The following is a 51,045-nucleotide window of genomic DNA, read 5'->3' as shown; positions in this document are numbered from 1 at the left end:
GTGGATCCTGGGCGCTGCACTGCGCTGCACTGGAAAAACAGGCAATGGAGCAGCCGGTGCAAGAGAAGGAGAAGGCTGCTTTCCCTCGTTCTTCTCTATGCTCCTCCTTCCCTCGTGCCATCCACTCCATTGTCCATTTCTCCATTGCAACGCAGCGCCCTGGATTCACTTTGATAGCAGGGAGGGGGGAATAATTTAACAACCAATTCACCCAGGAGTCAGGTTGACCATCAAAGGAGGTTCATTCCACATGTGCGGTGGAGCTGGAGAATGGGGATGGGCTACGCCTCCAACAGCCAACCTGACTCTGGGTGAACTGCTTGTTAAATTATTCGAATCCCACTACTGGTTCACCTAAAAGCCAAATTGTTCTGGATCCATATAGCCACCTAATACAGACGCCACCAGAAGTTTTGATGTATAGCTCCCACAGTTTCTTGCCATTGGATATACTAGCTGGAGCCATTGGGATCTTCATGTCCCTATCCCTGAGAATAACATAATTTTAAAAACAATATTGTATTACAAGACTGAGAATAATTATACTTTTATCTCAGATTATCTTCTGAAGTAAAAGTCTGAATTATAGATTCTTGAGTTCAGTTGCTAAATCACTTGACTGCTTGAGTGACAATTGCACTTCATATTTTGAATTATTTTTACTATTTCCATTCTCCAACTTAAAGTAGTGATGCTGGAAAATATTGGAAATCATTTTCTTGCCTCAGGGAATGGTTTATGTTCATTGAAAGGGCTCCACAGATTTGGATTTGACTGATTTCACCCAAAATATCCTGTGGATCACCTTCGATTCCCAGGAATAAACACTGGATGTAATAATTTTCATTTTTAAAAACATTCATCCTCACGTAACATCGATCACAACCTAACTTCAAAAATGCTGACCAAAACTAAATAGGTTTTCTGCCATTCTAATTCTTTTTAGGTTAAATAAGTGACGCCAAAGGCAAGACAGAGCCACTAAAGCACAAAAGAAAGATAAAGTGAAAGTTAATTTGTTACTGGTTGTAAAAGTGAAGAAATAGCTTGAAGATTAGGAAAGACTATAAACAACTCCTCCTACTCCACGATTACTGCCTCTGATCACGAGACCTTTGTTTGTTAACCAGCATCTATCACAGTCAAGGAAGAGGGACAAAGGAAGATACAGGTCTAGAAGGAAGAGAATGAAGGGCCTTTCCCCATAATGCTTTGGTATTAATATTAGTGATGCTGCACCTGTAGGTTCTCATGCTACTGTCCTTGCTGATCAGCCAAATTGATGTCCTTCTGGTTAAGTAGCTTAAGATTGTAGCTTGGCTCACATGAAGTCTCAGAGTTGTGGGCAGCCAATGCTTCTATGCTTTGATTTGCTGTGTGAAAACAGTGTTGCAATGCCAAGATGAAAGTAGCATCTTTGCAGGAAGCTAATTTCAGCTTTCCCCGATTGGCTGCCTGGTATTGGTGAGCTCTGATGAATGCTTCAAAGAGTAGCAGTAGGGACAACTATGGGTCATTGCAAGACAAAACCTAAGGGGCTGGGTAGCAGTGCCTGGATGTGCTATGGCAAATTTTCAGTCATGGTTCTACTATCATTTGGTTGCCAAGTAATAATGGGCAATAAAGACTGAGGAGTAAAGTTATTGTAGTTTTTCAGGAAGGAATGGAAAAAGAAACATTTCTAGAGGTGAAAATTTTTCCCAACATCAAGATGTACCAAAGGATCAAATTACTTTGTTTTCAGCATGGGGTCAAAATGTACCACAGGTATGAACCATTTAATTGTCAATCTAACCTAAGACAAGGCTGATGTGTGGCTGCAGCCTATTGGGTAGGAAAAGTAAGGGGCAGAGAGGCAGATGTGAGTGGTTGGCAAGAAATAAAAAGAATTTCCTTGCTGCTTTGTCTCCAGCCATTAGTAGCCTGCCCATTCAAATTATCCTGAAGAAAATGTGGCCTTTGTCAGAAAAAAAAATACCACATCCATGGTAGAAAGGTGTAAGTTAAATTCAACACATGGACAGTGAAACAGGGATGAAAAGTAAAAAGGGAAGGGAATGGGTTAGCTTTGGTTTCAAACATGAAGTAGGATGGAGAAATCAGGTTGTGATTCTTTTAGTTAAGTCCCAATCACCACAACTTAAAAACAATCTGTGTGGCTTTAGGGATAGAACCTAACCATATCATCCAGCCCAACCTGGGATATTTTGATATAGCAAGTGGTAATACACAATCTGTTGAGGGAGGGGCAAGGAGTGCTGTCATGACTTTTTCCAATTGGGTACATATACTGTAAGGAGAGAGCCTTGGCATTCAGGTGAAGGGGCTGCCATAAAATGGGGCTTGGCTGGTTATAAAACTGGGCTGTGGACTCTCTGAGGGAGTCCTAAGAGAGGGGAAGAGACACTTGATGTGTTTTTTTAAAAGATGGCAGGACTTCTATGAGGTAAGAGATGAAAGAGAGACAAGCCTACTTTTCTTTCTCTTTTTTTATCTTTCCTGTAGAGCAGGGGTCTCTAACCTTGGTAACTTTTAAGACCTGTGGACTTCAACTTCTAGTTTTGCTGGCTGAGGAATTCTGGGAGTTGAAGTCCACAGGTCTTAAAAGTTACCAAGATGGGAGACCCCTGCTGTAGAGAGTTACATACCTAGCTGGTCTATGCTAAAATTTGCAGCAAAAGTATGAAAAAACAAAAATAGGCTTTAACTATTCTTCCTCATAAGCTCTGCCTACTATTGACTTCTTAATGGTTTTCTTGTTTGTGCTTCACACACAATTTGGCCAAGTCTTCTCTCCTCTTCTCATTTTTATCCCTCATGGATAGATGACCATCCACTACAAAAGATTCCCTCTTTTTCAAAGTCTATTGTCTTTCTCTTCCAGAATGTTTCCCAAACAGTTCATGCAGCTGTTGAATTTGCAAACAGCTTTCCAAGATTCTAACATCAGCTTCTCACTTCAGTTTGAAAATAACGGGATAAAGAAGAAAGTTATACTTCTTATTTTAAGCATATTATCCTGACTTGCTGCTACTAGCCCCCCCCCCAAAGTCACTTGATTCATAAATTTATTTTTCAACAAGAACACAAGGATACATTTAATGTGTCACTTTGGTTCCTTGCATAATAATAAATCCAGTGGTCTGGTTCCTTCTTTTAAGACAGGTGGTTATTAGAAGAAAATGCAATTTTGTCTTTAGATTGTAATCAGATGATAACATGATTTAGTGCTTGCAATTGTGCAAAATCGCAACATATCCCTTCTTCTGAAGGAATTTCATTCTAACTATAATAACAAGACTTTACTCTGTAGCTTGTTAAATATAAAAACAAAGCAAACAACCAGAGCTAATTACTTTTTTTTTCATTCAATCATGTCTGATTCCCAGAGACTGGATAAGTCCCTGCAGTTTTCTTGGCAAGGTTTTTTAGAAGTGCTTTGCCATTGTGTCCTTCCTAGGGCTGAGAGAAAGTGACTGGCTCAAAATTACCCAGCCTAAGGCAGGACTAGAATTCAGTCTCCTGGCTTCTAACCTAATGCTTTAGCCCAGGGGTGTCCAAACTTGGTCCCTTGAAGAGTGGTGGACTTCAACTCCCAGAATTCCCCAGCCAGCATGAGGTATAAATATGAGCAAGTTGCTGGCTGGGGAATTCTGGAAGTTGAAGTCCACCACTCTTCAAGGGGCCAAGTTTGGACATCCCTGCTTTAGCCACTACACCACGGGTGTCCAACTCGATCGTGATGGGTTTTGCCTTTGCGGAGCCAGGGTGGGCGTGGCCTGCGTGTGATGCATCCGTTTGACACCCCTGCACTACAGCAAACTGTCACTATCACTAATCACCACTACCACTGCTCAATTTCACTGCTGCTAATTTTACCTGTAAGGAAAGGTAGAATGGCAAGAATGGGGTGACAGAGAATAGATCAGTTTTCAGAAAGTCAGTTGCTGGTGTAAATTGCAAGTGTAATTTACATTATCAAGTGTATCTGGCATCTCCAGTCTTTGCCAGTTGAACTGAAGGAACCCTAATAGAACTTATTCCTGACTGAACATCTCCAACAGAATATAGGCTATTGTATAACACAAACTGTCTAAGCTACACTTAAAGTGGCCTCCATATGTGCTGAATTACAATGCTTATTCACAGATGTTCTGACTGGGAATAATGTGAACGTAAACTGATATACACGGAAGGCGCAGGTTGTGGAAAGTTGGTATAATGAACATTTTTCATTTTTTATTATTCCTTATGTATTTTTCAATTAGTGAAATGGCTTTCAAATTCCACCCCACCCCTTTGATATCATCTTAGTGGAAAACAGTCTTGGCGAACAAGTTTTATAGCCCCATATATTATGCTGGAAAAAGCAGCTATTACTGCTATAAAAATCCACAGCATTTTCAAGGCCTTACAGTCATAAAATTGAGAGGAATCAGGGACAAGCTGAAGACGTGGCAATCCTGAGACAGCATTTTCCTGTGCCAGGCAGTGTTCAGTTCCTTCAAGGTTGAGCGCAGCTCGTTTCTATGTACTTCAATTTCTGACATCAAATGGAATCAGGTTTCTGCTTGTAAGGTTTCGAGCTCCTGTCTAAATTCAGTTTTAGGCATGATGCTCACAGAAGTAATTACTGCTATTGAAAATGGAATCACACCCCAGACCAATAAAATCTCAGCAAACAATTCTCATTTTTGTTTCAGGTGTGTACATGATAAACTATGCCCAGCACTTGTCATTTCTGTTGACTTACACAGCTGTTTACAGATTTCAAATGGTTCGTCATTCCCTTCCTCTTAACACTGATATCCTGGGAACTGGAGAGCTGAATGGCAAAGTGAAAGGACTAAAGATGTCAACCGCCTCACCAGACTTCAATTACCAAAATCCTTTGGGAGATGCTATTACAGAAATTACACAGAATCCCGAGTTGTTTGCAATAAAGCCATGGACAGAGGGTGAAGCATGAGAACTTTCACTGAATGTGTTGGAAAGCTGAATTGCATCTGTGCATGTGCAAATGGAAATGCATGTAAAACCAGAGAAGGGAAATGGACATACTTGGCTGGTACCCTAAAAAGCCAAATGCTCCTAATTGCAACACTATGTTGCAAGTCCTATTTGAAAAAGCAAAAAGCCAGCCTTTTCACCTTGAACTTAGATATATTTTTTTCTTTTGGCACAGCTCCACCATGTGGTTAAATAGCCACTTCTCCTGACTCCCTAATATCACAATGTTGCTTACTGGAGTTCCGCACCCAAAAGTTTTAGCACAATCTTTTCCGGTATGAATCTGGATTTTTTTTCTTTTTACATTTTCTTCTCATTTGAGCAGAAATGTTTAAATATTTTGATAGAGTTAGGACAGGGTGTTTTGCAGGTTGATGTTTCCAACCAATTTTTAATTCAGCTTCCCTTTTATTGTAAATTGCCTTGAGTACTTATATAAATAAAAAGGCAGCATATATATATATATATATATATATATATATATATATATATATATATATATATATATATATATATATATGTGTATATGTATGTATATATATGTATGTATATATAATATTCAAAATATATTTTTTCTAAAACACCTTGAAGAAACCTAGCTGCTCTTCCATATGATTGCAGTACAGTGGAATCTTATGTACAGGTAGTCTTTGATTTACAGTTAGTTGCTTAGTGACTCTTCGAAGTTATGATGGACCTACCCTGGGACTATTTATGACCTGGATTTGAAGTTATGATGGTCAGGCCTCCCTCCTGAAGTCACGTGGCTTGGCAACACGGTCACATTTATAGCCATTTGCAACATCCCAGGGTCCCGTCACTATAATTTACAATGGTTTTACTGAAAGGCACTTACTTCTGGTTTTTAGCAAAACTGTGCTCAGAATGAACCATCGGTTCACTTTACAATTGCCGTGTTTACTTAACGATCGCTGCAAAAAAGATCATAAAATCAGATCGGTCACAGGCTCCACGGGCAGGCTCCATTATGGTTGTAAATTGAGGACTACTGTGTGCCAGTAGCAGTGATGGCTAACCTTTTCTGGACTAAATGCCCAAAGTGCGTGTGCATGTGAATGTGCGCATGCGTGCCAGAACCCCCCAAATGCAATGTGCACACAGGCCCTCTGCACGCGCCCCATCCTCATGCATGCATGCCCCTGCCTGCATGCGCCTCAACCCCCTGCACATGCAAGTGCCCCCCCACACATCCACATGCTCCCCCATATGCGCCCCGCCCCCCGCACATGCATGGCAGAGACCCCAAAACCAGCTAGCCAGCAGGAGGCACGTGCGCATGCGCAGTGGAGCTGCACTGGAGCGATGGCTCACGTGCCATCAGAGAGGGAGCTGTGTGCCACCTCTGGCACATGTGCCATAGGTTCGCCATCATGGATTTAGGGCTATGATAACCTTAGATATGGAACCAGTCAAGATCTTGGAATAGCCTTCCTTTACCAGGAAGTAGGGAACTACAACTCCCAGGATGCCAGCTTTTGGAGAAGAAAAAAAATTCTGGGTTGACTATTTTCTACTAATCTGGTTCATATCTATAGCGATTCTAGTTTTGTTTTGCCTTTCTGAAAATTAACAACTGTGTTAATCTTCTGCATTCGCTGCTAGGTTTGTCAGTTATCTTTATTGCTAGACTATTTGTTCAGCAGTGATTAAATATCTTCTGCAAGCTTTCTCTACTCCTTCAACTCTTTGAAGTAGTACCTCTTGTGCAGCACTGTTCTACAAATCAACCAACTCATTTGGGCTATAAAAGTCTTAGTACTAACAATGTTGGAGAATTTAAAAAAAAGAAGAAGAAAAGAAAAAGCCACCAGTTTTGCCAAATGAATTCAGTAGAACCCATTCAATATACAGATAGTCCTCAATTTACAATCCCAATTGAACCGGGAATTAAGTCAGGGCAATTGTTAAGTAGGTCACCATGTGACTATGCCTGATTTTACAATCTCTTTTTTTGCAGCGGTTGTTAAGTGAATGCCACAGTTGTTAACTAAGCCGCTTTTTTCAGTGGGTGTTTTTTGCAAAAAAAACCTGGCAAAAACCACCAAAAGTTGTGGTCACAGGACCTTGCGATGCTGCAAAATAGCCATAAACGTGTGTTGATTATCAAGCATCAAAAATGCAAATGTAATTGTGAGTGTTTGTGTGTGTGTGTGTTCCCCTGTTGGAACTCCAAAATCAGGTTGTAAGTAGCTCTGAAGATTTTTCTGATAGCTTGAAACAGTTGCTAAGCAATCAGTTGTTAAACAACACGTAACCAACTCCAATTTTCCACAAGTTGGAAGGGCCATTTAGGCCACTGACTCCAAACTCCTGCCCAGTGCAAGTATCTAGATTAAAACTTCCTTGAGAGATGATTGTAAGCCCTCTACTTGGTTGCACTCACACTGCTCTTCCCATTACAAAGTTTACTCTAACATTCAGTTATTGTTATTAGTTGCGATGTCGTGTCCGACCCATCGCGACCCCATGGACAACATTTCTCCAGGCCTTCCTGTCCTCTACCATCCTCTGGAGTCCATTCTACTTTTCTGCACATATCTTCATTATCCTGTTGCATGCAAGAAAGAAAGAATGAGTTCTTCTATGGGACATTATTTCTGATATTTGAAGAGCGGTGTCATATTTTCCCTCTGTAGGGTATCCACATAGGGAATAGAAAAAGTCAAGAGTGTGAGCATGAGTATGCAATCAAAGTCCTGACCCCTGTTAACACCCCCTTGCTACTGTCATTTTTTATCAAATATAAACATACCAATCTCATTCAATGATTTTCTTTTCATAAGATTCAGTTCCAGTTTTTCTAAAACCTTTTTAAGTTGTATTACCTGGGACTGGAGATAATATTTGAGATGGAGTCTGAAGAATTCGGATTACCAAACGATCTATGGAGCTTCTGAGTCATCCAGGTCATGGTTGTCCCAAAGGTGCTTTTTCAAGAGGCAACAGGACTTTCTGGTTTTTCTCTGAAGACATTTCGCTTCTCATCCAAGAAGCTTCTTCAATTTGAGCATGGTCAACATTTGGACACTTGACAATTGACTTATATTTATGATAGTTGCAATATCTTTGGGGAAGCCAGCTTCACTTAACAACCATGTTACTAACTTAACAACTGCAGTGATTCACTTAACAACTATGGCAAGAATCATAAAAAGTGGCAAAATTCGCTTACTAACTATCTTGCTTTAGCAATGGAAATTTTGGGCTCAATTGTCGTCGTAATTCAAGGATTACATGTAGTAGTAGTAGCAGTAAAAGTAAGTATTCCAACTGCCCTCTTGAAAAACCACCTTTGGGAAAACCATGACCTGGATGTCGACAATCTCCACAGAAACTTTAAACCAGGGGTCTCCAACTTCGGCAACTTTAAGACTGGTGGACTTCAACTTCCAGAATTCCTCAGCCAGCAAAGCAAAGCAAAGCAAAGCAAAGCTGGCTGAGGAATTCTGGGAGTTGAAGTCCACCAGTCTTAAAGTTGCCAAGATTGGAAACCCCTGGTTTAAACCTATAGAGACTACAATCCTTGGGGGGGGAGGGGGGAGGTACTTCGCCCGGGAAATCCCACGCATGCTCACTCTTCCTTCCCCTCCCTTTTTCTCCTCAACCGGAAAGAGCCTTGGTGAGGCTGACTTAGCGTTTCCGGGTTATGATCCGGTTCTCCTGGAAACAGTCTCTTCCGGTTAGTGGTGGGGTTGGTGTTTTGGTGAGTGTCGGCGGTTTGCGCGGCGGTTGTTGGTTTTGTTGCGGATGCGCAAGTGTGGTTTGTTCCTGTTGCGCCTGGGACGGCGGGATGGGGTTCGTCGGCACCCCCCCGTCTGCTTCCTAGGAAGTAGGTGACCGTCGAAGTATGGAATTCATTGCAACCTCGTCCTGGGGAGGTGTTACTTAGCAAGCATCCTATTGAGTTCAGTGGCGCTTATCGTTCTGGATGCCGAAATCAACTGATCAGAGATCAACTAATTGGAGGGAGGCTTTTTTCCCCCTCTGTTTCTGGCAGCGTATGAATGAGTTTTTTGGGGCGGGGGTGGTAGGCGTGGTTGCTTTCTTCTAGTATATTAGGGCTATGGAAATGCGGGGAGACTCCCCTCGCCCAGTGCCTGGCTAGGAGATTTTATTTTATTGATTCGTATCATCATTTTTACCAACAACCCAAGGCGGCGAGAGCATATCCAACGCACCTTCCTTCTCCTATTTTCCCGACAGCAACCAGCCAGTGAGATGGGCTGGGCTAAGAAAGAGTGACTCAAAGCCCAAAGCCGCCCAACTGGCTTCCACAGCTAAGGCAGGGCTTGATCTCTCGATCGGTCTGCTTTCTAGCCTGTGCCTTAACCATTAGACTAAGCTGGGTCTTCTGAAATGCCCTTAGAGAGGAAAAACATTGCAAACGACTTTTCACATCACATGGACTAGCAGAGTTCGGATTTGGTCGGATTTGGAGGTCCTGATAGGCATCTGTCATCAACTCTGTGTGTGTGTATAAACACACCCACACCTACACCCATACACCCTGGTATGTGCATGTGTGCATATATACACTTAATATACAGTGTACACATATGTGTGTGTATATATGTGTGTATGTATGTGTATGTATATGAGAAACATCAGAGATTTTTTGGCCTCCGCTGACTAAGCGATTTTTGAGAGAGACAGATACATCCATTTTAAAGCAAAGTGTTTACTAGATAGGCTATGTGCAATTTGCCTTTCTTCAAATCTGCCAGCAGCCTTCAAATATCACCTTAGCAGAGTGTGGATATTCTAAGAAACCTCAGGCTGTTAATGTCAGGGAAGATTGCTGAAATTTCCAGAAGCTGCTGCTGAAATATTTGCCCAGTTTCCCCCCCCCCACCCTTTCCTATGTGATCTGCAGATGTGTATAATATAAGTCAAAATGTTGGAGAAGTGAAAGATTAACTTTTTGATTGTGTAAGAATCAATTCAAATCCAAAGCACCTGAGGGTAGAACAAGAAGCAATGGGTGGAAACTAATCAAGGAGAGAAGCAACCTAGAACTAAGGAGAAATTTCCTGACGGTTAGAACAATTAATCAGTGGAACAACTTGACTGCAGAAGTTGTAAATGCTCCAACACTGGAAATTTTTAAGAAAATGTTGGATAGCCATTTGTCTGAAATGGTGTCGGGTTTCCTGCCTGGGCAGGGGGTTGGACTAGAAGACCTCCAAGGTCCCTTCCAACTATGATATTATTATTATTAAGATAAGCAGTCGAAATCCAAAATTCAGTTTAGAAATCCCTTTTGAAATTAAGAAGAAGAGCTGGAACAAGAACAAAAAAGTAATAATCTCGGGGTAATCTAACCGACAGAATTAGAAACAGAGTTGCCAAAGTGATGTGCTAACAGCAAGTCTCTCTTATGGATGTTCACTTGAAAACAAACTCATGCACAGGATTGTCAATAAAAATGATTTAGAGTCATAAATTGTGAGAATTCCTTTAATTAGAAATCGTTTAGTGTAAGCCTTAGGTTGCTTGGGATGGTAAATTATCAGTTTCCATCTCAAAAAAAAAAAAAAAGATTTAAGTACCAATCCAAATATTCTGAGCAGTTGAGAATTTAGGAGATAAATTTCCCCATGATCATGTCATCGTGTATATCCCAGTCTTTTGTACAAGTGTATAGAATTAAGTTTGCTGTTAAAAAATTATTACTGGCAAATGGGAATTAACTGCTATTTGACACATTTAAACGTGTCAACATTAGCATAATAGTATACTACTGTCCAAAACACTATTTGTAAACATTGGTGATCAGTTTGGTCATTTTTCTTTTTCTGCATTTTGTCATGCTTTTCCCCCCAGATATTTCTCTAACCAATGTCAGGAGATAGTGATGGCACCGTTAGAAGTCCCTCTGAGGGATCTCTGTCAGGAATTGAGATCCTGCCAGTTCAGAAAACATATGTGTGCACCCTGTCTGCTGAGCTTATTGCCAAAGCACGTGAAGAGCTGCAGGAAAAACCTGAGTGGCGCCTTCGAGATGTTCAAGCCCTCAGAGACATGGTGTGCAAAGATTATCCTAATCTGGGGACATGCCTAGACGATGCTTTCTTGCTTAGGTTCCTTAGAGCAAGGAAATTTGATTATGATCGAGCACTTCAGCTTCTCGTGAACTATCATTGCTGTAGAAGAAGTTGGCCTGAGGTTTTTACAAATCTGAAGCCATCTGCTGTAAAGGCTGTCTTGGAATCTGGCTTTGTCACTGTGCTTTCTCATTTAGATAATGAAGGACGCCATGTTGTCTGTATTCGCCCAGGTATGATTAACTTTTTAAGATGGATGAATCTTTTGTTTGTTTGCTTATTTATTTGATTTATACCCACCTTTATATTGTTTGTTTGTTTATTTGATATCCTGTCTTTATTTTGTACAGTCAAGGTATTATACATGCCATTCCCTTTTCCTATTTTCCCCACACCTGTTGAATAAATATATCAGTACATATTACTATACCTTCAATTAACGTAATTTTGTTTACTAGTGTTTAAGATAATTCTAAAAGTTTATTGTTCTGAAGATTATTTGTATAATCTTTGTATATTTGTATAGGACTGTAAGTCTCAGCATTCGTTTTCTTATAGGTATTAATTGGGTTTGATCATAGGAATCCAACCATAAAAAGTTTGTCTCATATGAGTGTTTTAATTATGTTTCTAAAACAGCAGGCTTTTTCTGAAGTAAGAGGTAATGTGAGCTTAGAAAAAGATTTTTACAGGATTATTAATAATTGTTAAGGCAAAGAAAACATTCGGGTTTGTAATTTATTTTGTTTTTCTTTTAACTTTTAACTTCTATCTCTGTCTTATTAATCATAGACAAGTGGACACCAAGTAATTACCCAATTACTGAAAACATTCGTGCCATATACTTGACATTAGAAAAACTCATTCAGTCTGAGGAGACCCAAGTAAATGGAATTGTAATTCTTGCAGACTACAAAGGAATCAGTTTATCTAAGGCATCTCACTTTGGCCCCTTCATAGCGAAAAAAGTGATTGGAATTCTCCAGGTAAGATTTAAATCATTAGAGAAAAAAATAATCAATATAAATTACTGATTTTTCTGATTCTCAGAAGTGCAAATGTAGATACAACTTTTTTGCTTTTCCAAATTAGGTCCTGGGGGGGTGGAATCATGCAAAATATAAATGCTTTGGTCATATTTTGCAAGGGAAATACTGCAAAGTTAATATTTGTGGTTCCAATAATATCTTACCGTCGATGTTGGAAAAAAGAAGCTTTCCAGGCACACTTTTCTTACTATGGTTTTTTTACAGGGCTTTTAGATAAATAATTTCTGATTATTTATATAATTACCATTGTTTAAGAAACTATAAAAGACATCTCTCTATGGAGCCTTTTAAAGTTTTGTGATTGCCTTATTGTGTTATGTTCCTTGTGCTCTGATAGGCTGTTCTTTACTTTCCCTTTTGTGGCTTGCTTATAGGCTACAGAGAAGAATGGAAAAGGGAAAAATAAGTCTTTCTTGAGCTTCTTGGAATTTCAGGTCCTTTGGCAAGCTGTTCTCATTGACTCCGCCTCTGTCCTGTCCAAATCCAGAAGTTTTTTTCTCGGGGCTTGTTTGCTGCTGTCAGGTTCTTCACTACAGATTTCTCCTTCAGCTCTGCCTGGATTCGCATAGCACAAGGCTGTGACACTCATGTCATCACGGCAGTGTCATGTGACATATCGGGACTTTTTCTGCTTTGCTAAACCAGGCATGGGTGTGCCTAGCGCGTAACGCATCCGGCCCATGGGCCGGGAGTTTGACAGCTCTCGCGTAGTACATCCACTGCACCTAGCAGTCTAAGAACACCATTAACTTCCAATATCCTCTGTTGCCTAACATTTCTGTCTATCAGTAGTGGGTTTCAAATCCCGTCGCTACCGGTTCGCTCGTGGATGTGCTCACAACATTTCTGCGCATGCGCAGAGATGTCCGGGTGGATGTACGGAGCCTCTCGCCACCGCTACCAGTTCATTTGAACCAGGGCGAACCAATAGCAACCCACCACTGCTATCTATATATTTTCACCCAAAGATAGATATGACAGCTCTGAGTGTTTTAGCTAGGTAGAAAACTTCTAATTCACTGTGTGACTGTTTGCTTGGTGTTGACAAAAAGAAAAAAAGATCTTTAAGCTTGAGGCCAAATTAACTCATCCCATAATGTAAAATATTTTAAATAAACTTCTGGAATAGAATAGAATAGAAATAGAAATAGAATAGAATCCAATCCAATCCAATCCTTTATTGACCAAGTGTGATTGGACACACAAGGAATTTGTCTTGGTGCATATGCTCTCAGTGTACATAAAAGAAAAGATACATTCATCAAGAATCATAAGGTACAACACTTAATGATAATCATAGGGAAACAGTCAATTTAAATCTTAAGGATACCAGCAACAAGGTTACAGTCATACAGTCATAAGTGAGAGGAGATGGGTGATGGGAACGATGAGAAGATTAATAATAATGCAGATTTAGTAACTAGTTTGACAGTGTTGAGGGAATTATTTGTTTAGCAGAGTGATGGCGTTTGGGAAAAAACTGTTCTTGCGTCTAGTTGTTCTGGTGTGCAGTGTTCTATAGTGTCGTTTTGAGGGTAGAAATAGTTTATGTCCAGGATGCGAGGGGTCTGTAAATATTTTCATAGCCCTCTTTTTGACTTGTGCAGTATACAGGTCCAAGGCAGGTTGGTAGTAATTGTTTTTCTGCAGTTCTAATTATCCTCTGAAGTCTGTGTCTGTCTTGTTGGGTTGCAGAACCAAACCAAACAGTTATAGAGGTGCAGATAACAGACTCAATAATTCCTCTGTAGAACTGTATCAGCAGCTCCTTGGGCAGTTTAAGCTTTCTGAGTTGGCGCAGGAAGAACATTCTTTGTTGTGCTTTTTTGATGACGTTTTTAATGTTGGGTGTCCATTTTAGGTCGTGAAATATGGTAGAACCTAGAAATTTGAAGGTCTCTACTGTTGATACTGTGTTGTCTAGTATTGTAAGAGGTGGAAGTATGGAAGGGTTTTGTTCTTGTCGTGTCCCACTCCTCCGCTGACGGCCGGGTCAGGGAAATCCGAATCAGGCGTGCCTCTGCAGCTCTGCCAAAGTCCTAGCAAAGTTCTCAAGGCAGGCAGGAGACCAGGAAGTGACTTCAGCAAGATATGTTAGACTTTGCCTGACTCAGAGAATGCCAGAAAGCAGATCCTTTATATAGGCCATGGGGTGTGGCTCCATGACTCAGCACTTATCCAGGCCTGCCCCTCCCTTCCTTCTGTTGCCTCCGCCTTTCAAGTCTTCTGAAGCGAGGGTCACTCCAGTCTGCAGCTGTTGGTAATTGACCTACCTCAGGCTCACATGCTGTGGGGGAGGGGGAGGGGTCTAGTTGCTCCGTTTGCCTGGGCATGGAGCCAGAGCTGGGGGCTCGAGGTACTTCTTCCTCCTCAGCCTGTCTGGGCATGGAGCCAGGGCTGGGGCCGGGAGGCATACTAGGACATTCCTCAGCGTTCGGAAGCAGATAAGAAGGCCCCGGCTGCAGTGAAAGCGGACGAGACACAACAATTCTGTCCCCCCCAACCACAACCAAGAAGACACGCGAGCTGACTATATTTGCCAGCAATTTATTCCTATGACAGATATCAGTTCTGGCAACGAATCTGTGATTGCCTGCCACGTTGTCTTATCTTCTCAGAAGCCAGCGTAACTGCAGTTAATAAACAGAAGTCCAGAAGCCAAATTCTTAGTCTCGAAATATTGCAGCCAGAGTTTCCAAGAGTTTTTGTCCATCACAAGAAGCTATAGAGCGGCTCCTCCTGCTTTTATACCCTGTGGGGTGTGGCTTCCTGACTCAGCACTCTCTAGGCCTGCCCCACCCCTTCTTATGTTGTTCCTGCCTCTCTGTTCTGCGATACCTGGGATTTAACCAGGACTGGGATTTAACCAGGACTGATTGTCAGCAGCTGGGTCTTGAGGCATTGCCTGGGAGGGGGAAGGTGTGAGAGAAAGAGGCCTCGTCATCTCCTCTACCTGGCCTGCCTCTGGGACCTGGAGCGGAGCCAGAGAGGAAGGTCCTGCAGAGGGAAGCCCTGTTGGCTCTTCCCTCTCACTCTCTGAGTCACTCTCTGCCAGGAGGCCCGGCTCGGGAGCCGAAGACACGACAGGTTTCTCCTAAAGTCCACCACTATTACTACAGTTTTGTGTGTGTTCAGTTCCAGATTGTTCTGGTCGCACCACAAGGGTAGTTCTATCTCCTGTCTGTATGCGGATTCATCATGGTCTCGAATGAGACGGATCACTGTTCAATCACTGTTGTGTCATCTGCGAACTTCAGTAGTTTAACAGATGGATCATTCTGAGATGCAGTCATTGATATAGAGAGAGAAGAGAAGTGGAGAGAGTATACAGCCTTGTGGGGCCCCTGTGCTAATTGTACAGGTATCTGATGTGATTCTGCTTAGCTTCACCTGCTGCTTCCTGTCTGTTAGGAAGCTTATGATCCATTTACAAGTGTGTTCAGGTACCGCTAGCTGGTTTAGCTTAGAAGAATGTCTGGAATGATGGTGCTGAATGCTGAACTAAAGTCTACAAAGAGGACCCTTGCATAGGTCTTTGGAGATTCAAGATGCTGTTGGATGTAGTGCAGAGCTATATTAACAGCATCATCTGTTGATCTATTGGATCAGTATGCAAACTGCAGGGGGGGGGGGTCTAACAGCGGATCCGTGATGATTTTCAAGTGAGACAGCGCTAGCCTTTCAAAGGTTTTCATAACTACAGATGTTAGAGCAACTGGTCTGTAGTCGTTCAGTTCCTTGATGGTGGGCTTCTTCGGCACTGGGATGATAGTAGAGCGTTTGAAGCAAGAAGGAACATAGCACATCTCTAGTGATTTATTGAAGATATGGGTGAAGATGGGGACTAATTGGTCAGCACAGACTTTTAAGTAAGATATTTTTTTCTGTGAAAAAAACATTTTAAACCCTTAGGAAGTACCCAGGAAATACCAAATAGTAGATAGGAGGCAATGAGAAAACAGAATATTGTCAATTTAATATAGATAAGAATGTTGTTAGTATGAAAAAAAATATAACTTAATAGTTTTAGGCTTAAATAATGTGGCAGACATAAATTGAAACTAGTATTCTGTTACTGGCTTTGATACAGGGAAGAAAAGGTTTGGTAATGCATTGCTTCACTTGTTGCAGCAGGTGTCAATTTGCCTATGAATGTGAGGGGTTGTTTTTCTGCATTCTCGCTTCTGCTGACTTTCAAGCGTAAGATTTACATTGTTGCTGGGCAGAGTTGCAGTTAAACGATAGATGAGTGTATAGTGAATATTATGCCACTCTCCTTTATAAGTTTTTCAAAAGCCAAAATCAAGGTAATTGATTATTAAGAATTAGGTATTAGTGTAGGCCCTTCCCCACACCCCTCATGATGTGCTTTCCTTACATCCTTGAAACAATTGCTCCTGAGAGCAGCAGTTTCCAGTACAGGTGTCCTCAACTTACGATCACAATTGAGCCCAAAATTTATGTTGCTAAGTGAGAAATTTGTTAAGTGACCCCGTTTTACAACTTTTCTCACCACAGTTGTTAAGTGAATCACTGCAGTTCTAAAATTAGTATCATGGTTGTTAAGTGAATCTGGTTTCCCCATTGACTTTGCTTGTCAGAAGGGTTGCAAAAGGGGATCGCCTGACTCTGGGACACTGCAACTGTTATAAATGTGAGTCAGTTGTCAAGCATCTGAATGTAAATCACCCGGCCATGGGGATGCTGCAACGGTCATAAGTGTGAAACATGGTCAGAACATGGCCTTTCGGGTGCGCTTCAAGGTTTTGGTTACCATCTTTAAAGCGCTCCATGGCATAGGGCCGGGTTACTTACGGGACCGCCTACTGCCACCGACTGCCTCCCACCGACCCGTACGCTCTCACAGAGAGGGACTCCTTAGGGTGCTGTCCGCCAGGCAGTGCCGACTGGCGAAGGGCTTTCTCTGTGGGGGCCCCCACCCACAGCCAACTTCCGGACCTCCGAACCTTCCGCCGCGAGCTTAAGACACATCTATTTATTTGTGCGGGGCGGGCCTAGAGTTTAGTTTTAAAGTTAGTTTTAAATGGGGTTTTGTATTATTTTAACGATAGTTTTAAATTTGGCCTAATGTAATAAGTTTTTTAATTGTTGTTTTAACTTGTATTTATTCTTATGTTTTATAAGGCTGTGAACCGCCCTGAGTCCTTTGGGAGATAGGGCGGTATAAAAATTTGAATAATAAATAAATAAATAAATAAATAAATAAGAAGTCACTTTTTTCAATGCCGTTGTAACTTCAAACGGTCACTAAATGAATGGTTGTAAGTCAAGAACTACCCATAGGAAAAGATGCATTTGCTTAACAATTTGATGCAATGAATGTTTGGGTACTGTTCTTGCGGTTGTGGGTGCATGCCTGCACACTGATCTTTGTGTGCTATTCAGCTTTATTTCATTGCTTTGGTTTCTGTTGCTTAGGATAGAGCAGAGGTCTTCAAACTTGGCAGCTTTAAGACTTGTGGACTTCAACTCCCAGAATTCTCCAGCCAGCAACCATAATTGAGACCGGCAATTCTATTGCTAAGCAATGCGGTTATTAAGTGGAAAATCATGACTTTCATGAGGCTTCTATCCTCACCTCCCATTTGGCTGTTAAGTAAATCGCTGTGGTCATTAAGCGAGACATCATGTGACAGCAATTTGATATCTTATTTCCACATTCTCCCATAACTCTGTTAGAAGCCAATTGTGAAGCACACAAATGGTGATTATGTGACTGTGGGATATTGCCATGGTCATAAATGCAAGAATTGGTCACAGAGCTGTTTTTTTAATATTGTCTTAACTTTGGTCATTAAGTGAGGCAGTTAGTAAGCAAGGGCTTACCTATATATCAGAGGTCTTCAAACTTGGCAGCTTTAAGACTTGTGGATTTCAATTCCCAGAATTCTCCAGACAGCTGTCTGGAGAATTCTGGGAGTTGAAGTCCACAAGTCTTAAAGCTGCCAAGTTTGAAGACCTCTAATATATATGCTTTTCATATATGCACTCTACATGAAAAGAATTGGAATCCAAAATTCTGTATTTTATGGATGCATGCTATTGGACATTCTCTTTGATACATTGTATTCTTGACAAGTTTTGTGATGCGTTAATTGATGCTCATTAATGCAATCAGCTACTGAATAGTATTTTAATATATTAATCCTAAAAGCCTTGTCCTTAAACAGCAGTTTATAGAATCAGACAGAAGCTTTCAAATAAAGCTTGTATATATATATCTCTAGCTACACACCCCACTTCTGCCAACCTAGGGTAATATTTCATGTTTTAGATGAACTGTGATCCATAAAATGTTACGGCATAATAAATTTGGAACTATTTATGTTGACATGCGAAATGCCCCTCCTGTGGTGACTTCACTAAGAAAGGAGGAATACCTTATTTGTACAGGAAAGCTTTGTGCTAAAATCTTTTGTTATTCTTGAGAAACACACATTCTGCCAAGAATTTCTCTTTGAAACAAACAGTTTCTATCCCACTCAGAATTTATGGTGGAAATGTGTACGGAGCATAGCGGTTAAAATATTTTTACATAAACAAATTAAGACTGAATGAGTTTGTTTTGAAAAACCAATACAGTTATTTCTAAACACTAATCTTTATACATGTTATTGCATTTCTTTCTTTTAGGATGGCTTTCCAATTAGAATAAAAGCTGTCAATATCATAAATGAACCTCGCATATTCAAAGGCATTTTTGCTATTCTCAAACCGTTTCTAAAGGAAAAAATAGCAAATCGGGTAAGTACTCAATAAAGCTGTATGAAATATATAGTATCTATAGCAGTGTTGGCGAACCTATGGAACGCGTGCCAGAAGCGACAGGCAAAACCATCCCATGAAGAATGCACGGCCTCGCTGGCTCCTCTACTGCGTTCCTGTGCACATGCGCACTTTGGTCAGCTGCAATTGCACATGCGGGAGCGGCAAAACCTGGAAGACCGGCGTTCCATCGCGCATGCGCAGGCTGACACCCAAACTTCCAGGTTTATGTTGCACGCATATGCGATGGCCAGCTTTTCTTTGGCCGCGCGTCCTTGCCGGAAACCGGAAATTTAGGTGCCGGCTCGCACATGCACGACAGACGACCACTCTTCCAGGTATTGGCGCTCCCATGTGTGCAAAGGCCAGCGGGGCCGCGCATTCCTTGCAGGATGGTTTCACGTGCCATTTTCAGCACACAAGCCGGCACTCAGTGATGTAAAAGGTTACCCATCACTGGTCTATAGGGATATTAGGGAGGGCTAGTCTAGGATATGTGCATGGCTTATGGGCTTTCCACACATATTACCGTATTTTTCAGCATATAAGATGCACCTTTTTACCCCCAAAAAGAGGGTGAAAATCTGGGTGCGTCTTATATGCCGAATGTAGCCCCGTCCACTTGCCGGCCCCCACCCTTTGGACATTTTCGGCATGGGTGAAATGCTACCGGATAGGGTAGGGCTCGTTACCAGATAGCGATTGGGCTGGTTTGCCGATCAGGGTCAGGGCCCAGGGACGCCCCATTCCCTGCCCACCTGCTTGCCGCCTGCCTCAACTGGGTTGGGGAATGCACCATTCCCTGACTCCGGCCTTTCTCCGGAGCTGCAGCCCACTTGCCGCTCGCTCGCCCTTCAGTTTCAGTCAGGGGGTGGGGCCCAGGGACGCCCCATTCCCCGACGTCCCGGAGCCGCCCACCTGGTCGCCATCTTCCTCAGTCGGGTCGGGGAATGCAACATTCCCCGACTCTGGCCTTTCTCTGGAGCCGCCGCCCACTGTTCCTTCGCCACACGGCGTGTACAAGGCAAGCGTCTGAAAGTTACCGGAGCCGCTTTCCTTGAAAATGCCGCCATCATCCCGGCACCTTGTTCCGTTGATTTCATTCATTTATCAGTGGCAAGTTGGGTGTGCGCTTGCGCAGCCGGCACATAGAACAAGGCACCAGGATGGCGGCGGCATTTTCAATGCTGCCGCCTCAAGGCAGTTTACAAAAAACAAAGGCAAGGATTAAAAATACTCCATTAGATAATCTACACACCATTGTATATTAAGCAAGAATTCAGGAGGAACAGACATTCTAAAAGGGAGATAATACATGTGAATATTAAACTGCATCAATTTTTGGAAATGGTCTTCTGTAGTGCTTGCTTTCTCTAGAGCAGAGGTCTTCAAACTTGGCAGCTTTAAGACTTGTGGACTTCAACTCCCAGAATTCTCCAGCCAGCTGTGCTGAATTCTGGGAGTTGAAGTCCACAAGTCTTAAAGCTGCCAAGTTTGAAGACCTCTGCTCTAGAGAGTAATACAAATATGAACTGATTTGCTTTTCATCCAAACCGTAGTCATCTTGGCTTATTCATGGAGTTCAGTGGTTTGTCCAAATGAAGCTTATCCAACAAGATACAGCTTAAAACAGTTTAAAGAAAAATTATCTTTAAAAGTTAATAAAGATTGTGAGATTTTCAGTTTTTTCCTATGATTCTCAAGAATGATCAGTCTAGTCTCAAACGTTGCTGTCAATTAGACTTGTAGTATAGAGAAGTACTGTGAACCGTTGTCTAAACTTAAAAGGGCCTCTTTTAAGAGGGCCTCTGGTGGCTCAACGGACTATGTCTGTTATTAACACAGCTGCTTGCAATTACTGCAAGTTCAAGTCCCACCAGGCCCAAGGTTGACTCAGCCTTCCATCCTTTATAAGATAGATAAAATGAGGACCCAGATTGTTGGGGGCAATTAAGTTGACTTTGTATATAATATACAAATGGATGAAGACTATTGCTTAACACATTGTAAGCTGCCCTGAGTCTTCGGAGAAGGGCGGGATATAAATTCAAAAAAAAAAAAAAGGGGGAAATTGTATTTTTTCCCCCCTAAAATACTATACGTGTAATTTGAATTGGAACGGAGTTGAAATGGTTCTTTTCTTCTCAGTTTTTTCTTCATGGGTCAGACTTGCGGTCTCTTCATCACAACCTTCCACCACGAATCCTCCCCGAAGAATATGGTGGCACGTCAGGAAAGCTTGATATCTCTACCTGGAACGAGCTATTGCTGGCGTCAGAGGATGACTTCAAGTATGATGTCTCACATCTGCCCTTCTCCAGTGACTATTCACCACATGATCCATTAATGAGTGAAGAGATCGATGAGAAGCAGCGTGATGACTCTTTGCGAAGCTTCAAAACACAGCTCTATTCCTGCTATTAAGTGTAGCAGATAAAGCTTCCAAAATGTCACCTTGCTGTTTACAAAGGGAATATTAATTCTCTCATGCCTCTACAACATATGGGTGTGGATGGATGTTACTTTACTTTGGAACCAAAGCAAATCTTAAATAGAAGAGAGTTGTTAAGAAAGGGAGATTCTGTGGCACACTGGCAAATGGAAATGTTTTGAGCAAGCAGGATGTTATTGTGGTAACTGACCCAAAGCAACTCAGATGCCACAAATGAACACAGCTAAAGAAAAGCTACTTGATAACAAGGTCCTAAGCACAATTACTTGGAAGGGAGTTGCGATAAAATTTGTGGGACTTGCTTCCAAATAAGCAGGTTTAGGTGCAAAGCACTAGATTCTTTCTCAGGCTGAAGGGGGCAAAAATGATGTACAAATTAAGAAGGGCCGTAATATAATGCTAACTCTGCAGATGAAGGAAGAAATGTGATCTGTATGATACAAGATAGCTGACTAGAAGTTTTATCTGCCATAAACTAATCTTAACAGATAGCCAGTTCTTAATCTGTTGCCATATATAAAGTTCAGCATTATTTACAAAAATGCAGCTTTGTATACTACAGGGAGTGTTACACTTTGAAATTGAAACAATTAGCTATTGATGTTCTGTTGAAAGCACACGCTCATTTTTTTTTCTTTTATAAAGAAAGCATCAAATAATCCATGAGCCAATTTTATTCCCATACTTGAATTTGCATATGATGGAACTGAGAAGGCACATAATTTTGCATACCACTAATAGCACTGTTGGTTGGTCCCTGCCTCATGAAAAGAGGTTGTGGAAAAAAACAGACATGATAGTGGTAAAGGTTTACCCGATTAGAAAAGAGGTAACTTGTTTAGATATCTTTATTTTTGGGACAGAGGAGTTTTGAAACATTCTCTGCAAACCAAACAGGACATTTGACAAGCACAATATTCCATTTGTAAATGGTAGTTTCTCCTCATTCACAACGTTATTTTGTCAGTGGGACCTCAGTGCTGTTTTAATCTTGGCTTCATTTCCTAAAGCCAGCAATCTCACCTCTAGGATAAAATATACTGTATAGGAAAGGATGTAACTTTAGATCCTCGTTAGGATTTAATGATGTAACTTTAGATCCTCTCTACCAGGGGGTCATCTTTCAGAACATAGGTTTTGTCTCTGAATTACACACTTAACTAAAGTTGCAGGTCCTTTGGGCCCATTCTTCACGTGCAAGGCTGGAACTGTAACAGGCTGGAACTTTGTACTTAACTGCTGCTCATAAGGTTGCAGCTCATTGCACTTTTTAAATTGTTGGAACTAAAATGGAGGCTCTTGCCTAGTGCCAAGTAAGGCCAGAGAGTTGGTGCTTACTGTAAATATTACGTTCTCTGTAGATTGATCATGTTATTGCCAGTGCCAAAATGTATTTTAGTTTTTCTAAATTAGTGACTTGCTTCTCTTATTGCCAAAAAGTGAAGCAGTTTAGTCATGTGACTGTGCTTCAATTAAGAGTTCTAAATATACAAACCCAGTGTGGTATTATAGCTATCTAAACAGACATGAAACTGGTTTCTACGCTGCTCTTGACCTGCTAGATTTATTTACACATTGGTGGGTTTTTTTCCTACAGACACATAGGGAAAAAAGTTTTAAAGATATAGAAGAAGGTACAAGATACACTTTTCTGCTTATGTGTTCTTGTAGGAAAATGTTGGTCAAATTTAGATATGAGAAATATATGTTAAAATGGATGTTCTTTTCCTTATTGGAAGTAATCTTTATGCAGAAAAATCAAAACTGCCAGGCTTTGGCAGCTGAAATTGAAACATGTTTATAAAGGAACTAGTCTGAATCACAAAATGTTTTATACATCAATATAATATGTCAGGAAAAAGTTTTTTCTTTAGCAAAGCATGGAAGTTTATAATTTCAAGAACACTATTCTAAAGTATACTTTACCCAGTCTATTTTTTCTCCCTTAAATAAGAAGCCAGTTTCAAAGACAATGAATGATGATGATATAAAACGTTAAAATGCCATGGTTCTTGTTTTCCTAGTGTTTAATTCTTTTTGTAACAATCTAAAGAGCTCTTATTTAAATAATAACTGAGTACCAATTCAATGTTTGCCTCCCTGTACTAAACATTTTATTGGTATAAATCTCTTTGCCCAGATATATTGGAATAGTAGATTCTGTAAAATGTGTGGCTATTATTTACCTCTAAGATGCATAGTCTAAATTGCCCTCCATGCTTTTATCTTGTTTATCTGTAGAATTGGTTTTAGAAGCAGTGCTGACAGAACTAAGACATTGATGTTGTGCCTATAGTTAAGCATATATGGTTTAAAGTAAAGAAATTAGTTAATATGCATATTGTCTGGCATCATGGTCATAGGGATCTTTTTGTTAATATTAGTTCTTCTATAAACAAAATCCAAGCAGATGTGGTAAAAGAATACTAAGCCTTAAGTAAAAGACATTGGCAATTTGTTACAAATGTCGTTGCCTTTGTTAATCTGTATCCGAAGTAGAAAAATGGTAATAATTTTTCCAGAGGGTAATTGAGGTTCTTTGTTTTCTATGGCTAAGTTTTGCAGTTTTGTTCATGGATCTGTTTTATTCTCTCTCTGTACAGAATTAGAATATATACCTTGAGAATTTATTTTTATACTGCACTTTATAAAATGAACAGTCTGTCTGCATGAGTGGATATTAAATCTTATTAATATTAAAATATTAATATATAAACATGCTGTTTCAATGAATGTTTGATGTCATTGAAGTGACTGTCCAGATTTATTAAAGTCTAACTAGTGTACCTTTGCAGGATGGTAAAGGAAAATGCATAAAACTGAATTAGATCTGAAATGAAAAATGCAATTTGTGAAGCGGAATTTGTTTTTCAAGCTACCTCTTGCTTTCCTGCATGTTGAAGTTCTCAGAATGTTGGGCACCAACATAGGGGACTGCAGCTAAGAGCAGCGAATCAGTTGAGCACAGTTGTGTCTCTCTGCAATGTACGGACTATGTAGAATCCACAGGCTAAAAAGTAAGCAGGTACTTTTAGAGCTTGTGCCAACTACACTTTTATACTAGAATATGAATATATGAATCAAGAGCCCCACATGGAGGTTCTTTGCCTAACACCACAAGTTAGTTGTATGATGGCTTGCTTTTAGACATAGGCCAACTTCACTGCTTGTGCTAGATGATAAACATATGCAGAATTGCTGAAACAACCAGGCAACAAAAATGACACTAAAGATTTAGTTTTAATCAAACATATTTATAGTGCAAATAATGTCAAACTCAGTGGAATGATATACTAGTTTTAACAAGCATTGCTTGTTAGTTTGCTTGTTTCAAAAAGCAAGACTTGAATGTGTTTAAAGTAAAAGTTTAGCAGTATGCTAGATTCATACAAAATTTGTTTTCTACAATGATCCCAAAAGTTGCCAGTCATAGGCTTGGTATATTACATTAGCATGCTGTTCTGTTAAGAAAAACACTTTACCCATTATTCAAAGCTCCATCAGATACATTTTTTCCTGAAATGGAAAGTAAAGCAATGCAGCAATGGTACTCATTTCCATACAGTGAATTATCAGAACAACTTTAGAATATATTACTTTCCGTTCACACTTCCAGTAGAGAGTGTGTTTACACAAGCTTTTTACGAAATCCTTCAACAGCACAGCTGTAGTAGATAACATGAATGCTAGCTTTGAATTTAACACATCAATATGTACAGCACTTAGACTCTGCATTAAGCTTTACACAAGTTAGACTTCTATTTGTCTGCCTGTTGTAGGAATGATGCCTGGAGTCTTAGGTCCACGAAGCAATACATAACTTTTGGCTTTCAGCAGAGCAGAACATCATATCTCCATGCTTTCACAGAAGTTACCATTTAATTGAAGTCTCGATTGGTAAGGATCAGGGGTGCCACTAAAGTCCAGACATAAAGAAGAAGACAAACCCAGCTTGAGGAGATCTTCACCCAGACAGCTGGCCATTTGCTTTTCAGTGTTTTAGTTTCAGCATCAGGACTGTAAAATTAATAAAAATGATATATGCCTCAATCAACTGGTAGAAAGTCTTCAGCTAATTCAACTCAATTATACAGCCTTTTGGTATGCTTGGTAGATATTTGGGGTTAATTACAGAAGTATTTTTTTTTTATTTGCATTTATATCCCGCCCTTCTCCGAAGACTCAGGGCGGCTTACACTATGTTAGCAATAGTCTTCATTCTATTTGTATATTTATATACAAAGTCAACTTATTGCCCCCAACAATCTGGGTCCTCATTTTACCTACCTTATAAAAGATGGAAGGCTGAGTCAACCTTGGGCCTGGTGGGACTAGAACCTGCAGTAATTGCAGGCAGCTGCTGTTAATAACAGACTGCATTAGCAGTCTGAGCCACAGAGGCCCTGTATTATTCAGAAATAATATTTACGGTACATCTTTCCCAGCGTACAGAAGAAAATCTATTCAGTGTCACAAGATGAATCCTAACTTTAGTTTTGTGCAAAAATTTAAATTTAAATTTCTAATTAAAAAAAATTGTTTTTAATATGTAAACAATTCCATACTGAGTTAGTAATCTACAGCAATACCTTTTTTGATTAAAATTGCTGTCAAGAATATACTAACCTGTACCAATTAGTAAGAGTCATCATTATGTAGAGGGAAGCAAGAGTTAACATGAAGTGGAAGAAGAAATAGCTATACTGGACACCATCCTTTTCATTGTCAAAAACCCGGCGGACTTCTCCGTCTTCTACATCAGCTGTATTTGGCACATCATCCAGAATGACACTGTCACTGACAGACAGCGTCAACTTATTCACTTGGCTGTTGTTAGAAGACCGGATGCTGCAAAACAAGGAAGGAGGCTTCAGAAATCTAGCTTATAAAAAAAGTGCACTTTGAATAATGCTGGACAGCTGTAATTAGTTAAAATTCTACGAAAACTCATTCAGCTACTGTTGGTTCTGAAAACACAGTATGTACTTAAAGGAAACAATTACCATATTTTTTGGACTATTAAGATGCACGGGAGTATAAGACACACCAAGATTTCAAAGAGGTAAACAAGGGAAAAAGCCCTCTACGCATCCTGTTTTTGTGAAAAACTCGCTCGTTACCACATGCCTCCCACCGACCCGTACGCTCTCACAGAAAGGGACTTCTCAGGGTGCCGTCCGCCAAGCAATGTCGGCTGGCGGCCCCCAGGGGAAGGTCCTTCTCTGTGGGGGCTCCCACACTCTGGAACGAACTTGCCCCGGGTTTACGCCAAATACCTGACCTTCGGACATTCCGTCGCGAACTGAAGACACATCTTTTTATTCGCGCGGGGCTGGCTTAAATTGAATTTTATTAAATTTTAAATTTTATTAACTAATTTTAAATGGGGTTTTTAGTTCATTGTATACTTTTCAGGCCAATTTTAAAATAAGTTTTTTAATTGCATTTTAAATTGTATATTGTACTATCTGTTTTATTTTTGCCTGTACACCGCCCTGAGTCCTTCGGGAGAAGGGCGGTATAAAAATCAAATAAATAAATAAATAAATAAATAAAATAAAAAACTGAACGCACAGAGTGCGTTCCTGGGGGCCGGGGAAGGCAAAAGCATGATGCATGAAGGGGTTTGAGAGGCCAAAAATGGGCCCATTTTTTGCAGAAACAGGGTGCGCAGTGTGTTTGGGAGGCCTGCAGAGTGCTCCTGGGGGCTGGGAGGGCAAAATTACCCCCATTTTTGGCCTCCCAAACCCCCTACGTGTTGCGTTTTTGCCCTCCCCAGCCCCCAGGAGCACTCTGCAGGTCTCCCAAACACTCTGCAGGCCCCATTTTTGCAAAAAACGGGCCTGTTTTTGGCAAAAACGGGACGTGCAGGGCAGGATTTCGGGAGGCCAAAAATGTCTGTATTCGGTGTATAAGATGCATTTCCACCCTCTTTTGGGGGGCGGGAGGAGTGCGTTTTATACTCCGAAAACTACGGTATATGGCCCTTCTCAAGAAACCATCATTCCAACCCAGCAACCGCTCAATCTGTCTAACGTACATGGGGAAAGTTGTTGAGAAAATAGTGGGTCTGAATCAAAGTTCTGCAGATTAACTGGACTTTTGCAGCCTGGTTTTAGGTCGGTCTGGGTACAAAATTAAGACCACACTCACATTCTTGCGGGTGGCCTGTGGCAAGATTTGAGATGCAGAAATGCAGCCTCATCAAGGGTGGTATTCACTTACCTTTGCTACCTGTTCGCAAATGTGAGTGCACGCACCACTTCTACATGCACAGGGCCTTCCACGTATGTGCAGAGCATCAAAAACAGGATGTGATGATATCAGGGCAAGTAGGCGGAGCCTCCCGCCGCCACTATCGGTTCGCCTGAACCGGATAGAACCGGCTGAATGCCAATACTGAAACTTATGCTCCTATTTGATCTCTTAGCTCCGTAAAATCAACAATCATGGCACCAGGCATGACATTTTTATGGCTGAAAGTGGCAGGCACTGCTATAAACAGGGAACGATTCAGTGTGAGGAGCGAGAAATCAAATCTTGGGTTCTCTGTTGTGACAGGATTGGATTCTCTCCTTTTATTTCATATCTACATAAAATTCCTGGGAGAATTCATCTGGGACATAGATAATACATCATATGTACTACAATCAGATGTATAATATGCATTTCATCTTCAGCAGGCTCAACAGATGTGGTTCAGATTGTCCCAGTACCTGCAGGCTTTACTGGATAGGGACAAAGATTGAAGCTTAATCCTAGCAAGACAGAGTTAATAATTCTAGAATCTTCCAATTCCAGTAATATGCCAAATTTGACTTAAGACACTGAGCTTGTCAATCAAAAGGTCGGCAGTTCAGCGGTTCGAATCCCTAGTGCCACGTAACTGGGTGAGCTCCCGTTACTTGTCCTAGCTTCTGCCAACCTAGCAGTTCGAAAGCACATAAAAAATGCAAGTAGAAAAATAGGGGCCACCTTTGATGGGAAGGTAACAGTGGTCCGTGCGCCTTTGGCATTTAGTCATGCCAGCCACATGACCACGGAGATGCCTTCCGACAGCACTGGCTCTTTGGCTTTGAAATGGAGATGAGCACCGCCCCCTAGAATCGGGAATGACTAGCACGTATGGGTGAGGGGAACCTTTACCTTTACCTTGTTTAGAGATGGTCAATAATCCTGATTCAGAGTTCACACTTGAACAGCAGGTAAGCCTGGGTCTAAGTAGGCTTTTGCACAGAAGCAAACTGCACAAACTATGGCCACTCCTGAATCAGAAGACTGTTCACAATCACTCTTGCCCTGCTTATTTCTCATTCGGCCTATTGAAATGCTGCCTGTATTGGGAGTGCCCTTGAGGATTCATATGTTGCAAATGGTTTAGAATGCAGCAGCTGGATGGTTTAGGTACTAATCTAGTCCAGCAAAGCTGGCTGGGGAATTCTGCGAGTTGAAGTCTTCCAGGCTTAACGTTGCCAAGGTTGGAGATCCCTGGTCTACAGCAGGATGCATAAACAAGGGGGGAGGGTCTTCTGCTCCTCTTTTGGGGTCTAGCAACAGGTGAGAACCTCCAAAAGAGGTTCAATAGGCTGTAAGCCTAAACCTGGGAGTAAACCTCCTGTCCGTTCTGGGAGTTGAAGTCCGCCAGGCTTAAAATTGCCAAGGTTGGAGACCCCTGGACTACTCAGTATACCTATGTAGTACCATTACTTCAAGAGTTGCACCAGATGCCAACTCATTTCCCCACACACTTCAAGCTGATTATCCCACCTAATGCTCTTGATGACTCAGGACCAGGTCTGTCTTTTGTCAGAGATTTTTTTCTAATCCAATAAACTTTAAGAAGTTGAGTTCTCCTCGGGATCTCTGCCTTTATGGAATGACATGTATAAGAATCTTGGGAGAAAGCTTCCTCAGTTTTTGCTCCTTCTTTGAAATAATATTCCCTTTTCCCAAAATTTGATTGTTCCCAATGATTCTGGGTATTCCACTGATCATTAAGATCTGACTATTGGTCGATTAAAGGATTTTCCAGTACTAAGGGTAGTTTTTTTCTTTTTGTTGGATTGCTGTAATTGCTATTGTTAACTTGCTTCCTATCTTTTTTATTGTGAGTACTTAACAAGAGTCACCTGTTGACTCTGAACAGGCATAAATAAAAAAATGCTGTTAATACTAATTAGGACCAAATATCTAAGCTATTTCTGAAGGTAGAGAATTAAAAATGTTATGCAAGCTCTTTGGAGCTCATTAGAGCACTTTGGCCAACTTGGGCGTCCTCTAGTTGTATGGATTTCATTTCTTGCAATGTTTTTTTTTATTCATATAGCTCTCAAGACTGATTCAGCATGATCTAGAAGTCCTCATACCAGAGGTGAAATCCAGCAGGTTCTGAAGAACTGGTAGCGGAAATTTTGAGTAGTTCAGAGAACTGGCAGAGAACTGGCAAATACCACCTCTGGCTGGTCCCAGAGTGAGGTGGGAATGGAGATTTTGAAATATCCTTCCCCCAGGAGTGGGGAGGGAATAGGGATTTTGCCATATCCTTCCCCTGGAGTGGGGTGGGAATGGAGATTTTGCAGTATCCTTCCCCTGGGGTGGGAATGGAGATTTTGCAGTATCTTTCCCCTGCCATGCCCACCAAGCCACCCCACCCCCACAGAACTGGTAGTAAAAAAAATTGAATTTCACCACTGCCTCACACCCAGAGGATGCCATGGGTACAAGAGTCTGATGTAGAATAAAACTGGACCATTGGTTTAAGATTACAAAAAACAACATGGATCGTTTTCACATCAGGATCAACACTCGTCAAATTTCAGCTAAAACAAATTGAGTTTTAAAAACTAGTATTTAGTTAATTAACTCAAAAGAGTTTAATCAGTATGGATCTTACTACAATTGGAAGACACCGTAAAGTGCTTTTAATCAGGTTATTGATGCCACATCAATCAAAACTAATTTCTCTTGATTTAAAGAGAGAGAAAGCTTCTATTTCATACATCCAAATTTAATAGAATAAATAATAGATCACATTAGAATAGCTTCTGATTCAGAAAACATAAAACTTGGATCTTACCTGGAATATAGGAGACAAAGTACAAAGATGATAAGCCCAACAATGCTCTGTGTATCCCACCACTGAGGTGATTGTTCTGGTATAGGAGTAGGGACAACAGTTGCATTCAACGGGATGGAAGTAGGTGCAGATATTTGGCCGATGATGTTCAGAAGGCTTGGGTTACAATGGCGGTCTAAAAAGAAACATTTTTAAGAGGAAAACTTATATAAACATATATATACTATTCTGAGAATTATTGTTGTCTGTTGTCAGGTAACCTAAATAAGGCATTTGTTAAAATGAAGTCTCACTATAACGAAGGGTTTGCATGCTGTTTTTTAAGGAATTCATGTGTTTCTAAAGAAAACAATTGAAATGTATAGCATAATGGTTTTGTTTCTGTCATACTATTTGCATTAATAGCAGCTTACCAGGCTCGTTAGACATGGCTGACCAAGTGAGGTACATGGTGTAGAGAGTAATCACAGAAGACTGGAGAAGACCAGAACGAGGTTGCTGTTCCTATTTGAGACAAGTAATTTTTAATAATGTAAATTATTTTATGATCGGAATCATGAAGGTTTAAGAGGTTAAAAGCTATAGCTAAAAATGCTTCAATTTTGATACGGTATTAGGCTACAGGTAGTCCTCAACTTATGGCCATAACTGAGCCTGGAATTATAGTTGTAAGTCGGGCAACATGTGAACGGATCTGATTTTAAAGAATTTTTTGTGAAGGTTGTTAAGGTGGTCCATTTTGCCCAATGGACGTTTTTTGTCAATAATTAAATACCAGAAACCAGTGAAAAATATTGGAAATTGTGACGGCAAGAGGCTGCACATAGCCATAAATGGGAGCCAGCTGCCAAATAGCCAAAATGAGATCACATGACTGCAGGATGGCTACAGCCATTGTCTACCGTATTTTTTGGAGTATAAGATGCACCTTAGTTTTTGGGGAGGAAAATAAGAAAAAAGCTGATTGGTAGGTGACGGGCCTCCCGGAATAACCTCAATCAACTGTTCCCAGAGGTGAATTTTAGCAACAGGTTCCTTGGTTGTGAGCTCTGTGCCTTGCTTTTTTTTTCTGCATCTGAAACTGTTTCAGAAAAAACTTTTTTCTGCCTCTGAAAGCCTCCAAAACAGAACTTCAGGGAAAAAGCCTCTGAAGCGCTGTTTGGGAGCTTCTTTTCTGAAGCTCAGTTTGGGAGCTTCTTTTCTGAAGCTTCTTTCAGCCTCTGAAACCTCCGTTTGAGAAGCTGGGTGGGGCTACATTCGGAGTATAAGTGAATTCACATTTCCCCCCACCTTTTTTGGGGGGGAAAAGGTGCGTCTTATACTCCAAAAAATACAGTAAGTGGCCAGTCAAGAACTACTTTTATTCAGCATTAAGCATTGTCAAAGGTCTAAAAATTATCTGGGGCACAACTATCCACATCTAGTTTTTTGCAGCCTCTAGAACACTCTCTTATCAGCCACAGAACCAAAGCATCAGTAACTCACAATGTGATTTTCACCATTCTGAAGAGGGAAACACATCCAAACTGCTGTACATGTCCACAAATACATTTAGCACTTAAAAACAGAACTAACCTGACATTTTTCTCAAAATTCAAAATTGGGTGTCTGGCTTATATCAGCATATCACTCCAACCTTTCCCCAAAGTTAAATCTAGTCCTTACATCAAAAGGCTACTCAAACTTGACCAAAATAATTTATGTTCTGTATTCACTGATTTATTTTTAGAAGCATTTGCAAGATATAAAATCCACCAACATAACACCTAAAGCAAAATAAATCAACTAAGTTTGTTCATTTGAAAGCACCGCTTCATCATCATACCTGGACTTTGGGAAGGATTGATATGATCGATACAGCAATGCATGCGATCATATTAAAGCTGATGAAGCACTTGTTCTCAATACAGCCATCTGGCTTTGTGTAGAAGACATAGAAGAGTACGATGGCAATGAACGACAGAATGTAGTTCAAGATGGTGCAGGACAGGAGAGCTGAAAAAACCAAGCAGAACTTTCTTAGAAGTACTCAAGTGCTAAATTGGACCAACAATATTGTTTAAAGATGCAATTCATTTGTGGAAATAACTAGTCTCACGTAGGAAGATCCTGGCTTTCTCCTCCACAGAGAGCATCATTTTATCCTATCAAGTGTGCGTAATGCTACCATCTAAAGCAAAAATTTGCTTATAGTGGCAGGTTTTGTACTTTTTCAATATTAAGGCACATTTAACCCTCACAAAGGGACGCGGTGGCTCTGTGGCTAAGACGCTGAGCTTGTCGATCGAAAGGTTGGCGGTTCAGTGATTCGAATCCCTAGGGCTGCGTAACAGAGTGAGCTCCCATTACTTGTCCCAGCTTCTGCCAACCTAGCAGGTTGAAAGCACATAAAAAATACAAGTAGAAAAATAGGGACTACCTTGGCGGGAAGGTAACAGCGCTCTGTGCGCCTTTGGTGTTTAGTCATGCTGGCCACATGACCACAGAGACGTCTCCGGACAGCGCTGGCTCTTTGGCTTAGAAACAGAGATGAGCATCACCTCTAGAGCCAGAAACGACTAGCACACGTGTGGGCGAACCTTTACCTTTAACCCTCACTGCATTTGAAAATCACAGCATTATCCCTCTTTAGCATTATCCCATAGAATCAGGCAGCAAAATCAGGAAGTAAAACTGACATGCCCAAGGATGAGCAGAATATCCCCAAAACTGGATGCAAATGGAAACAAAAATCTATACTTGGTTCTTAAGAACATTCTTAGTATACAGACTTTGTTTGCTATGAACTATGTCTTCAGATGAATAATGCTGACTTTTTTTTAATGCAACCCCATTTTTTTGTTCTATGGAGGAGGTCACATTTTTCAAACTTGGCCTCTTTTTAAGATGTGTGACTTTCAACTCCTTTCAACTCAATATGTTGAGAATTCTGAATGTTGAAATCTACGTGTCTTAAAGTTGCCAAGTTTGAAAAAACACTAACAGGTGGTTCTAAATACAGTCAATAAATTGCCCAAGCAAAGAGAAGCCCAAAGCAGCATGCATTAAAGCTGCTGTTTCATTTTGTTACTCATCGGCCAAATGACTCTTACCAGCATACCAGCACCTGGAATTTCCCTCTTCCATTCGTTCAACCCAGGATTCATTCCAGGAATGAGCAAAATCCACAAGCAGCAGCAGCTGGATGAGAATGAAGAGGAAGGCACCCCCAGTTCCCAAAACAAATAATACTAGAAAGAAAGAAAGAAAGAAATTTACCATCATGTCAGCATCTGAGTAAATGTATCTCAATGGAGCCAGAGAGAATAATCATCTTCCATGTGATGTACTGAGCAGGGATGTGAATGATGGAGCTATAACCCAAATAGGGGAAGTCAGACAGAAAGCTGACCAATAATTATCTCCATTCATATACTGTACATACTTTCATTTGTAAGCCTTTTAAAACTCATAAAGCTATTTCAGGTGCTATGAAGAGGATACAAAATATCTTTCTGATTGGTGCTGTGCCAGGGAATTTACTGATCAGGTAAGAATTTGTCTAAAACAATTCATGGCAATCGTTTAAAAGAAATTCAGGTGCATGCAGCACAAGGAGTGCTTTGAACTGCATTTAAGGATAAGCATCCTATTTGAGAACAATCGCAGTTGAACTCTAGTGTGGATTTGAAGATAAATGGGAGAGCCACTGTATGCAGTGGCTAAGGTTGCTGGCCTGGAAACCAGGAAGCATGAATTCTAGTCCTCTCTTAAGACTGGCTTGGTGACTTTTGGGCTAGTCACTCTTTGTCATCCCTCTCCACCAGGTTATTATTGAGGAAAATAGGACATGGGAACATTAAACATGTATGCCTTGAGTAAATAAAAAATAAAGATGGATAAAGACCTAATACATTTGAAGAAAACCCAGGATGGCAAATTGGGAAAGGTTATACATACAAATTGGAAAGGTTATACATACAAATTGGGAAAGGTTATACATACATACATACATATAGGGACGCAGTGGCTCAGGGGCTAGGACGTTGAGCTTGTCGATCGAAAGGTCGGCAGCTCAGCGGTTCGAATCCCTAGTGCTGCTGTGTAATGGGGTGAGCTCCCATTACTTGTCCCAGTTTCTGCCAACCTAGCAGTTTCGAAAGCACGTAAAAATGCAAGTAGTTCCTTGGTGGGAAGACAACAGCGTTCCGTGCGCCTTTGGCGTTGAGTCATGCCGGCCACATGACCACGGAGACGTCTTTGGACAGCGCTGGCTCTTCGGCTTTGAAACGGAGATAAGCACAGCCCCCTAGAGTCGGCAATGACTAGCACGTATGTGCGAAGGGAACCTTTACATTTTATACATACCACAGAGGACATATATGCAAATATTTGTACTTCTGTTGTATTGCTTAAGAGTGATAACATACTACTGAAGTAGTAATTCTAAAGTCTGATCACCTTACAAAGAGGGGAAAAAAATATACCTTGCTCATGTCACTCCCTTTCCCTCATGATCACTCTGGAAGCCAAGTTTTTTAGCCTAATAGAGTTTGGAGCTTGTGTCCCCTGTGCAACATTAACTTTTGCTTTCTTGAGTAGATTAACATGAAAATGGGTGTATGTACAGAGGGTGTGCTTGTGTACATGAGAGCAAAGGAGTGGTTTCCTATTTGATGTCTCTCTTCCTTGAAGCCATTACGATTGTAATAGCTTGATGGAGCATTGAGTAGCAACCACTATGTAGCACACATTCATCCAAATACCCCTCTAGTAATTCTTCCTTGGACCATCGAACGGCTTTGTCCAGGGGTCTCCAACCTTGGCAACTTTAAGCCTGGCAGACTTCAACTCCCAGAATTCTGTGAGTTGAAGTCCACCAGGCTTAAAGTTGCCAAGGTTGGAGACTCCCGGACTAGTATCTAAACCATCCAGCTGCTGCTGGACCATTTGCAACATATGAATCCTCAAGGGCAGTCCCAATGGCTGGGGAATTCTGGGAGTTGAAGTCCACCAGCCTTAAAGTTGCCAAGGTTGGAGACCCTTGGCTTTGTCTATATAAGCATTTTATTCACTGGATATTATTTGACATTTTAAAAAAAAAAATTCCGACTATTATAGTTCAATCAATGATGACATTTCCTGATCCATGCACACTTGCCTCTTGTGAAAGACCCTTCGGGAATATAAAACGCCCCGACCATGAGTCCAACAATTGCAGCTACTTTGAAGAACCAAAATCTATTGAAACATGAAGAAGATAATTGAGAATTATTTTTCTGCCTATATTAAGTTAACGAAAGTAAACATGTCTAATGGGATGCATCTGGCTATAGGAATAAGTCTCATTGGTGATTTTTAATTGAAGGATTATATTAAGAGGCAGTTTTTAATATCTATGCCCTGAAAAAATGAGCTAAAGTTTGGATGTTCGGCATTTATTTACTGTATATACCATTGTTTTTTGTTTTTTTAATTTGCATTTATATCCCACCCTTCTCCGAAGACTCAGGGCGGCTTACACTATGTCAGGCAATAGTCTTCATCCATTTGTATACTATATACAAAGTCAACTTATTGCCCCCCAACAATCTGGGTCCTCATTGTAATCCCTAGGATTTCAAACAATTTATTAAACATACAACAATCACACTACCAATATAGCCAAGACTAAGGGGTTGTTATTTGCCATATGTAGAGATTATGAAGTTACGCTCTCCTGTTAAATTTATATCTGGAATTATATAAACTGAAATTAATCATTATTCTTTCATGGGCATGTATTTATTCAACTTTCCTGCTTGGAACAATGAATATTTCCTACTTTGACGTTTGAGTTTTGAAAAATTACCATTTCAGGTTGAGGGCAAAATAAATAAGGAATTAGTCCCCTTTTTCCATCTAACTCACCCATTGTGGATAGCAGCCCGTGGGTCTTTACTCGATTTCACTTGTATCATAAATAAGGCAAAGAGGCAGAAAAACACGGCCATAGCAAAACTGATTCGATAGACGGCTCTATATCCAACCAAAGCTTCACAATCAAAGCCATCACAAAAACCAGGCACCTAAAAGAGAACAATAAATTCAAAAACTTTAATTATATGCAAGTAGATTATACAATATTCATTTTCCTTAAATCCTAGTCTTACAGATGTTGATCATGGTTGAAAGCCCATGGTTTATAAGTTATTATATTGTATCGCTCCAGGTTAAGACATGTTATCAAGCTGCCATTTATAGGAAGTCCTCGACTTACAAGTGATCACTTAGTGACAGTTTGAAGTTACAACAGGGCCCCAAAAGCTACTTACAATTCAATGTTGAAGATACAACACTGTACGAATCCCCAATTGGTCACGTGATCACATTTTAAGCACTTAACAACTGGTTCTCCTTCATGGCCATTTGCAACATCCCACAAGTCACAGGACTGCAATTTAAAGTCTGGCCAGTTTCCAGAGTTTGTCTCCAGTTTCTGGCAAAAAAATTGCCTAGTGTGTAAAATGGATTTGCTTAATGGCATCCACTCATGCCACTGTGTTTACTTAATGACCATGGTAAAAAAAAATACAAAATATGACCCACTTAATGATAACAGCTTACAACTGTAATTCAAGCTCAATTATGATTTTAAGTTAAAGGCTCCCTGCACCCAGAATGCCAGGATCTGCTAGCTCATTCTATCCTATAATAGCTATAATGTTCTATAATAATGTTCCTATAGTATAAGAATTCCCAATATATTAATCCGAGTCAGTGAAAACTCTGCCATTATTTACAAATCCAAGGAGATAAAATATTTGACTGGTGCAGTTTCTGATTCAGGACTTAATGCTGGTACAGACCAAGTCAACTCAGTTTTATAACATAATAACAGAGTTGGAAGAGACCTTGGAGGTCTTCTAGTCTAACCCCCTGCCCAAGCAGGAAACCCTACACCATTTCAGACAAATGGTTATCCAACATCTTTTAAAAATTTCCAGTGTTGGAGCATTCACAACTTCTGCAGGCAAATTGTTCCACTGATTAATTGTTCTAACTGTCAGGAAATTTCTCCTTAGTTCTAAGTTGCATCTCTCCTTGATTAGTTTCCACCCATTGCTTTTTGTTCTACCCTCAGGTGCTTTGCTCAGTTTGCTCATGTCTAGGGCTAAAAGTTTAATAGACTTCCTAGTTTGGTCATAGCTCATGGAGAGCAGAATAATCTGGAGTTAAGTTCCAGTTTTTCCAAAAACATTCAGGTCCAGTATAATAATATCAGATATAGTGTGGAGAGAAAATTAAGCTTTAATAAAGTATGTATATATGTATATGTGTGCAAGATAGATAGATAGAGGGAGAGGCAGCGAGGGATAGGACTATAAAGAGATGAAAGTTCTCTTTCCTGTTGCCAACATGCAAGAGATGCTTGTTGAAAGAAACAATAATAATGTTTTCTGACTGTAATGTTTGAGAAATATGGAGCCCATTCTCCTCATAAGTATTCTCATAAATATATATTCCACAAAATCCTGACTAAGAAAAAATTAAAAAGAAATGCTTGCTTGCTCGAGATTTTGAAATCAGGGTGCTTAAGAAACAGAAAAACATGGCAAAATTTCTATCAAATTCTGTAGCTTAAACTTGAAATGCTGATATTTCAAATTTGTCTGGACTGGAGTCTTATTGCACCTAATAAAATGATCTTATTATTAAGAACTCAACACAAATTCCACTAGATTTTTTCTTTCAAATTTCAGTGTGGAGGACTTAAGTGGAGGAAATCAGTGCCCAATAATGTGTATTATAGGCAAGATTTTAAAACATCAGTACCTCTTTGAGATGTTTCTCCATTCCTGGTACCAGCATGATGCATGCAACAAAAGTACTAAGAAGAAGCAGGAAAGCATAAATGACCCGAGTAACTGTAGAATTCTTGCTGTTAGGACAACAGCGACATAACAAACATGATGCACCGCTGCAAAGACATGGAATCTATACAAAAAAGAGGAATAAATGAGAATATTTAAGTATTAGCAGTACTATACATCCTTTCAAAGATACTTATTTATAATGGTCTTATAAGGGCACACACCACGTGAAATGCATTGAAATGGCAAATTAGAAAGACCAATTTAGAAATGTCTTATGATTAGGAGGGAACTAATTTCTAGTATGTTAACAGTCCAATACAAGTTTAATGCTCTGATTAGCATGAACAGCCCATCTGGACAGCCTAAAGAACAATGGCAAAGTACTCATATTGCAAGAAAGTTGTAGAAGTAAAGCCAAATGCATAAATCATGCACATTCTCGGCAGGTAGTCACCTTAATGAGAAGTTATATATTTATCTTAACTGAAGCCTTCAATTAAACTTATTTCTGGTGATATATTTTTACTTTCTCGTGACATAGTATATTTAGGGTTAGTGTTCTCTACAGCAGTGGTCCCCAACCCCAGGTCCGTGGACCAGCATCAGTCCGCAACATGCCAGCAACTGGTTCGCACAAACAAGTGAAGCCCCATCTACTGGATGCAGGCAGCACATGAAACCACGCCCCCTCTGTTCTGTGGAAAAACCTCTCTCCACAGAACCAATCCCTGGTGGCCAAAAGGTTGGGGGGCACTGCTCTACGGGGGTCGACTCCAGTCAACCCTACTCAACTGCTGCAATGTAAACGCAGTAGAAATGCTGTTCTTTATAAATGTGTGCATTGCACACGCTCCATATCTTAATTCACACCTAGAATTTGTATGCTCATACTAACTAGAACATTATTGAGCACTCTACCTAACCTGTATCAACTCTGAGCAATAACCAACTCCATGTTATTAAACTGACAACCAAATTAAGAGAGTAAGGCAGGGGTGAAATCTATTTTTTTTTTGCTACCGGTTCTGTGGGTGTGGCTTGGTGGGCGTGGCTTGGTGGGGGTCATGTGACTGGGTGGGCGTGGCTATGTGACTGGGGGATCAAAAGACTGAAACTCACTAAAAATGTCCTGCTGGAGCAGGGTTGGACTAGATGACCTTCAGGTCCCTTCCAGCCCTGGATTATCCTCTGAAGCTGTGTCTAGTAGTGCCAGGTTTATACTCCTTCCTCCCTTCCTTCCTTGCCTTTCTTTCTCTCTCTCAAAAATGAACCTCCCCACACCCCGTTTTTCCTCCCAGCAGGCTTACTAGGCAAGCCAAACCAAAAAAATGGAGGGGGGTGGGGGTGGGAAGTCAGTTTTTCCTCCCAGCAGGCTTCCCCCCCCCCCGCACCCCAGTTTTTTGGCTAGCACCTAGCTGAGCTGCGCGATCATCAAAGGCTTTTTTTTTTTTAACCTTTAAAATCATTTTTTCTTGGGCCGAAAAAAGTCTTTTAAAAGTTAAAAAAAAGTCTGATGATCACACAGCTCAGCTGGGCATGGGGCGGGCAGGGATTTTTGCTACCAGTGCTCCGAACCAACCGCCGCCATCGCTACCGGATCAGGCGATCCGGTCCGAATCAGGAGCATTTCACCCCTGGAGTAAGGTAAAGAAAAATATTGTTATACTGAAAAGATGACTGGTGGAAATTAAATGTAAATATCAACACTGAATAATAGAAAAACTTTAATTTTCCAATGGTTGTATAGAATGGATGGAACTACCATATAAATTAGCATAACATTGGGTGTTTTGGAAAGTTTAGCAATTGACAACATACTTCAATGATGGCTAACCTTTTCTGGACCAAGTGCCCAAAGCACGTTCCCAAACCCTCAAAATGCAATGCGCATGTGGCTCCTATGCATGCGCCTCCCCTGTGCATGCATGAGCCCCTGTGCATGCGCCCCACCTGTGCATGTGCCCCACACATGCATGCATCCGTCCCGCACGCCCCCCGTGCATGCCCGGCAGAGACCCAAAGACCAGCTGGCCGGTGGGAGGCGTGTGTGCAGTGGAATTGAACTGGGGCAACGGCTTGCATGCCATCAGAGAGGGCGCTGTGTGCTACCTCTCACACACGTGCCATAAGTTTGCCATCACGGACATACGTATTTCATTGTAGGAAAAATCTATACCAGCCAACTAACATAGCACTTTGTACTTTGAATAAGTCTTAGTTCCGCTCAAACTGAAAGCAATCCAGAGGCACTCAAGTGGAAGCTTTTACCATCCCGATTCCCAAACATTTTTATGTTTTAATCTCTCTGAAGAGCAGGAATATGAAAGCAGCCTTTGTTCACTTTGCAATCTCTGCTTTCTTTGAAGAGTTATTCCCTTTTGTCAGTCTTTGTTCTAAAAGCCTGCAAACCAGTGGAAATGAATAGATGTACTATATGTCTCTCCTCTACAGCCTGCAAAGATTCCACGGTTCAAACGTTTTTTTAGGAAATAAGGATGATCACCTAAGCCTGTTTAGAGTAATTCACTGGGTTTCAAGAAAGAAGGGTTAAGTTAAATGGTTAGAAACACTGCAATGGCTCCAGTAGCCATGGCAATTTGGTTATTATGTGGACATGCCATCTACCTCACTCAAAAGGTTATGACTCAGCAGCCATTTCCTGACTGAGACATAAGTATCATTCTTAGAGATTAAATCACAAGCCACAGGAAACAGACGGAAGGACATGAAAGTACGATCAGTGGCCACAACAAACCCTTGAACACAATCAAAGCTTGCAAAGGACCTCCAATGTTTATTACCATCTTGACAGTTGCATTCACACGAAATAACAAAGTAGGTACGTTTTCACAACTTGGTAGAGCTGTTTTACCTGTCTCCCATTCTCTGGTTCAGTGGGTTTCAGTGACTTAATAAAAGAATTTAGATAGGTTTGATCAAATGCCCTTCGTATTTTTACAGTTCTTGGAAGGATGAATGTTCATTCCAACGGACAGGAGGTTCACTCCCAGGTTTAGAATCCCAGGTTTAGAATTACAGCCTATCCAGCCTCTTTTGGAGCTTCCCGCCTGTCGCTAGACGGATACCCCAAAAGAGGAGCAGAAGACCCCTCCCCCTTGTTTATGTATCCTGCTTTAGACCAGGGGTCTCCAATCTTGGCAACGTTAAGCCTGGAGGACTTCAACTCCCAGAATTCCCTAGCCAGCTTTGCTTTGCTGGCTGGGGAATTCTGGGAGTTGAAGTCCTCCAGGCTTAACGTTGCCAAGGTTGGAGACCCCTGCTTTATACATACATTTATACATAAATTGCAGATTTGGAGTAATGATCGGGATATCCGAGTTGCCCCATTTTCCATAAGAAACCCACGGCAGGATTTGCTCCCTTGCAGGATACAAAGCTACGGATGTTTCATTTCCCCCTGGCTGCTGGAATCCAGGTTCCCGATAGCGCGATCCACCCCACCTGGACTGTCTGGGACGCTTCTCAGACCACTGATCCCTTCCCCCACCACCACCACATTCCTCCCCCCCCATGACTCACCCAACTGGCCAAAGAGCAGATCCCGAGCACCGCCCCCATGGTGATAGCGATGCCCCCGCTCAGCGACTTCCGACTCGCTCCGACCTCGAACAGCCAGCGCTGTAGCGGATGCTGCTAGCCCAGTCGACACCCTGTCGCTACGCGCTGATTGGCCGCGCGTACGCTGCTCCCCAAGCCTTTCATGGGAGAGGGGGCGGGGGAAATCATGAGCGGACCAATGGAAAGATTCGGCCCGCGGTTCCGCGAAGCCAGGGAAGGAAAATGGCGGCCACCTTAGCAGCTGGCTAGGGGGTGGGGGAAGCCTAATAAAGGAGGAGTGCGCTGATTGGGTGGAGGGTGGTGATGGCCGGGAGATTATTGTCTACATTGACCAATGGGAAAGTTAGAATTTCCAGAGGAGAAAGAGGAGGGAGGGGGGAAAGAGATGAAATAAGAGGAGAAGCATTTCCGCCCGTGTTCAGTCCTGCAGACTTGGATACAGTGCTGTATCTGGGGCGGCCGCTGGTAAGTGCGCGGTTGCTTCAAGCAGTGCCCCGAAGGAACGTAAATAAAGAAGGAAGAGATTCATTTTGCGGCATCGTTGTTCGGCGCGTATCTGCTGCTCTAGAAAGCCTTGATGTCTTTTAACTGCTTCTAACCAGAAGTGGTTCGTAACTGCAATCCACGTGCTCAATCCAAGTGGGAAAATCTGGGATGGAAACTAAAATACAGTTGAGTTTTTAAAAAGAATCCACAAACCTTGCCAATGTTTTTTGTCACTTGAAGTGCCACCCCTTTTATTTAAGCAAGCAAAACATTTTAGCAAACAATTCATCTGCACCTGTGTAGGGTTTGCCAATTGCGCAGTGGCAGATAGGTCACCACTCCAGAGGGTCAGTGTCGTTGCCCAGAGGATTATTGGTTGCCTTCTCCCCTCTTTGGAAGAGCTTCATAGCTCCTGCTGCCTTAAGAAAGTTCAAAACATTCTTAAAGATCCATCTCATCCTGACCACCCTTTTTTGAACTATTACTATCTGGCAGACAGTACAGGATTAATAAAAACGAGGACAAATAGGCTGAAAAACAGCTTCTATTTCAGGGCAATAATCGTATTGAATTCTACAAAATAGTGTGAAGGGAACATATATACTAATAGAATTGTTTCCTGCAACATATATACTGATGTCTTTGTATACCTGCATTTCCTTTCTCATGAAGAACATACTTACTGCTGTAAAAGTACATCCTTCCTGCATTAACCTGCATTAAGATCTAAAAACCTCCATAAAATGCCACTCTGTTTCCCACAAGATCTCAATTAACAGAAGCAATCTACACACCTTTGTAGTGCTCACCTTTGTAGTGCTAATAGGGGACCAAGTGCCTAAAGACAAAAAAAGGAAAAGATAACACTACAGAGGAATGCAAATTCAGAGTTACATTATATCAGTGACCTTTACTACGGGATACACAAACCAGATTCCAGGATATGCAATGCCAGTTGATGGTTTATGACATCCCTAAAGATACTTCAAAGACTTCTTTTTGGTATAAGAGGACATTGCTTTCTATCATGATTTTTGTATTCCTTCCTAGCATGTATCTATATGTTCGGAGTGACTATCCATTTGAATCTGATCAGAATTAAATGCTATTTTACTCAAGCCTCTGTTTAAGTCTCTTGATTGGCAGTTATGAGCTTAGACATATTAATAAATGAACCTTACATTGCAATATCAGGTTTTTAATTTCAATTATATAGAATGTAAAGGATGTATGTTTGTGTTTTTATTTTTATAGTTATAATGTACGGCATTTAATTTCATTGTACCATGTGCAATGACAAAATAAACTAATTCCCAAATTATGTTGCTGCCCACTGCCATCATTTTATTAGTCTGAGTGAGACGAGCTCAAACTTGATCCAATTGGGTGCATTGTTTTGGCAGCTTGGAAGATAGAGGCAGGAAGAGAAGATACTTCTATTGTTTAATTATAGGGCTTAGAAACAACATTTACCATAGCAAAGGGATCATTTTACAAAGGAATCCATGATATTCCTTAAATCCTGAACAATCAAAACCAAAAATTTCTGCTTTATCCAAATGGACACTATGATTATTCGATTGCGGAATCCTCTAGCAGGTATTTAGCAGTAAATACAGCAGTTCAAGAGCCTGATTCAAAATTATAATTTAATGAACACTTGCCTGGGAGTGTATGACACTGACCATAGTGGGATTTATTATTAAATGCTTAGAACTGGATTTTATTATTCCTTGGGTGAAATCAGGACTTTTGTGTTTCTCAGGCTGATGTGTTTATCATTTGAGGTTTACAGTTTTAAACTTGGTTGTCATGGGCTATGTTACTATTGTAGTGTTACTTCTTGTATACCATCCAGAGACATCCTACCTGTTGCGAGATAGGCAGTTATGTAAATCATATCAATAAATAAATAGATGACATTCATTTGCCTTAGTGTTTAACAAGAGACTACTGGTTTTGTTAAATGTCATTCTTAACTACTTGCTTTTTTTTTTTAAAAAATGGAGATTAGCTCTCTTGACTGTTGTAGGAAAAGAAACAGAATGTGCCAGAAGGTTATCTCAATCAGCCAAGCTTGCAATAAATAGCTTGGGCCAGACATAGATTTTCTCTTGAGAAAATGAACTAAACCAGGGCTCACCAACCTTTCGAACTTCAGGGACCTCTAAATTCATAATTTTAAATCCTGTGGACCACTAATATGAATTTTTTTTTAAAAAAAATAGTATTTAGTGCAATATAAAAAATGCAAATAATTATTCTGTGGACCACCAAAATTTTCTCATGAACCACCAGTGGTCCATGGACCACTGGTTGATGACCACTGAACTAAACTATCCTCTATACAGTAGGAAGGTACAAAATGCAAACATTTGGCTTTTCTTAATATTCTTTCCTTACCTTTCAAGCCATATAAGTTTTTTCTAATAGCTTCAGTGAGAAAGTACAAATGCTTTTCATCTGAATATGTTAACAGGAAATAATATTTCAAATCATCAGATGGGAATCTCTTGCAATCTAAATTTATCTAGGTGAATACATCAGTTATTATTAACTTGATCAACTGTATCCCTTCATGAGGGAAGAGGGAAGGAGCAGACAGATGTCCTGCAGCTCACCAGATCTTTTGAAGTGAAGAGCACATTTTGCAAAATGATTGGGAGGGGGAGCCTTATTTGTGAACAGCATCTGCCTTGGAGGATTTAAAACAGACAAGATGGCAGTCAAAGATGCAGTCCAAACCCTGCCATTTGTTTGTGCAAATTGGCACATATATAAAATAGATGTTAAAAGTCTGATGTTCGTTATATACAAAATAGTATGAAATATAATACCAATTCACATTTCTAATTGCTGTAATTCTCTCTATGCTGGCAAGCCTATTTCTGATCTTTACTATTTCATTAGATAGGAGAACACATGACTTAGCGAAAAACAATACAAATTTTAAACTAAAGACAAGAAAAGTTAAACTAATAGAAAAGTGAAAAAGATAGAAAAGAAGGAAAAAGAAGAATTAAAAAATAACTTCTCTTTTTAACAGCTGTTATACATACATTTATATTGTAGGAAGTTAGCACCCACCCCTCTCCTAGAAAAATGAAATATTCTAGGAAATATAAAAAGGCAGAATATGTCTCCTAAAAGAGAAATAGAAACCTTAAGACAGAAACTCAGCCCCAGCTTCCTGCCCCCAGCAAATACTTTGGTTATTTACAAGATAAAAGGCCGGGCCAGCTTATCTACAACACAAAAGACCTTCACCCTCAGGACATAATAGGATTAGCCCTCTACCCATCTCACCACATAGCACCTGGGAAGATTACATCACCCAGCAAGATCCAACCAAGCATGGGAGTCTGACAACCAATCAGGATACATTTCTTGCCACAGGAACAGGAAACAAATTCAAAGCCCAATAGACGGTATAAATCTCTCTCCCTCTCTCACCCATGTGCTCTTTTTGCCCAGGACCTCAAACCATGTGGTCCGGTCCACCATTAAACCATCTTTCAGAGCAGTCTCCGTGTTTCCAGTTTCTTTCTTCCCACTTGGAACTGAACCCAAAGGGACATTTCTTCCAACAATATTTTACTGTTCATTCTTAAGGTTGTATAATACAGGTGGTCTTTGACTTAACTCACCTGCCGTAGACCTTCCAAGGCTTCCCCCACCCTCTGGGGTGATCCTGTGCTCCACTTCCTGCTCTTTGAATCCCCAGATATCTTAGTCTCAAGGGAACCTAAAGCTGGGCAGCAGATGCTACTGGGACACACAGGGCTGTAAGAGCTTGTAGGCTGAGATCATCTTCCCATTCTGCAGACATTCCGTTTGTTTTGGAGTTTGTGGAGCCTCCTTATAGAACTGAGCCGCCTATATGACAATAGAAACTGCTTGCAGAATAGTATGTGGTTACCATGAGGCAGTCTCTGCAAAAAAGCTGAGCCTTACATCACATTACTGGGTAGCTCTCTGCAAATAACAAAGAAATTGGATGCTGTGGACCCTGGATCTGCTTGAAGAGCAGGCTGAATCCTGCCGGTCCCCGGGTGGTTGAATGGGAAAAGGCCTTGGCCTACAAGCTCTCATAGTCCTGCGCACACTGGTAGCGTCTTCTGCCTGGCTCTAGGCTCTTTGAATGGCTGAGTGGGAATAAGGCCTTAAGCAGCAAGCTCTCTCAGTCCTGCAGTAGTATCTGCTGCTTGTCTTTCAGCTCCCTTGAGTGGCTGGGTTGGGAATAGATGAAGGCTTGCAGGGACTGAGCGGGATGGGGAGAGATACCGGGGGGGGGGGCTCTGCAGCATCTTTGTAGTTGATTATAAAGGTGAACAACGGTGTGAGCACTGCAGTGCCCATAACTTTCAAACTGGGGTGTTAGTAGGTTTTAGAGACAAAATCACAAAACTATGTCTCACTTATTTTGGCCATATCATGGGGGAATTCCCTGGAGAAACCAATTATGTTTGGAAGAGTTAGTGATGCCTGGACACCATCAAAGCTGACACCAGACACAGCGTACAAAATCTCAAAGAAGTAATGCAGGTTCAGAAGATGTGGGGAATCCTGGCCATAGAAACACCAAAGGTCAGATAGGATTGAATCAGTGGTGGTATTTAGCCGGTTCTATCTGGTTCGGGCAAACTGGTAGCGGCGGCTGCGGGAGGCTCCGGCCACCAGCCCAGACATAATCATGTCCCGTTTTTGACACTGCACATGCGCGTGGTCACTTTTGCGAACTGATAGCGAAGGTAAGTGAATACCACCCCTGGATTGAATGTATATTGGATAACATCATGAATAGTGTTTGGGGAGTCTGTCATAATTTCTAAAGGTTGCTAAACGACTGTAGTAATTCAAGGACTGCCTGGAAAAGTGTCCTTTCCCCCCATAATCTACTCTTTCTAATCGTCAGATTCATAAATCATCAGTTCATTTTATTTTTTCAGCAAAAAGTCCATAAGAGATTTTCAGTCACTATTAATTATAAGAATTGAAGTTATTCTAAGCAAATATTGCCATTATCTGCTAACTCTCATCTTCACCAATCATTCCTCCATTGATGGTTATTTCAGTATCTTTCCACTGTTTATAACTGTTATAAACTGCACATAACTATTTCACAACAATGTTCACATATAAAAAAATCTTCCATGGTGTAACATTTAGTTTTTTTAGATTACTATTTTAGGTTCAATTAATTTCAGCAAGTAGCACTCACTTGGCTGGGATCCAACTCATTGTCTCTTTTTTTCTAGTGTATTTACACATTTTCAAATTCAGTTACTGAATAAAAGAGTTAATAGTTTCACCCTTAAATAGTTTAACATTCTCCTTAGCATCATTGCTAATGTTTTTAGATTCCAGATTTTTATAGAACACCAGAAAGTAATTCAGATGTTGCATTGTTTACACAATTTTGCAAATGAGTCCCCCAGGCTAGGAAATAGTTTCACATGATCTCCTTGGTATACAAATCTCTTCCCATGACTTTTTATTTGCTGAACTGAATAATGTTTGTCACAGGGCAGATCACATATATTAACTGCATTAGCTGACTTTCTCAATTATTTCATTTAGCAACTTCAGGATATTTGGAACGATTTAGCAGCCAAATTTTGGACCAGAACAGCAACATTTAGCTATTCTTATTTTGGGTTTGTTATTTATTCAAAGTTGGCTTTGTCCTAAGGTAGGACTTCAGAAATATTTAGGATAATAATGAATGTTTTAGACCATCAGAAGTATGGGTCATGTCTGTATTTCTGCACATAATGCCATTTTAATATTTTATTTTAAATATTTTATTTAAAGTAGCTACACTAAGTCTGTGATAATCGGCTTCAAAATCCTGTACCATGAAAGTTGTTGGATGATTGTGCACCATGCACTGAGCCTTGCTTATCAGCAGAAAATGTATGCAACTAAGCTGTTTGGAAGGAAGATAAAATATATGGTAATACAATGCCCGAGTAGGAATAAACAACTTATTTTAAAGTTAAATAATCTAGAATTAATGAATAATAAATGGTACTTAACTCATAGTACCCGAATTATATAGCATCCAATTACTAGCAAGTTTCATAACAGCCAATGAACATTTAATGTAGGACCAGGTGGGGTTTTCTCCCCTTTTTTAGTTTTTGAATTGACATTTGACTACTCAAAAATACTATGCAGTTCTTAATCTTTGTAGTACCATTGATATGACAGTTGCCTTTTCTTTCCTTAATATTTCTCTGTTTGCTGCGCTTCTGTACTATGTATTGTTATGGAATTGGAACAAAAGATCTATGCACTCCATCTGTTTTGAGCAACTGTTTGTTTTCCACCAATCCATTCTAGTTAGGGCAGGTGAGACTCGTGGTCCAGACATCAAAGTGCATCTGAGCATATAACTATATTAAAGAATACAAATAACCAGGTTCAAGTTACTATATTTTGGACACATAGTCCAATGATCTAAGTCTCTCTAAAAAAAAATCTATAATCTATCTATAATCTATCTAGAAAATCTATCTAGGGCCTCTGGTGGCTCAACGGACTAAGTCTGTCTGTTATTAACACAGCTGCCTGCAATTACTGCAAGTTCAAGTCCCACCAGGCCCAAGGTTGACTCAGCCTTCCATCCTTTATAAGGTAGGTAAAATGAGGACCCAGATTGTTGGGGGCAATAAGTTTACTTTGTATATAATATACAAATGGATGAAGACTATTGCTTAACACATTGTAAGCCGCCCTGAGTCTTCGGAGAAGGGCGGGATATAAATTCAAATTTTAAAAAAAATGCTGTAAAAGGGGAAAGGAAGGAGAAAAAGAGGACAATCAGCACAAGGTCGATGGACTCAGTGACACGGGGGTACCACTGGAAAATCTGAAGGATCAGCTTGGGAATAGGTCATCCTGGAGAAAATCTGTGTGGTAACTAAGAATTGACAGCAACATGATGACACATAATTTTTTTTCTCTCATAACTTAAAGCAGCAGCACCAGTAGTGGACCGGTTCTATAGAATCGGTAGTAAAACCAGCAGGAGGCTCCGCCCACTGACCAAACATCATCAAAACTCTTCTGCAGATGCGCAGAAGAGCGCACGCGTGCACGAGCATGATGTGAACCGGTAGTAAAGGTAAGTAGAACCCACCCCTGAGCAGCACTCAACCTTTTGGGCACTAGGGACTGGTTCTGTGGAGAGAGTTTTTTCCACAGACCGTAGCCAGCATGGTTTCACATGCTGCCTGCAGCCAGCAGATGGGGCTTTGCTTGTTTCCATGGTCCAGTTTCTGGCATGCTGTGGCCCAGTGCCGGTCAACAGACTGGGGGTTGGGGACCTCTGACTGAAAGTATCTTTAACTTACCAGTTACTAAGAAAAGAACCTAGATATAACCTCAAAATGAAAAGTTTGAACATGGTGAATGTTTTACTCATATACTTTTTTAGATAAATGCACTGTTTATATTTCAAGTATATTTTGCCATGAATAAGTGATTAATAAGGTAATAGACCATTTAAGTAACGTGCTACTGATAGAATAGAATAGAATTTTTTATTGGCCAAGAGTGATTGGACACACAAGGAATTTGTCTTGGTGCATATGCTCTCAGTGTACATAAAAGAAAAGATACGTTCATCAAGGTACAACATTTACAACACAATTGATGATCAATATATCAATATAAATCATAAGGATTGCCAGCAACAAGTTATAGTCATACAGTCATAAGTGGAAAGAGATTGGTGATGGGAACTATGAAACGATTAATAGTAGTGCAGATTCAGTAAATAGTCTGACAGTGTTGAGGGAATTATTTGTTTAGCAGAGTGATGGCCTTCAGGAAAAAACTGTTCTTGTGTCTAGTTGTTCTGGTGTGCAGTGCTCTATAGCGTCGTTTTGAGGGTAGGAGTTGAAACAGTTTATGTCCAGGATGCGAGGGATCTGCAAATATTTTCACGGCCCTCTTCTTGATTCGTGCAGTATACAGGTCCTCAATGGAAGGCAAGTTGGTAGCAATTATTTTTTCTGCAGTTCTAATTATCCTCTGAAGTCTGTGTTTTTCTTGTTGGGTTGCAGAACCGAACCAGACAGTTATAGAGGTGCAAATGACAGACTCAATAATTCCTCTGTAGAATTGGATCAGCAGCTCCTTGGGCAGTTTGAGCTTACTGAGTTGGCGCAGAAAGAACATTCTTTGTTGTCCTTTTTTAATGATGTTTTTGATGTTAGCTGTCCATTTGAGATCTTGCGATATGATAGAACCCAGAAATTTGAAGGTTTCTACTGTTGATACTGTGTTGTCAAGTATTGTGAGAGGTGGAAGTATGGAAGGGTTTTTCCTAAAGTCTACCACCATTTCTACGGTTTTGAGTGTGTTCAGTTCCAGATTGTTTTGGTTGCACCACAAGGCTAGTCGTTCGACCTCTCGTCTATATGCGGATTCGTCATTGTCTCGAATGAGACCAATCACTGTTGTGTCATCTGCGAACTTCAGTAGCTTAACAAATGGATCATTGGAGATGCAGTCATTGGTATACAGAGAGAAGAGAAGTGGGGAGAGCACACAGCCTTGGGGGGCCCCTGTGCTAATTGTACAGGTATTTGATGTGATCTTGCTTAGCTTCACCTGCTGCTTCCTGTTTGTTAGGAAGCTTGTGATCCACTTACAAGTCTGTTCCGGTACCTGTAGCTGGTTTAGCTTAGTTAGAAGA

The 51,045-nt window shown here is 40.7% G+C and overlaps 2 protein-coding genes across 5 annotated transcripts; one reads left to right on the top strand and one right to left on the bottom strand.

The window, feature by feature from the left end:
• The first annotated feature begins 8,646 nt into the window (after positions 1 to 8,646).
• Positions 8,647 to 24,078, top strand: TTPAL (alpha tocopherol transfer protein like). 4 transcript variants are annotated; one of them, XM_058176149.1, is made up of 5 exons: positions 8,647 to 8,734; positions 10,855 to 11,308; positions 11,868 to 12,061; positions 18,779 to 18,889; positions 21,059 to 24,078. In XM_058176149.1, exons 2-5 carry the CDS (start codon positions 10,870 to 10,872, stop codon positions 21,332 to 21,334), a joined length of 1,020 nt encoding a protein of 339 aa, XP_058032132.1. In that variant the 5' UTR covers positions 8,647 to 8,734; positions 10,855 to 10,869; the 3' UTR covers positions 21,335 to 24,078. The 4 variants fall into 4 exon arrangements, with proteins under 4 accessions (XP_058032132.1, XP_058032135.1, XP_058032134.1 ...); XM_058176152.1 differs by having other exon boundaries at positions 8,683 to 8,710; XM_058176151.1 differs by having other exon boundaries at positions 8,733 to 8,860.
• A 505-nt stretch (positions 24,079 to 24,583) lies between these two features.
• Positions 24,584 to 41,972, bottom strand: SERINC3 (serine incorporator 3). Its single transcript, XM_058176147.1, has 10 exons — positions 41,814 to 41,972; positions 38,233 to 38,394; positions 36,328 to 36,485; positions 35,579 to 35,658; positions 33,531 to 33,668; positions 32,264 to 32,433; positions 30,852 to 30,942; positions 30,439 to 30,613; positions 25,989 to 26,210; positions 24,584 to 25,379 (listed from the first exon to the last, which is right to left on the bottom strand). The coding sequence occupies exons 1-10, from the start codon at positions 41,850 to 41,852 to the stop codon at positions 25,241 to 25,243; spliced, it is 1,374 nt and encodes a 457-aa protein (XP_058032130.1). The 5' UTR covers positions 41,853 to 41,972; the 3' UTR covers positions 24,584 to 25,240.
• Between the last annotated feature and the right edge of the window lie 9,073 nt (positions 41,973 to 51,045).

Source organism: Ahaetulla prasina, chromosome 3, assembly GCF_028640845.1.
Source record: "Ahaetulla prasina isolate Xishuangbanna chromosome 3, ASM2864084v1, whole genome shotgun sequence".
NCBI lineage: Eukaryota > Metazoa > Chordata > Lepidosauria > Squamata > Colubridae > Ahaetulla > Ahaetulla prasina.
Note: the sequence above shows the minus strand (reverse complement) of the source record. Positions and strands in the feature narration are given on the sequence as shown.

Coding starts and splice junctions, on each gene's coding strand:
- TTPAL (XM_058176149.1), top strand. CDS start 10,870: ATGTCAGGAGATAGTGATGGCACCGTTAGAAGTCCCTCTGAGGGATCT. Junction 12,062..18,778: donor AAGTGATTGGAATTCTCCAG/GTAAGATTTAAA, acceptor TCTTTCTTTTAG/GATGGCTTTCCAATTAGAAT. Junction 18,890..21,058: donor AGGAAAAAATAGCAAATCGG/GTAAGTACTCAA, acceptor TTTTCTTCTCAG/TTTTTTCTTCATGGGTCAGA.
- SERINC3 (XM_058176147.1), bottom strand. CDS start 41,852: ATGGGGGCGGTGCTCGGGATCTGCTCTTTGGCCAGTTGG. Junction 30,943..32,263: donor CAATCCTTCCCAAAGTCCAG/GTATGATGATGA, acceptor TGTCTCAAATAG/GAACAGCAACCTCGTTCTGG. Junction 26,211..30,438: donor CTTTGTCTCCTATATTCCAG/GTAAGATCCAAG, acceptor CTTGTTTTGCAG/CATCCGGTCTTCTAACAACA.